Raw genomic sequence first — 72,089 nt, 5'->3', positions numbered from 1 at the left:
TTCGGTTGGTCTTTTTCGGTTAGGCTACAGTAGCTGCCCAGCTTTTGATTTTTTGTGTATACAGCAGGGATTCATTCTCTCCGTGTCACAGAAGTGCATTTATTTTCAGTAAAGAACAAAATGGGACATAAAGAGGTTGTCACTGTATGTGGTAAAAAGGGTGCCATGCCTCTTTTTGCCCAATTTGTCAAAGAGGATCTCATTAGTAATGACATGTCATGAGGTAATTGACTTTCTATGGTCAGTTAAGCATTGTACACCCTCTGTCAATCAAAACTGCCTGAATGCAATTTAGTTCAAGCAGGCTATCCATCCTGCATTCTACCGACATGCTGAATACTAAATCTCATTTGGTGCCAGATGAAAACATCTATGAGGGGAAGAGGCGAAACACGTCTATGGTATATATGCACTGTAGTCACTTCGTTTAACAAAAAATATATGCATGCATAAAAAACGTACACATGATTGCTTAAATTATTAAGAAGGACCATGGAAATGCGCCCTGAAGCCTGTAATGTATAACATCTGTTCTCCAACTTCAATTTAAACTCATTCCCATTATTTATTCAACATTCATTCCTAATTTTTGCTAAACAATTACATTTGTGTATGCCACACTTGCTTCCATACATTATTTAAAATTATTTAAAAGTCACACACCGAGTTAGAATAAAATCTGGGCATAAATGCCTTGTGTATTTTTATTGTATCTGGGAAAAATACATTTTATTCCTAACCACGACAGACAAAGCTCCATAAGCAAATTTGGCCTCTGAGGTATTTTTGATTATGGCCATGCATGAATATGCCCTATATAAACATGGAAAAAACATAGAAACATGGAAAACCTTATAGACAGTCATGTATACTATATGATCCTACAATTGTCTGAATGGCCAAAAAAAAAAAAAAAACATTAATAAATAAAACATTTAAAACAACACAGGGACCCTTGAGTACATGTTCACCAGTAATAATGCTTGTAATACTTGATCAAGTCTTGGAATAATGACTGAATGGAAAAATTAAGAGAGGCATTTTTCAGTCGAGGGACACCAGCCTACTGCTGCAGCCCCATGTCACTCTCCATATTATTGACTCTGAAAACCTCATACAGGTTCTGTCAGAGCAGGGTTCCTCCATCATCCTGACAGCAATGTCAGCACTTCAGGAGAGTTTCAGAAAAAAAAAAAAAAACCAGCCTCAATAGGCAGGAGAAGTAAATACTGATCATGACCCATGCTGGTGTTGATGGGAGATTGAGTCCAGAACTAGAGATCATTGGTTTGTCCAAAGGATCATTCCATTGCCTGGATTCAAACAACATCTGACAGACACTTAAATACAGGTGTTCATCTCCATCTTAAGAATAAAAATTTGTTATTTCAGCAATAAAAAACAAACAAACAAACAAACAAACCAACAAACAAAACACCTGCCAAACTGTGAAGGACAAAATAAAATTTTCACGTAATTGTACATCAGGGAACTTGGGAAAAGTGACACCATGAAAAAAAACCAAACAAACAAAAAAGTTTCTACCAGATATTGCATTTTAATACGAGTGGCTGTGTTTATTCCCCAACCCTTCAGACCACTGTGCAGTGTTTTATGCCCACGATTATGAGTTTCATCAGACATGTCAACAATGCTCCGCAGTTCCATCATCTCACAGACAGATCTGCTCCAGTCTTAGTTACAGCATGCACTGGTGACAGATGGAGGAGCGGGGGGGAACAATTTCTGTTTAAATTTGTAGTAAATCATTTTTTTTACACGCCATATGTTAACCTGCAGGAACATTTACCATATGGTTATAAATAATGCTAATTGCTGCTCAGTATCTTGTCAGCATTATAGAACGTGTTAATACTTTTTGTCCACACTTTTAGAGGTAAATGTTACAATTTTGGGTCTATAAACTATATAAAAGTTCCAGAAAAGCCATATTTAGACATCTCATAATAGTTAGGTTATACACAGTACCTGTGCATCTGGAGTAAATAGATGAATATTTTGTGATGACTCCCATAAGGTCAAGCAGGCTTGAGTGAGAATGTCTCCTATAAGCTAATGCAAGTGCAGCCTGCGGCAGATGTCTCAAGCTAACAGCAGTTTGCTTAGTTCTTACAACACTGAGTTATGCATTCAAACCAATTTTCCATTTTTCCAATTCTTTCAATAGCAATGTGGGAAATTAAGACATTAAATATTACTATGATAATCATTTTTATTTGGAAATGTTGGAGGTTCACTTGGCTCAAAAATATAGTTAACAGTGCTTGAATGTTTGTGCCACTTCATTGATCAAGGGTGTGAGTAAATGCATGCTTGCGTGTGCGTGCCGTTCCCTGGGACAGAGGAACCCTGAGGCTAATGATGCAGCTTCCAGTTCAGTTACAGTGATCGCAAGACCTTCATACATGATGCTCATGTGCCTGTCTACATGACCCCTTGACCCTTTTGTGACCCTTAGTATGAGTGGCATCATAACTTTCAGCACAAAAGCTGGGTGACAAAGTGCCAAAATGTGTTAACACTTCTTTTTTTTTGCTTCGAATTTACACATCAAGGTTAAAATCAAACATGCTAAAATTCAAAGCAACACGTTTACCTGCATATGCAGAACAGAAAACACAATGCATGTATAAAAAGGGCATATATGAACCTGTGAACAGCACAGTAAAATTTGGACAAATATAAATATTTACTTAGACAACATGGCTTCTCGGGCTAGCTATACAAATGCGCTGTTTTCCCTTGTGATTGCAAAGCCAGCAAAAAAAAAAAAAAAAAATGCTGCTAACAAGATAGTGACACTTCAGTAACCTAGATCCTGACAAATGGAACTGAAAATTAAGATTGTTAACTGCTCCCAGGGGGTTCAGTCAGTGAAAGTATCTTGACCCTATGGCCAGGACTTGCAGATTTGTTCCCAGGATATGACCAGGGTTGGTTTACGTCTGCTTAAAATTCCTCCTTGGAGTTACTTCATGAGCACTCACAGACTACCAGCTCTCTTCAGTGAGGGGTGTATTTCTCTTGCAGTCTTGCTAGCTTTCCTATAGTGCTGTATATGTCTGGAGTGAAAAACGGTTACTGGCTGTGGATAAGCACATTGTTTAAACTGCAGTGTTATGCTTCTTGCACAAGGTGAAGCTGGCACAGTGGTTGGTCATTCCAGGGGCACAAATGTTGATTCCACATTACGGAGAATAAATTGTAAAAAAAAGAAAGCAATTAACAGTATAGTAGCTGTCTCTGCTACACTGGTTAGCCTCTTTCAAACACGTCCTTGTTATGGCATGGACAATCTCCCATTACCAGAGCTAGGAGCTGCGAGGACACATTTTACAGCCTGAGTATGCCTAAATCAAAGATAAAAAATTGCTTCTTCAAACCTTTAAACTGAAACGCCACTGTTCACTTTCCTGATGTGACCCTTGCACTGCTGACAGCTCTAGCTGTCTCCAATAAACTCATTAGGCATAACAGTAGCATTTCATCAAGCTAGCATGCATCTCTCCATGACAGGTTGCCTCCACACACCAATACACAGTGGATATAAGACGGTTACCGACCAGTAACAGGAAAATTGGTATACAGTGAGATCTCAACCAAATTAAAGGCATACTATGCAGGATTTTTACCTATATTCTGATATAACCATGCTCAGTCTATGATGCACTGGCAATCTCTGTCTTTGTGCACATGTGCTATATCCATGCTCCTCAGCCTGTATTCTACTAAGATGCATTTGGGATGTTTCATGGTGTGACGCTCTTTTCTGTGTGGGGGGTGGGTGTGGCTACAGAGCCTGTGCGGTGGGATCTGGTTTCAGTGGAGCATTTGAAGCTAGCTACCAACTGCAATGGTAGTGGTGAAAATGTAGAAGTAAAGCGAAAAGAAACAAAAGGCGTCTCTGACTGAGCCGTTGTGGGTGCAGTCAGAGTGTATCACAGAGGGATGGTCTTCAAGGGATGGCCAATAGGTTTCGCAAATAAATTTAATTCTAAGTGGAGCAGCTCGTGTCTATGGAACGAAAGATGTTTGACTGACAATGGTGCCTTTTTCAATATTTGGGGAGTTGAGATTTGGCAGCTGGTCCAAAGGTAGCTTATATTCCATTATATTTCATATATGATCTCAGTGATCTGTCTTGCCATCATATTACAGTTTATACAACATGATGCAACAAGATGACAGACACAGGTTACCCTGTGATCAATGCATTACTTATTTCACCTGAAAGAGAGAAGTCATATTGAGAGTGCAATGGCTGTAACTATGCTGTACTTGAAATGATCCTGAATGTGTTAAAGTACACAAGCATCCTGTAGTGATGCTTTCTTGCTCTATGATGAAGCTCAGCGCAAGATTTGCAGATGACTAACAGCCAGGGCATTCAGTAAGACTGCTGAACTCAGTAGCAGCTCTGGCTCCCCCCTCATATTCCGGTATGTCTAAAATGATAACCGATATCTAAAATTCATTTTGTGCCTTATAGAATTATCATCAATCTTTTAGAATGTCACGCATGGTTTTACTAGCCCCGTTTGCTGACGTTAATGTGTGGAATAATAGACCTCCATTCCACGGGGTCCCCTGTAATTGCCCTGCTTCACTCACCGCACATGGCATTTGCACATACAAAGTGTCACGTTTGGTCTTTATTGACATCTCCTTTGGAGAGCCCGGGCCAAGAAGCTCGGGGCACGCGCAGCGCCCCTCGTTAATATCCGTCAGGGGCGTGCGCATGCCTAGGATGTCGCCCAGGCTGCCGCTAACGAAGGAAGTCGCCTGTCGCCGCAGTCCTTAGCGGCCATACGGATGCTTTAAAAGGCCCCATTCGTCGTGCGGAGGTATTGGGTCAGTGGTTCTAGGGTGAGTCTCTGCATTTCCTCACAGTGTGGAGTCTTTTGTGATTCTACTTCCTCCCGATAATAAGCCTTTGCTGGTTGCAACCCATGACCCTAAAGGCAGATTTCTTAAAAATACCGGATGTTACCAATGGGGATGCCACATTGCTGGTCACAATGCACCACTGAAATGCACTAAATTTTTGGTCAGAAGTGAGACATCTGACCAAAGTGACCACTTTATAAAAACATGTTAAGTAAAAAAGTACAGTATGTGTGTATATAATACACACACAATACAAGGCCTAAATTACGAATATTTTATTCAAAATTATGGGCATGTGTTGGTCCACCCTTTGCTGCTATAACAACCTCCACTGTTCTGGGAAGGCTTTATCCTAGATGTTGGAGCATTGCTGCAGGGATTTGCTTCCATTCAGCCAGAAGAGCATTAGTGAAGTTGGGCACTGATTGGGTGATTAGGCCTGGCTCGCAGTTGGCTTTCTAACTCTTATCAAAGTTGTTTGATGAGGTTGAGGTAAAGACTCTGTGCGGGGCTCTATCCATACGATTGGCGACAAAACAAATTTCTATATGGACCTCACTGTGTGCCCGGGGGCATTGTCATGCTCAAACAGAAAAGAGCCTTCCCCAAGCCTAAACCATGAAAAAGAGACCCAGACCAGCTCCAGATACTTTTGGTCATGTAGTGTGTGTGTGTGTGTGTGTGTGTGTGTGTGTGCGCACACATATTTTAGATCTTACAGAAGGAAACTGAACGTTTATTAAACACCCCCATATGTAGTAAGTAACAGTGAATTTGTTTCCAACACATTAAAACCAATTTAGTTCATTACTGTAAATGAACAGGTTTTATTATTCTGTCTTAAAGCTGGGATTGTGTCCTAATTAGAAAACAAAACATTTGGTACATATCCAAATGCATATTTACGTGTTCCAAAAATGATAGTACACATTTTCAATTTAACAAGCGTGTTTTTTCATTCAAATTATTGTTGCCAATATGGTAGACAGGTCTTTCACCAACAGTGTATGAATTGTGACCATTGTAAGTGCAACACTGTCTAGCACTGACTGCTATACCTTAAAAGGGAAAGTGAACTGTCGCCCAGACTACCAGGAGTGAGAGGCCAAACAGATTGTATATTTGCCCTCAAATGTACACTTTTTCAATGAAGTGATGCTGGCACACCTTTCAAAAGTTCTGGGATGTGGCCGTGCCCCATATATTGAGACCTGGACAAAGAAACATACATGAAATGTGCAGTTCATTAAATAAGATGCTAACTTCATGAAATATTTTTGTGTACATTTTAAAATGGTACTGCTTGAGAAAATGTTAGTGCCAATTATTTTACATTTTCTGTACCCCCTTCAGTAAGGATCATTTTTTTGTTTGTGTCTCAGTCCCCAATGGTTTTCATCCCTGTTTCTTCTGTATTTGCAGCATAGGACTAGATCTTTTTTGTCCTCGAGGTTTTGGCTTGTCATGTAAATGGAGCCCAACAGTGTCACAGAGGTCATCACCACAGCGTGTGTTGTCATCCACCCTTCTGCATAAGCCCTGCTGTGAAGAGGGAGAGAGTAATTGAAATAGAAATGATCTGTTTCGATCCAGCAGGATGGTGAGCTGCAGTTGATGGATGAACAACCTCTACTTGTACGTGTGTGTGTGTGTGTGTGTGTGTGTGTGAGTGAATATGTGCATGCAGTTCGAGATGTGTGAAAAGTCAGGTCTGGCTAAGGTTCATTTCAATCCAGTGAAGGTCCATTGACCTTTTCAACACAAATAATTCTGGAGGAAGTGGTTCCTGGTGCAATGCGTGTGGTTGAGATGCTGGGGGGGGGGGCGAGGTACTTGTGGGCCCCTGCCTCAGTCCGCAGCTGTGGGTAACCAAGTGATCGAGTCAGGCGGTCTCATTAAATTAACACCGGCTAATGAACAAGGCAGTGTGGTTTGATCTTCTCAGCAGTATTCCTGAGATCTAAACAAGCGTCCCATCATCCTCTCATGTGCGAATGATCAAATGCTCTGTCTGGGACAAAATGCTTGCACTGGGAAAAACTGGAATATCACACTAGGCTGGATTATAACAGTTCTATATTAACTTAGGTCCATGTGAACTCTTTTCATGGATATACAGATAGCATACATACATTCACATACGTATACATGCATAAGTAAGATGCATAATTAGCTTAATTCTAAGTGAATAAAATGTATGGTCTTCTACTTTTTATGTCTATTTTATATTTCATATTCATGAAATTTTTTAATGTTAAGATTTATGATTGTTAACTTTCATGTTTGCTGAAATTACATATACATTTTTTTTTTCCCCCAGTTGGGTCTGCTAACTTATAACTTAAAGGACCATACCAGTATTAGGATATTACAGCCCGGTTATATACATATTTTGTGACGGGGAGAGTTGCTATGAATGTAACAAGTTTTTGGATTTTTCTCAGAAAATATTTAGCCTAGCACTATTAAACTTTGGTGGCATGGTGGTGCAATGAGTAGCACTGTCACCCCACAGCTAAATGGTCCTGGGTTGGAATCCCAGCCTGGGCCTTTCTGTGTGGAGTGTGCATGTTCTCCCCATGGTTTTCCTCTGGGTACTCCAGTTTCCTCCTTCAGTCCAAAGACATGCAGGTTAGCCTAACTGGAGACTCTAAATTGCCCCAAGGTATGAGTGTGTGAGTGAATAGTTTGTGTGCCCTGTGTTATATTAGCAATCTGTCCAGGGTGTATTCATGCCTCTTGCCCAATGCTCTAGCACCCACTATGACCCTGACTAGGAAAATGGATGGATGGACTATGAAACTTTAAACAATACTCGGTGGAGTAGGCTCGTGAGTCCAAGGTAGTGATTTCTGCCCTTCCAACCTCTTGAGGGCTGACTGCTAGACTCTGCTCTGTTATTTCTTATTGGATTCAGACAATGAGTGACAATGGATCGGCCAATCAAATCTAGATCTGTTGTTATTAGAACATCCCCAGGTCACCTACTTCATTTCAGCTACCCCTATTTGATGTCATTAGGTTTGTGCCAGTAACAGTTGTTTAGACAGGTAGCTACATAGCTACAGTGTTCAAAGACTGTAAAGCTCTGTTTCATAGAGTTCTTTGTTCTGCCTACATAATGTTTGGGACAAACAATTTTTTTTATTTGGCTCTGTAACTCACATGTGGTTAAAGTGCAGGTTTTATAACAGGATATTTTATTAATTATGTTTTACCATGTAGAAATGACATTACTTTTTATACATATTCCCCCATTGCAGGGTGCCATAATGTATAAAAAGAAAGAAAGCACTGGTGTGCTCAGTAATCGCAAAGGGCCTGATTGGCTAATGGAAGACCTGCGGTTGATCACCAAAGAATTCTCAGCATAATGAAGAAAAACTTCAAAACACCTGTTAACCTGATCGGACACACTCTTCAGGAGGTAAGCGTGGATGTGTCAGTGACTACTGTCCACAGAAGACTGCAGGAACAAAACTGCAGGGGCTACACTGCAAGATACAATCCACTAGGTAGCCACAAAATCAGGATGGCCTGGTTACAGTTTGTTAAAAAGTACCTAAATGAGCCTGCAGAGTTCTGGAAAATGGTTGTGGACACATGAGAACAAGATTCACTTGTATCAGAGTGATGGCAAGAGCAAAATGTGCCTCCAACAGTGTGTAGAGAAACACCTCATCTGCTCAAGTTCAAGCAAATGTTTTCAAACTCATTGGACGGTGCTACATCCTACAGCAAGACGATGATCCCAAACATGCTGCTAAAGCAACAAAGGAGTTTTTCAAATCCCAAAACTGGAAAATTCTTTACTGGCTAAGTCATTCACCCAATCTAAATCCAATTGAACATGCGTTTCATATACTGAAGAGAATACCTAAGGCAACTAGCCCCCAAAACACATTTTTGTGGTTAGGGGTGTGGTATTTATTAAGTTAACGTACTGTAGTTGTGTAGGCTAGATTCTAATGACACATCCAACTGGATTCACAATACTGGTCCCTAAATGCAGTTTTCATGCAACAGCATGTCAATTTGCAATTGAAAATCTAGATTTATAAATGTATGATGCCTGTCTGTTATGATATTATTGTTACATAACCATATTATAAATATTTGGTTGTGAATAAGCTTATATAAGCAATATTGCTCTGATTACAGTTGCTGATTGGATGTCTCCTGTGGCATCATGGGATGTCCCTCAATGGGAGGTGCTAAGTACAATCTTCTAAGTGTAATAACCATATTCTGGTTCAAGTAGATAAGTCATGAAATAATGGCCTTTATGAAAAGTAGTGAGACAGGCTATTTGAACATACTTTACACTGTAATCTCTGTGCAGTGCCCATTATTTTAGCTGGATTAAAAATAAAATAAAAAATCTGTCCATTGCAATTTAAGCACCATCAGTGCTATTGGCCTATTAGTTGCTGTAGTAGAACCTAATTGTGATTGAGTAGCAGTAACCTGATTTACAAACATAAAACAAGTTACATATATGCGTCTCTGTCATTTGCTCGGTGTCTTCCTCAGGGGTAAACATGAAATGATTAACACCAATGGCCTGGTCTGACATGCCGTAAATTGTTTTAATGCGTTATTTGTTCATAAACACATTGATGTTAAATGCCGGTGAGCTGTGGCCCAATGGACATGCTCCATTAAACGTTCAAAGCCCCGGACAGCAAATCTGGCAGTATATGTGTGCCAGCAGCATGTCAATTCATTATATAGAGAGATTATGTGTGTGTGTGTGTGTGTGTGAGAGAGAGAGAGCTGCCCATTGCCTTCTTCCTGTAAGCCTCCAGATAGAAGATTGAAATCAGCTCATAATTACATAACCACTATAATCTACCTGTCGTTGGCAATATATTACAATATGTTTGACGTATGGTCAAATATATTGATATGGTGTGTACATGTATGTATAAACATAATAATAATAACAATAATAACAATAATAATAATAATAATAATAATATGGCAAGCCCTATTGTGAAATTTGAATTTGAATTGTCCGTCTCAGTTGTCCATGAATTCACAGATCAACCCTTGTTATGGATTGGGGGTTGTTCACAGGTAAGGTGTACACATCAAATAAATACATTATTTATAGCCTGGTAATAGTCAGCTTTTAATAAATGTCAATGTATGCAACTTACACCTTTAAAGGGACACGACTTGATAACCTTTGAAGGGCATTGGGGATTGTGGTGGTGATGATGTCAAAAGGAAAATTGATATGAGAATCCATAGATTTGGGGGGAGGTTCCAAGAAAATGTTCTGTTGTTACTGACAGCTTAAGTCAATGCTCTCAGCAAATTACAACCTTTGTTGCTTGCAATTAGTCTTTAGATTACTGGCACATATCTGTCCCTCCTATGTTGAACATTCAGTTGAGAAGCACAACTAAGCATACCATGGGATGTGCTTCTTACACTGTTGTTTAAATAACATTCCCGACACCCTGATGGAAAGCAGTCAAATAAGCTACATATATGAATAGAGGATGGGTCCATGAAAATTACATCAGTGTTGCATATATATACTCATATACAGTGAGCTCCATATTGTTTGGAACAAAGACATATGTCTGTGATCCACAGACATTACCAGGTGCTGTGTATATTCTCTGGTGATACTCTGCCAGGCCTGTACTGCAGCCATCATCTGCTTCTGCTTGTTTTGGGGGCTAGTTGCCTTATGCTTTCTTATCAGCACATGAAATGCATGTTCAATTGGATTCAGATTGGGTGACTGACTTGGCCAGTCATGAATTTTGCTTTGAAAAAGTCATTTAACGTCCATTACTTGCTGTAGGATGATGCGCTGTCCAATGTGTTTGGAAGCATTTGGTTGAACTGGTACAGATGAGATGCTTCTGTACACTTCATAACTCATTCAGCAGCTATCACCAGCTACATCACCAGTGAAGACAAGTGAGCCAGTACCTGTGGCAGCTGTACATGCCCAAACAATAACACCTCCCACCATTGTGTTGCGCAGAGGCATACTGCTTTCCCTAATCTATGACTGTAACAGAAGGCGAAAATGAGGATATAATAATCAGATTTCTCAGATTTCTCCCAAGATGTTATTTTGTGGGATGTACAGAGTTGGTTTCACTATTTTCTAAAATCTTGTTCGAATGAACCTCATAAATAAGACAAATCTGTCTGAATTTTCTTGTCAGAATTTTAATAAGCCATTGCTTAAACATTTATTATGAGCCAGTTAAAATTTTCCATTAAACTTGTAGGTAAACAGATTAAACCTATAACTAGGAAATAATGACAACAGTATCTTGAAGCTGTATTCAACAAAATAAAACCAGGGAAGATCATAACAATGCCAGTGATCCCATTCACAGCAGTAGAATGACTTGGTCTGAAGTGTTGCTTAAACACAATTAAAAAATAAAAAAGGCATTATTCCATCATTAATTCATACCTTACTTAACTAAACTGAACTGAGCAATTTCCTTTAGAGGGGGAAAAACAGGCAGTTGTCACTTGCACACATTGCTGGCGACTTTCACCTTGGCTATTGTTTTGTCTCTGGAGATAACATGACCCACATATTTGAACTTTATTTTTAGGCTACCTAACGATATGCACTCCAGACAAAACAATAACATGGCTTGTTGTTTATCTGTCTCTTTGATATTGAGCACTACCAGATGATGTTAAATTAGCTTGGGAGGAGATACCTAATGCAGTTAAGTACTGAGACAAATTATGGAAACATTATGTAGTTTAGTTCCCTAAACCTTTCTTGCTGTGCCCTTACTTCTGATGTTGTTTCTCAGAGCGAATTCCTTCTGTAAAATGTATTCAAAGCAGTGATCATCAGTCATTTTAAAATGAAGGGTACAAAAAAAATGTTTTCTATGCGTGAATATTATCATTTTATATTGAAAAATACAGGGGGAAAAATGCATGTTCAAGTTGATTATAAAATCTCAAACAGTAAGACACATGAGACTGCTCAGTTATGTTGATATGAACTAGTATGTATACAGTACAGACCAAAAGTATTACGCCACCTGTAATTTAAAAAAAATTAAAAAAATAGGTAGAGAAGAATTCAGTTAATATATGCACACTTATTGAATAATAACCCAAGGTACAAATATTTGTTTGTTATATTCCAGGTTGAAATGGGAAAAACAAAAGTTTAAACTTTATTATTTGGTTTGTCATTCAATAAATTCACATATATTAACTGAAGTCTTCTCCACCAATGGTAAAAAAAATGGTTTTCACCCTTTTTGAAAGAAAAAAAAGGGAATACACTGAGACACAGCAACAGAACAAAAACAGTCTTTAATGTTGTATTACAAAATTCAGGAGACTGGCAGGCATAAAAGGGCTTCATTGTTGGTTGTTTTTAACCTTCTGTGTCTTACTATGATATGAGACAAAAAAAAAAAAACTGCAAAATATTAAATATTTAACAAAAACTTTGACAAACTGACTTGAAAAACATGGCAAGTGACCCCACATTTAACTCAGTTAACTTTTGTTAAGAAACTGGGTCAACAATCTTTTGAGATCAATGAAACGTAACAACTATTTTAAAAGCCTTTTTTTTAATTTCACATTGATATTTACACCAAACATACTTTGTAGTACTGATTACTCTGTTTACTGGGGAAATGTATGAACACTGATTGTTCAGATATGTTCTTTAATTGTATACTTTTTCTTGCTAGCATACTAGACATAATTTGTGCACATAATCATCAGTTGTAAAATGGCCATTCCCACCATTATGGGAAGATGTTCCCATTTTATAGATCATTCTTTCTAACAGTACTTGGCTATTGGATAGCTGTGGGAGCTATGAAAGGATGTTACTCGCATGTAAATCATTTAAATGTGCCATTACTATGATGTTCCATATGATATACAAGAACTTAAACACAGCTGAATAACACACACCTTTAAAAGAAAGGCCTAGTATAAAAATGTATTTTCTCTTTAATGTTTTGCATGGACAGTATCTGACCAATGCCACTACCCCATTATCAAAACCACTGTAGGAGGTTTTTGAAATAAATAACTAACCCTGGCCCAAAATAAAATAATATGTACATTGTTTTATATTATGTATAAATTTAAATGTATAATGGACAATAGTCAGAGTTAGGATTGTGGGTAAGGGTTGTCCATGAGTTAGTTGTAAAAATTTATAACTGCATTAACTCGTGCTTAACTGCATGAGAGAGAAAGAGAGAGAGAGAGATAGAGAGAGAGAGAGCTAGAGAGAGTTAAAAATAGGAGTAGGCAGGAAGCTAGGCCCTGAAGGATGATGTGCGAACCACGTCTGCACTGCACTAGAGAAGCTTTCACTCCAACAGCGCAAATCAGCATCTGAAGACAAATAGTCTATCTCATAAATTAACCACCGCCTTCAGTTTGTAACGGTCTGTTGCACCACAGCAGAATCGCTTCCTCTTCACATGACAAGCAGATATTAAAAATAAACACAGCGGGGAAAAAAATCCCTTGAGAAGAGCGGAGAACATTACACTAGGGAAAGAAGCTGCTTTAAAAATGTAATAACAATGACATGAACCCTTTTAAGGTAATGCAGACAATAGACCGGCCAAGAATTTTGGTAGTCAACTTTGTAGTGGTTGTGACGTGTTCCAAAAAGTTCCAAAAAGCATGACAAGAAAATGGGCTCATTGCTCATCACTTGACATTGCAGATTATATCTCCCTTGATTATTGCCCTTGACAACTTTTAGAACTCTGTGAACATGTAACCATTTCACAGTACTGATAAACAATAGATTTAGGGTGAAATTATTAAACCATCAACTGTCAGTTGGTGAGTTTGTAGGCCACTCAGAAGCCTCTAGTGAAAAACCTAAAACAAAACTTGTGTATGGTTGTTATCATTCATGGTCACTTGCTGCAGCTAACTGTCACATCATTCATCATTTATCAGCTATGACTACTTTACTAGTTGACTACTTTACTAACAAGTAGTGTATTTTTGATAATCTGACATGAGCCGTTTCTAAACTCAGGGACTATAAGGAGTCCAAAGTACAACTGAGTAGAGGTGACTAATTGTAGAAGTTGTGCATGACTTGTGGCTGGTGGGCCAATGCTATACTTCTAATAGCTTCTCTGTTTCATGGCGTGCCCTTTAATTACTCCGACAAAGTCAATGATTTCCTTTTCTCTGTGATCCATTCTTGTCTTCAAATTTTGGTTGCTAGGTTCACTTGGGATTGGATGACATTGCGACCAAAAAAAAAAAAAACTACTAATAAAAAATAACTAAACAAAAGAAGGTTTGTCATAATTTGCTTGTAAGCTGCAATGTGTCAGCGTCTGTTTGGAGTACAGGGAGGGGTAAAAGGACTGGATGGCAGGTTTGCAGAGAATATAAGGACACAAGTCGTTTTATTCTTTTTTAAACAATTTAATCCGCAGATGTACATATAAGAAGACAGAAGAGGCTCACAGCTTCAGGAGAAATGATTTATGAGGGGATGCTGGTTGTTTGTTTACAAGACACTTTCCCTCTGAAACATAAAGAGCAGTTCTGTCTCCTAAATTATCACATTTTATTTATTCACAGACCACCTTATCTAGGCCAACAAACAATGCTTACATAACCATCTATTTACACTGACATTTTCTTTTCTTTTTTTTAAGAGGAGCAGCTGAGGTAAAGTGACATGTTCAAGAATAGAATAGCCTTTTAATGGAGAGATATACGAGCACTTAATGCATTTAATCCATCTGTCCTATGTTGAAAACAAATGTGAAAAATAAGAAGCAGTCTTGATAACATGCTGGATATACCTATAGGACAGGTTCAGTGCAGTTTCCAAAAATCAAAGCAATAGATGAGGAACTGTGTTGATTTATTAATATTCCTGTGGTTTACTGTTTAAAAAAAATATGCATAGAAGTGAATAAGCCTTTGGATAAACTTTTGATACATGTAACCAATATACAGCACAGCATATGTTAAAAAGATCATGAATAAATAAGTGAACACATAAACAAACATGGATTAAAAAACAGAAAAATAGCCAACTGAATTAGCACAAATAAACTAGCTAACATGAATATATATATATATATATATATATATATATATATATATATACTGACACCTGATTTTTTATTTGCTGCAGCAAATTAGGTTTTTTTTTCCTCAATATGGCCCATCAAAGCATGTGATGTGCTACTTTCTTCATTCCCAGAAGTCTGCATATAATTTGCATTTAATCCAAACAGCAAATTAAAATAGCTATTGATTGAAGCATTCAAGTGCTCATTCCTTCTCACAGTTTGACACACGTCTTCCGTCCAGACTACGAGAGGGAAAAGCCATGTTTCCGAGGTCCAGCTGCAGTGCCGCAGTCAGAGATGGAGGCCTAATTTGTAATATTGGGCACACTGAGAGGTGCTCACATACTGTGGGGAACTGCTGGATCTGGAGGTGCAGTTGCATAGCAACTGGAGGGTAGTGATAATCAAAAGAAACATGCACATTTGGGTTTGAGAACCGGATGTCTAGAGAGCAGACCATTTTGGAGCACTGCCAGGAATTCTATATATTATTTATTATTGTTTTTGTATTATTTTCTTCTTGGAGACGAGAGAGAAAGCTGCTGTGTCTGTTTGCACAAAGACCATTGTTAGGCATATGTTCATCTGAAGACTTAGATTCTCATTATCTTGAAAAAGTAGATGAATATCAGGAATCAAAATGAATGGGTTATTATTACCAAGGAACATGGACAGATCTTTCCCGCATGTAATCAAACCTTAAAGGATTTCATGCCCATTTGAGACATGGTGGTCGCATGTTATTAAACAGATCACAATACAATAGAAATTAGCATTTGAAATACCAGCTGTGTTTACATAAGGCAATAATAATGCATTTGCGGCAACAGAATCAAGTACGCTGTGCAGATAAGCATTTCTTCTGAAATTAAAAGAGTGCAATTTTTCTACTGAATCTATTAACATTTTATGAGCAAAATCAGACAGAAGCGATCTCCTCTGCATAAAAGATAGCTGGGTTTAATAACATTGCGTGACAGGAAGTCCCTCTCGCCCTCCGAATATGAACCGGGCAGTGTGGAAGCTGCATGAGTTTAATGTAATGGTGCTCTGTAGAGACTCCTGGTCTGCTGTTCCCCCTTGCGCCACCTTTCTGAGGTCACAATGCTCCCATAAATAATATAGGAACAACAGTAATAAACCACAGATGGTATGATGCATTTTTGAATATGTTGATTATCATCTGCACCAAAAATGCTACGGTATTGCGAATGATTTTATGAATTCATCACAAATGGATGCAATATAATATAATAGTGACATAACAGGTCACGTGTGACACTGGTAAAATTGCAATTTCAAAAAGATGGGCCTCTGGCATATAGAACAGTTCAAATGTGTTCTCTTCTGCCATATATTGTTTGGTGATTCATAATCGTTTGATAGTTAAAAATTCTTGGGGTCTGTATTTTTTCTTTTTTTCTTTGTGCGCTAAAAAACTAACATTTCTTGCTGTGAGTATTTATTTTTTAATACATGGTTCCTTGTTGTTCTGTAAAATGTTTGATCAACTCGAGGGTATAATTACCCATTGCTCAATGAGTTTTTAGAGAGCTTTAAGCTGCTTATGAGAATTGGATTTCATTCAATCTTGAGACTGAAGAAGACTGCCATCTTGATGGTCAACCAGGGCAAAGATGCACTTACAACAGCATTTGCATACGGTGGCTGTTTAGTGACATCCCAACCCACAATCATTCCTTGAGACAAATTTTCAGCAAAGGAAAAGATTCAGCAAAGGCAAAGCCAAGGCAAAGCTTAAAGCTTGCTTATAACTCATAGGACAACAGGCACTTGTACCCTAGAGTTCTGGTTCTTTATTAGCTTTGCTTTAAGCTGCATATGTGAACCCAATCCCCCACACCCTGTCATCAGCATCGGCCCCCTGATGCAGAAAAACAAACAGTGCAAGTTATGGCCAATCAAGTTGGGCTCCCCTCTTTTTCCGGCAGACCAGACAAACCGAAGAGCCATAACCACCCCCAGAGCTTGGGTCATGTGAAGCAGCTATAGTGAATACCCATGCCATGAGATGGTCAATATATCATTGCGCTTCAAAACTTCTTATGCGACCGATGGTGTCGTCGCATCTAGCAGATAAAACTGTACAACGGCGCACAGTGAACTCCAGTACACCGCTGTACAAATGTTGTGCACACTTACCCCCAGAAAAGGTGCCTGAGATGCTGCTAAGCCTCGATTTAGAGTGGCTGGGACCTCCACCGGAGCGGACAAGCCCATACTCTCGTATGCCGAGTTAATCGCACCAGTGAGCCAGGGGAAACCATAACAGTGTGATGTAACAACTTTCCTTTAGGCAGCAACACGATAACACACAAAACAGCTGATCTGACTGTTAGTGTTGAGCGACTGTTAGTCTTTTTTGAGTTCAGTTCGATATCGACAGTTTCCAATTTAGGTTTTACTTTTTTTAATTTTTTTTTTTTAATATGAATGTACCATCAAGTAATGACAATTTAAATTCTTTTTGAAGTTTTAAAATTGAAACGTTAACCCTTTAAGTCACACCAGCCCCTGGGTTTCATTTTCAACAGTGACATTTTCAGTCAATCTGGTCATACCAGACACTGTTTGAAAGTGTTACAACTCACGGTTCTAAAATTATAAACTATTTTATGATGCCAATGTTTCAGTGACAATGGTTCCTTATTTTGTAACATGTGGGGTGGCAAAACAAACTTGGGGGGAAATCTACAGATGACACACATCATGAAAAAGGAGCTCTGCTTGTCACTGCAAGAATCCAGCAAACTTCATAGTCATTTTTAATCCCAGAAACTCAAAGAAACGTTGATAGTCCATTGTTTACTTAAAATTATCATTGTTGTCCATTTCACTGTTGCATGCACGCCAAAATTATCGTATGCAAAAGAATGTTCTTATCTCTGGTTTGTACAGTGGTGGTAAAAGTATGGTCGCAGCACAACTGTCAGATGGTAAATGGACTGCATTTATCTAGAGCTTTTATCCAAAGCTCTTTACAATTGATGCCACTCATTCACCCATTCACACACACACTCACACAACAACGGTGAAAGGCTGCCATGCAAGGTACCAATCAGCTCATTGGGAGCAATTAGTGGTTAGGTGTCTTGCTCAGGGACACTTTGACACGCCCAGGGTGGGGGATCGAACTGGAAACTCTCCGACTGCCCGACAACCGCTCTTACCTCCTAGCTATGTCACCCCAGATAAGGGATGCTCTCCAGTGGTTTGCAAGTTACAAAGTTTTCAATACCACCTTTATGAGGAATGTGAATTTCATTCACCTGAGCCAAAGTTGGCTGAGCGGTCTCATGTGAAACAATCCCAACGGGACTACAGCGATTGCTGCTACCATTAGTCCCAACGGGCACATAATCGTGATCCAACTGATGCAGTAACCTGGGAGAAACTGCTAGCGCAGGCTCGCAGGGAAGCAGTTCTCTCCTGATGCTTAGGCATTGAACAGGCTGGCTCAGGGTGAGAAGACGTTTGTTGTGATAGATGGTGAACTGCAGTTCTTTGATGTGGGATGCCAGCATCTTGGTGTGTTTGACAGCTAACCCCTGAGAAGGTGCTAAAATGAGCCAGTCATTTAGATATGTTAAAACATACATGTCTTTCTGAAGTAATAGGGCACGTACCACCATCTTAAACGTGCTGGGAACTAGGGACAGCCTGAACAGGAGTTCGAGGAGAAACGAAGGTGGTGCCAATGGCACTGTACAATGTTCAAATGGGAGTAAGCATCTTTTTCGATTTACAAGCATTAACTAGTCCCCACTAGTGGCTGATTATGCTCAATCCACATTTGTGTCTTAGCATCTGAAAACATTGTTTCACTAAATAATGAGTCACTGCCCTCAGATGTGATATTAGACTCATGCCACCATCTTTTGTCGGGATAAGGAAATTGAGGGAATAAAAACGTATCATTTCATCAGGTTTGGGAGGCCACTGAGTGCTGATGCCAGATTTGTGGTAGAGGGCAAGGAGAATGCTTGTTCAACATTGTTAAGAGTGTGCTTTGTGATAGGGGCCCGATTTTACTCTTGAGCAGCCACCAACAATGTTTGTGATACAACCACACAGGACTCTTGTTCACTCACTCAGGATGCTGCATCTACACTCCTCTGACACCAGTCAGGAATGCTTCTGAGCATTGCGTTGGGGAAAATGAGCTCTGGGTGTAGCAGCGTTGAACGGCCTCGCCCAAGCCTTCCCACTAGCAATGGTAACATCTCCTTGACTCCTGTGCTGCTCTTCAAATGAGCGCCGGGATGACATCATCAGAGGACTTTTAGCCCTAGCACGATGATCCTGGTGTCTTGCCTCTGTGGCAAGAGGCAGGTGCTTCAGCAGGGTGGGCCACACCAAATCGAGTCATTAAAACCTCACCATCACCAGCTGGACTGAAAAGACTATCAAGGGAAACTGGAGTATCTTGGAGGGGGACCTTGCCCGTTTCAGGAAGCGTGGAGCTGCTGGGCCTGCAAGTAGATGCCACACTCCAGCCCACAGTGTGTCCAAAGTCCTGTGCTGTCACCTGAGTGAGTTACAGGACAGTGCCCGTGTTCTTCCTAATCTCCATGGACACGTCACCTGGGAGGGAGGAAACGAGGGATCATTGAAATGCCTCTGCTCTGTTGCCAGATAGCCAGGTTGTTCGTTGCATCAGCCCCTTGGGACCCACATCAAGGCATTTGATATCTGTCCGGACCAAGTGGGAAGAATTGGTTTCCTTGCTGTAGGGGCGAGGAGATAAGTAGTCAGAGTCCTCGAGCTATGGAACCCCTTCAGTGAAATGCACATAAGAAACCACCAGCACCTTAGTTGAAAAACAAGCACTTTTTCCCTGCAGTCTCATCTACATAACCTGCAACTATACCCCCCCAATCTGGTAGTTCATAAAAATGTTCTTTCACCAGCAAAATGTGTATTGCATCATAGCAACTAGATAAAACCAATAATAGCCCAAAGGTATGCCAATACAGTGCTGAAAAACACTGCTCACCGAATAGAGCAAGAAGAATTTTAGTTGAATTATACTATGTCTTTCTACTATCAATATTTGCAACTAAATATGGAATAGATGTACAATCTTATCATTGGTTCTACACTTAAAGATGTCTCTTTCAGTGGTCCCTTTTTGTCTTGAACAAGTCACTTGAAAAATAAATATGCACATGTGGTATGTAGTTACAACAGCCATGCGCAAAACCCCACTTGCATTTTATGCCAGTGTAACTCCTTTCACTTTGTTCTGATCTGATTGATAAATCAGCTTCCAACAGTGCATGGTATGTTTCACTTGAATTTTATTGCAAAGAGCGAGAGCCTCACGTATCTGCATGAGAGGTTGTTTCAGTGTTGTGCATTCAACTGTTACATTACCTATCACTCGGACACCAAGCAAATGTTTCATGTCAAATTAAAAAAGTTTAGTCATACAGTTTTGACCTGTGTAAATAAAATATACTGTAAAGCCCATTCAAACTTTTAGCCTATAACAATTCTATATACAGTATGTGGGTTGATTTTATTCCTTCTACACAGATTCATGTTTAACTCTGACCTACTATTGGACTTTATTTGGTACACTAACAAGTCAAAACTACTTCTTCATCTCATGCACAATTTCATTTAAATTTAATTCATAAATTAAGTCAATAAATGGAGCATATACAACTCCTGTATTGAGAGTGATTTCCCATAAGATGCCCTTCACCTGATGAAATCCTAAATCTGAGAATTTTCTGGTGGAGGAAAAACCAGAACAGGTATCCTGGAATGAGAAACAAGGAAACCAGATTTAGCAGACCTCTCCAGAACAAAATTCCAACATGTTTTCAGCACTGAAATTGCTGTAGTCTCTGGTTTGCTTTCTGAGGCTTTCCAGTTTCCCCCTGATTAGGGAGTGCTTGTCACCTCATGGGATGACATGGGGGGGCATTCAGATCTGCCCTGTTTCTCAACATCCCTGAAAGGCATTTCAGAGAGCATCCATGTTTGATAGGTGTGAGATAATTTATGAGGTCATTAAATTGCGATTGCATCCTGCTTGTCTGCCAGCAGTCTGCTAGTCGTTCGTCAATCCGTTCCCCTGTTTGCTGATCTCATGATGAAGCCTTATACTGATGACTCTCTCAGGCACGCGTGATGAGCCAGACAGGGCGCTCTGTCAGTGGGGATACATATTTAATGATCTTTCCTGATATATCGCCATGAGAGGACTGTCTAATTGACAGTTTATTGCACAAGCCGGTGTGAAGGGTATTGGTCTCCTTAGCTCCCTTGTGTCTCACAGTCCACAGTCCACCTTACTGCAGGGAGACTAGTGTAATGAAAATGTCAATATATTATCAAATCTGTGTCAAAAAAATACTATGTATATATATATATATATATATATATATATATACACAGTATATATACGTTTTATCTTGTTGTATTCATAGTTTTTCCTGATGTCATTCCGGTACTAAATCATCAGATTGGAAAATCTTATTGTTGAGGCTGGTTTCTCATCCTTGAAGTAAAAATAGCCCAACTCACAACCAAGGCTGCAGAGAAGAAAGTTGAATAATGGACACACTAAAGGAAGCAGTGTACAGCTTCCAAGCCAGTCGCTGATTGACATGGCTGAAAAGGGCAGTGGGGCTGAAGCCAATTTCATGCTAATGTCTCAGTGCTGCCTTCCCTCCACAAAGGCTAATGGTACTTTCTCATCCATTAATAGACGACGGATGAAAAAATAATAATAACAGCACCCCCTACACACACACGCACATACGGACACATACACATAACAGTCTGAACATATTGGAGCATTTGTCATGTGGACAATGTCTTCATAGGGAAAAAAAAAACTTCTCATGTGTCTTAAAGTTCATTTTCAGATGGAATAATATTCTTTGATTTTGAACAGTAAGTAATAAATAAGAAGAAATGTATTTCATTTAATTAAAAGATTTACGTATGCATGCACCCAACCATGTCATGGTGGTTAAAGTAGCGCCTGAACAGCCGATGCACAACAAGACGTGTTCCACAGACTGTGGAGTGGCCAACTCTGGAGCCATATATGAGGCTTCTCTCCCCTTTCATAACACTTTCTGAGCAGTGATCCCCTTTTCTCTGTCTGATATAACATATTAACATATAATACAATTACATCTCAATTCAGTAAGATCAGTACTGTAGTGTCCAAAATCAGTCTGCGCCACTGATGCTGACCAGTCACCTTGACAGCAGTGGTGGACATGAGGCAGACCACATCGATCGATCTTTTGACTCTCGCAAGCACACTGTGTCTTTAGCCAGGGCACCAGTTTGCTCACAGTCTGCTCTCTGCAGCTTATAGCTTTAGTGCACTAAACGTGCGTCTTTTAGCTATCGATTCAAATTCTGAGCGCCTATTTGGTTTTCAGTGACAGCATTATATGAATTGTGTGAAATGGTCCATACTTCGCATTTCACATCAATTTCATTGACTGAAGAGGACACATAGGATGTTCAAGGAATGTTGTATACACTCAGCTGGAGGTAGTTACTGGAATTATTTCAAACAATGTTCTGACTGGTCAACAAGCAAACAAATGCATTGTATAAAAGGCTTTGGACATATTGAGCTACACGTTGCTTGCTTGTTGCTTTTACTGCACCCACGTTCTTGTTCTTGCAGCTTTTCAATTTTCACGGATGCACGATGGCCCTGTGAAACAGAATGAAATAATCCACAGATTGAATACACAGCAACCAAGAAAATTAAGCTGTGGCATAGTGCAAAGTGGTATGTCCAAATGTGAGATGTCACGACCCTCTACTAAAAAGCATCCATCGTATGAATGGTGCAAGACACATCAGGCTGGGTGGCAAAAACAAGTACCTCAATCAAGTGGTCAAAGGGCTGCAATTTCTACCTCCCAATTAAATTAAACTCGATGCAAGTAAACTGTTTTCACAAGCACATTATTATTACTGGTGATAGCTTTGCGGTTTCCCTTATTCAAGGTGACTGGCACTGAATGCATTTTTTATGTGTTTCGTACTTATTTATTCAGTGGTTACTGTAATTTCTAAAGGATTTCACATTAAGTACTTTGCTCAAGTACCACAACTGACAAGAGAGTTTTCAAAAGTTAAAATAATAATTATGGTAATGATAATAATATGCCGATAAGTTCTGCGAAAGTTCAGATCTTGATAGAGTATTTTTATTTTATTTTATTTTATTTTTTTAACCCCTGTCCCTTTAGGGGCTCCGTTATGTGTCACCTCTTACGGAAAAAAACAACAACAAAAAACAAAAAAAAACAAAACTGAGCAACACGTTCTTGCAAATAGGTAGCACAACACCAATGCATGAAGTATGTGTAGTATGGAGCAGAATTTTTATATTTGACCTTATCTTCTGTGTTATTAAGCCTAAATCGCAAATGCACTTCATATTTCTTACATGGCTTCATTAAACGTGTTGCTAAGTAACTGGCGGTGAGATTGTTCCACATAATGTCAACTTTGGCAATTCTGTGTGCAGGTTTCTGTGAAAGTGTGTGTGTGTTGGTGTGTGTGTGCGTGTGTTTCGTGTGTGTGCGTATGTGTGTGTGTGCAGGGGGGCGGCAATGCTCCAGAATAAAAGATGGCACAGTTTTGTTTTAGACAGGCACAGAACAGAACTCAGTTTCAGGGTCCCTGAAGGAATCATACCTGTAAACAGGTCTCGGCCTCGGCGGTAGCCCCTTTCAGTAAGGCTGAGGTGGGGATTACGAAACCTCCAGAGGGGCTCCACGGGGATGTAATCCAAAGTATTATTTTTTTCCCTCTCTTTTTCTGCATGTGGGTACAGTATATCAGAAAGAGATGTTTGAACAGGTTTGACTATGGTCTTTTTGTTTTTATTTGTATTTATTTTTTATTTTGATTTGAATAGAGTCGTCTTAAAATTGAAGGGACTGTGGTGGAAATTTTTTTGATTTAATGAATATCCTATTTTCACTTTTATACTTGAAATACTGCATTCCCAACTGAAGCATCTTAGCAAACACATCCCTGTTTAGAATGGCAAGGGTATCTTGAAGTTAAAGTATTTTGGTACATGGTATTGGTAATGGTAGAGAAGCTAACATCAGTCTTTCTTTGGTGATGTCAGCATTCACAGATTCACCATGGCATTCTTGAATTTTTTTTTCTAAGGTAATATTTATTGGCTTTTAAGCTGGGTCAGTAGGTGTTTGTTCAGCTAAATACACATTTAGCTAGATAAATACAAATTGTTAATTTACTTTAAAAGCTCTCAATTCCCAGCTAATTCCCAGACTCAAACTTTGGAACAATTAACAATAGAACATATCGGTTGGATTTAGGCATCAAAGACAAAACAGTGAGAGGATAAGGCTTGAAGTGTGTCAAAATGTTTGAAGGATGAAGGATGTTATCATCATTGTGCATTTTGTCATTGGGCATCAATTTTTAACAAACACATCAAGTGGGTGAGAATAATGATTGAGATGGCTGACTAGAGGGGGGCACTCTGTACACACAGTTTTTTCCCCCATCTCTCCATCTCTGTGAATGGATTTGTCTCCCTTATTCTGTGTTTAAGGGGTGTCAGTTTTTCAATACAGACCACAATTAAATGAAATTCTGTTTAAATGCATGTTTTTTGGCGTGTTAACACCAGGTAGTGTTTTGCTTTTCACTTGCTCAAGTCATATAAAAAATTCCTCAAGTAAAAGCTGAACGTTAGCTATTAAAGGGGTCCACCAGACATTGTATTTGTTCATTTATCTTTTATTTTTGTACCTTCATATTAGTGTGCAGTGAATATTTACAGGAAGTGTCAGTCATTGTGAGGTCACCAGGGAAGCGTATAATTGTTTTCATCATCAGCAGGGACCATTCCTGAACGGTCTCACTGACAAAATTCAGTTCGTGTGAATCCTTCTGAGAGGCGTTAGAGGATGCATCATCGGTACATTGTCCAATCATTTAAGCTGTTTCCAGCTTTGCTCGCCTGAATTTTTCAAAGATGAAAAAGGAGAGTTTTGGCAGCCTGTGTTGGAATAGACAAGTGTGCCGAGCATGATAAAAGTAGCGAGTGAGACCGTGGGTCACCTTGAGGAGTCGGGTGCGACGTCGGAGCTCGGCGAGTCACTTTTTACAGACGCTGTTGTGGGAACAAAAGGCAGAAGACCAATTAAAACTGAAACGCTCCAAGGGCGATTGACACGTCGCGCAATTCCAGCCGGACTCTTCCCTCCCCGCCTGATATGGTTTGGTCTAAAACTCTGCAACTCCATTAAAGCACCTTAAAGTTCTTTCCCCCCTTTATACCAGTGTATTAGAGTGAAATAGGTCAGGGAGAGTTCAGATGTAAATGTAGCTTTGGAGAACTTTTCTCCCTTTTCCCCCCGGTAGAGTTAAAAAGCAGCAGTTCTTTGAAATGCTTATGCTCCTCCAGGACAGTACGGTGTTTTGTTAGGGCTCAGTTAATATTGCACAAGCGTACGCGTGCACAAAGCTGGGAACTGTAAACCTCTACCCTCTGTACACATAGAGGACAGCTGTGTGTGCGTGTGTGTATGTGTGTGTCAAAGCAAAGCAGTGCTTCCTAAGAAATGCACTGCAAGGTTACCAAATGTGGTGGAATGAACAGGCATTACATTATTCATTGGCTCAGAAGGTGCCCTTATCCCAGGCAATTTATGACGCTTAAATTATTACGTCTTGCGTCTGTTGTAACCCATTCATCTGAACTTTTACTGTACCTTGCTTAAGGATGTGGCAGCAGCAGACTCCCACCTGGATTTCAGCTCTTGCTGAGTCTCAGGTCCAGAGGTAATATCTTCAAACCCTACTCCACGTGGGTCCACAGTAGTGATTGGTGGGGAAAAAACAGTTGCAGTGTTGTCACATTTCTTGAGCCAGTGCACTTGCTGCGTGTACAAGTCAAACGGTGGCATATCTACTAGAGTATTTTGTCACTGTTTCATTGTAATGCTAATGTGCTCCATGCTTGCAGGTTCTTAGCTTGTGTAAATATTACCTTGGCCTTCACTGAGACTTTCCCTAAGCACTAGAAGAGATTGACAATATGAATAATTAGAAGTGTATGAATTAAAATAAAAACAAAAAAGTTCACAGCAGTAGCATCACACCAATAAATAATAATAATAATAATAATAATAATAATAATAACAAAACACTCTGAAAACAGTATTTCATTCTTATAAACCAGCACACAGATTTTTTATAAAGCTACCAGTGTGAAGCTTTTGCATGAATTATCTCCATTTGGCATGTGTTGTGTTAGTCAGTCATGCCACTCCAACAGAAGCCCCCAATGATATCACCCCTCTCTATTACACCAGTGCACCAAGCATGCCTCTGTCTGAAGTTCTTCCAGCAAGCCTTCAGGGCTCAGGTAATAATGACAACAGTTTTATAATAAGACCATCTGGGACGAAATGGCTGTGACGCTGTCAGGACACTTGATGCATGATAAGTGTAAACTGAGAAGTGTGAAAGAATCCAGACTAGTTCTCAAAGTGTGTGCGTCTCTCTCTCTCTCTCTCTCTCTCTCTCTCTCTCCCCCTCCCTCTCTCTCCCTCTCTCTCACACATTCTCTCTCTTCCCTGAGGAGTCAACCTGTTGTTGTATTCTACAAGATAATTTTGTGCAGTCCATCAGCGGCACAGGCGCTTGTCGTGTTTATCATTTGGCAGCCAGGGAAGTGAGAGGGAAGTGTGATTCATACAGAGAGAGAGAGATTACAGAACTATGTTGTGCAACTTCAGTACTGGAGTGAGAGCGCAGCGTTAATGCCTGCACTGTTTGAGAACTAATTCTGTTGTCAGCATGTCCAACCGTGGAATATTTGTATTTATATCAACAATTTTTTTCCATATTGGTAATTCCAAAACTCACAAATACAATGGCCTGGTAAGACAGAAAATTGGCTGCTTCACATAAAATAATCCATCTACACACTAGGTTTAGAAATGTTCCCAACAGGTACACCCAGCACTTTCAAGTGACAAAATGTGTAATGAGAGTTGAACAAAATCCATTTTTTAAGCCTCTTGAGAATTGGCTTCTGTATTAGCTGTTGCTATGGGCTTTATACCGTTTGGGGCTGTGAGCCAAGGCAATCATTAAACAAGTTCTGCATTTTAAACAGGATCAGGGGATGCTTTTTTTCTCTCTTTTTGGTGAGTACATATATGCATATAAACACCCACCACACACAGCAGTATCACTCCTGTGCAGATTGAGACTGTCTGGAACAATCACAATCAGATTTAATTTCATCCTGTTATTTACATACACATAACAGAAGAGATGACTGAGAGTTCAGAGCAGGCTTTTTAGACCCATTTCTGTCTCGGGATTCTAAAACATGGTGCAAGCTAGGGAAGTACATCGATATCCAGTGAAGAGAAAATGTTACAGTTTTTGTGCCATACTTTCAGGTAGTTTGTGCTATACGGAGTATTCATTTTTTTTTAAGACAATACGGTTTTATTAAGATTTAAAGGAGTGAGTATATTTTATGAAAATACCATATTTACACATGGGCAGTGTAGTATAATGGGCAAGGAGCTGGTCTTATAAACTAAAGGTCACAGGTTCAATTCCCAGGTAGGACACTGCCGTTGTACCCTTGAGCAATGTACATAACCTGCATTGCTTGAGTATCCAGCTGTATAAATGGATGCAAAGTAAATGCTATGTAAATGTTGTGTAAGTCGCTCGGCATGAATAGTATAGCCTGTTTACATGGTAACACAGAAGCCTTAACACTGTGATTATGTGCATTGGAAACTACATGTTATTGCCACTAGTCCATAAAAAAAGATTCTTTTTGCTATTGAAGAACATGACCTTGTAGTAAATAAGCTTGTCATGTACCAGTTCATATGTACAGTGTAAGGTAGAAATCTTATGAATGAATTTGTATGAGGAGTAACATAAAACTACACAATGAACTGAGAAAGAAGTGGTTTAATGCGCTTAGATGTACAGTACATTACTAGAAACAGCAAAAATAAATATAATTTGAATGAAGACATGCTTTGTGTCATTGTCATTTCATTCCAGGTGAAACTGAGGCAAATTAACTTCACTAGGATTTGAAATGAATCACCCAGGGGAAATAAGAAGGAGATTACCTGCTGTAGAAATTAGCTGCTGTGCTTCATCTCAGGCACATGATGTAAATATGTCATGTTATTAGAAATAAGAAATAAGATGTACAGATATGTACACGATATGTTGGAGCAACATATCGTGCTGCACATACATAGCCGGAGAGAATAATAAAGGAACGACAATATTATTAATTAGCTGTGAGTGAATTCATCAAGACTTGGGACATTTTTTTAATATGAACATTATTACCAAAAGCCCTTGGAAATTTTTTTTAGTTTTAACCTGCCTGCTCAATGTGAATGGAGCACATACAAAAAAACAACTTTCCTTGTTATCTTTCTGTTTTCATGACAGATCTTTCATGAATGTGTTGAACAAGCTACCGTCAGCTGATCATAGACACACAGCTAGGCTGTTGCTAATTTCATGGTGCATTATTTTAGTTAATGTCAGATTGCTGAATAGGTAAGTAGCCTTGTTTGTTCTGTAGCTTGATTTTGCAAGGTAGATAGCTTTTAATTTAGAAATAGCTCAGTGAAAGTAAACATTTAAAAAATATATATAATAATAATAAAATATGATCAAGTTCAAATGGAGACATCTATGGTCCACTGGCCTGCAGTAAAGTCATTATGAATGATTGGATTGAAGCAATTGAGACACTTAAAAAAACCAGGTTAAAATGTAAAACTTTTTTCTCTTTTCATTTTGGATCGGTCCCAATGCAAGAAATCTATGGAAAGGAGCTTGTTCAAAAATTAATTAATTAATTTAAATTAAAAAAATGAAGTTCTGTCAAATTCCAATCCTGGTATTTGGCCCTCAATGCCAGCAACATTCAAGGGATTGATATTTGCCATGGCAGGGCAACTGTTTGCATGGTCTTGGGGGTTTGGGTTGCTCCTACTGTACATTTGAAGTTATTTCAGAATAATTGAGAACAGAAGGATTTTTACAAACGAGGCTTTGGAGGAATGCCACCCACAACTCTTTTTGAAATGTATTCAAGAAGAGACAAAGTAGCCACTGTATACAAAAATGGAAGATCTGACAGAGAACTCTATGTTTCTGAAACATATGGGAAGGATTGTTTAGCTTGGCTCCTCTTGTCCAAGTTGAAGTAGCTGTCTCAGACTGGTTGACTAGAGGGTTTAGTTTCAGTAAATATTTGGCAATAAAATAATTGTCCAAGTTAAACAAAATATTAGAAGCATGGCAAAATGTATGGAGATAGAAGCTTTAGTGTAAGATCACCTCTAAATGGAAAACAATTAATGTAAAAATGTTAATATACGAAATAGTCTGGTCCTAAATATGAAACAAACAGAAGAATATGGTCTATGCTGTTATTACACTATATCCATGCAGATGTTGCTTAAACATTAATTATTGTTTGGCCAGTTACTATACATACATGTCCAAAGCTTTGTGTGACCTGAGAAGCAAACACAGCTTATTAGATTGATAGATAGAGATAGCAGAGTGAGGTCATATGTTACTTACCATGACTTTTGAGAACTGCATCTGAGTCAATGATTGGTCCAGCTTCACCCATAATGCAATTCATGATCCCTCACTACCAGCACTAAACAGAAGCAGTTTTATATAGATAGTTGGCTGACTCTCAGCAAATACACACATTTCTCAATCTTAGTCACAAGATAGCATCTCTCATTCAGGGAATGCTGACTGTATAATCAGATGAGACCCAGTGAGAGGGGGATGGGTACCTGGGCAGCAAAATAGAGGGATGGGGGAGGAACAGAGGATATTTGATTGTATTTCTCATTCCATATTTGAAAATCATGTGAGTGCTTGGATAATATAGATGTCTGGGTTTTAGGCACACAAGAATTACTAAATCCTTATAATAATAATAATAATAATAATAATAATAATAATAATTTTTATTATTATTATTATTATTATCCATCCATCCATCCATTATCTATACCCGCTTATCCTGAGCATGGTCGCGGGGGGTGCTGGAGCCTATCCCAGAATACATTGGGCGAGAGGCTGGAATACACCCTGGACAGGCCACCGATCTATTGCAGGGCACACCATTCACTCACACACTCATACCTATGGGCAATTTAGAGTCTCCAATCAGCCTACCTGCATGTCTTTGGACTGTGGGAGGAAACCGGAGTATCCAGAGGAAACCCACGCAGACACGGGGAGAACATGCAAACTCCACACAGAAAGACCCCAAACCGAGATTTGAACCCACAACCTTCTTGCTGTGAGGTGACAGTGCTACCCACTGCACCACCATGCTGCCCTTATTATTATTATTGTTATTGTTATTATGACTATTAGAAGAAGAAGAAGAAGAAGAAGAAGACAAAGAAGAAGAAATTGATTCTTGAAAGGATCACACTGAGACTAAGGTGACAGAGATACCTTTGACGTCGGCTCAGTTCACTAATTCCAACCTTTGGAGGCTTGATTCATATAAGGTTTTTCTACAGCAAGTTTACATTTTCCCATGGCAGATCTGGGATGCAGGCACATATGAGATGGTTAGACTTTCACTGATTTCATACTCTGCATTAGCCAAATCAATGAAAATCAATTATGACATCATCAGTTTATAGCAGATTCTTTGACACAATAAAAACAGATGCATTTTACGAAGGGAAACAAGTTGCATCATAAACCAGTGCAATTAGCAACTGTATCGCTTGTACAAAGCACAATGATATAAAAATAGCATCATAGCATCACTCTCAAGAGCTCACAATACCTATAATCATAAAAATAGGAATGAAACAAAAAGTGATTGAGCTTAGCACCTGCATTATATTATATTATAACATTTATTTATTTATTGGTTTATGTCTTTTTGAGAAAAGCATAGTGCTTTGTTTTTACCCAATAACTGCAATGCCTCACTCCTGACCCACTAAGGTGGTCCCTTTGTGTGTAACAGACCTGGTGTGGAAGCACACTCCTGCTACTAAACTGCAGTGAAACCTCCCTACTTCCTGCACGGTGATATTTCACTCCTGTGTTGACAGGTTTTCTGTAATACTGTGACATGTCTTCTCATCTCCCTTCAGAGAGACTCAAAAGAAATACGGAGTGTAAAACAATGTCTGTTTTTTTTAGATGTTATTATGATTTAACACTCCTCTACCCATCCTGAATTCTGTCAAGTGATCTGTTATTTCTCTCATATTTTTTTCCTTTATTTAATTTTACATCTTGTTCTTGCTTTTATACATTTTGCTCTGTGCATTCTGTAATTTAACATATATGTTTCCATCAAATTTTAAATTTTGCATTTTGAAAATTTATGGTTGAGGAATGAATATATATAAATATATGAATTGAATATACATATATGGAAACCAGCAGGTATGGTCGAAATATAAAATTTGATAACCAATTCTCATTGGGTAGGATGCAGAAAATAAACAACTCATAATATGCAGAACATTGTAGGAAGGCTACGGCCCGGGTTATGATCAGCATTTATTTATGCGTGCTGCATTTGAAATAGAACCCTGAGATCTGATTCTTTATGTGGGGGAAGAGACGTCTGAATTTAGCTCTCTGTGCACTGATCTATTGCTCGGTGCGCACTCTTGCAGTTTGTTATGTTCCTGGCATTGCCCCCCCACCCCCCCACCTCACAATCTTTTTCAAAAAGGCTTTTCTTCACAACTGTCATTGCGCCCAGAGCCACCACCTCACACAGAGATGCATAGCAACACAAGCGTGTTGCGCGTGCTCCACACTGATGTTGAGACGGTGCCACAGGTGAGAAAGCGAGCAGCCATAGTTAATGTAACCATGATAAAACACCCCGTTGCCGCAGCCCCCCCCCCCCCCCTTCCCCTTCCGCTCCACACGCACAAAATATTTTTGGCTGAGAACTTCAGTGACACGTTACCCCTTTGCTGGATACAATCTGCAACACAGCCTTGCAGTTCTCTGTAGCTGAGAGAATCATGCTGAACTCTTGGACTGCAGAGGGGAGAAGAAGGTCCCCAGAGTGCCAGAGGAGGGAGATGGTAATCCAGCAGCACGCTTCCTGCAATACTTCGGTCCGGCAAAAAAAAAAAATAGACAACATATACATCCATTTCTTTTTATATATATATATATATATCTTTTTCATCCTAATAGTTACCACTACTGCTCTGCACCTTCCGTATTACTTTAAAAAAATTATTATTCTGTCGATTTGAGACTTATTTCAAGTTCCAGTCGCTTGTCCCTAAAGGGACCCAGCTTTACTGTCCATGATTGGCAGGAATTGCAATGACATGACTGCCGCATCGCACCTGATTCTCAGGCCCGCCCTCCCCCCTGAAAGATAAAGAGAAAGGGGAAAGGAGGGTGGAGGGGTGGGGGGGGTGGGGGAGGGTTCACGAGATGCATGGCAGACAGTCCACGCTTCTCTGTGCGCAGCAGCCCCAGAAACAGGAGAGAAGCGGTGCTCTTACCATAATCCAGCAGGAAGACGAGACGCGCGCGCTTTGTGCTGCTCCCTTTGTTGTGTGCGGTTTTCCAGCCCTCGCCTGCACAGCTTTGAGCAGACAGCGCCGGCTAAGCCCTGCTGATAGAGAGAGCGCCTCACACTTTCCCCAGTGCAGAGAGATAAGAGCAGTGTCGCAGACGGGCTAATCCACAATGAAAATGCAATACAGCCGGCGTGATTGATAACCGCTGCACAGGGTGGTGTTGGAAGGCTGGGGGGTGGGGGGGGGGGGGGGGGGGCAGGAGGGAAATAAGGCAACTGGAGATCTGGACTCTAGAGGCGGTCAGAGACCACGAACGAAGGCAAATGGCAAATTATTGCGCCCCGTTGCAGACGGACAGGAGCCTGCTGTCCTGAGGACTCTGCGCAGGATGACTACGGGTGAGTGAGTGAGGGGCACTGCCAGTCGGCTGCTCTCTCCACTTCCAGACAGGACTGCGGCTGATGTAGGTCAGCCAGTCTGTGTGCGCAGCCTGTGCTAATTCACCTCCGCTGGAAGCCATGTTGGGTCTGCAGAAGCGCCCAGGCTGCCTCTGACCCAGGCATGGCAACAACAGGCTAGTGGTGCCAGGCGGGAGGGAGAGCTGGGACAGGCCACAGTCACCTAGCGCCTGCGGGGAGGAGAGACCTTCTGGCTGTGAGCAGAACAGGTACTGCTCCGTTTCTTGCTTCGCTGTGCAGTATAAGCCCTGAAACACAGGCAAAGTAGTTTCCTCGTAAGTCAGAAAGGACATTCGGAACGCCCCGCCATGATATGCACCGCATTCGTTTTATTCCAAAGAGTAAATCCAAATTTTTTGTTCTCTTCTTTTTTTTTGTTAGGCTGGTATTTTCCACACAGGAGTAATTTCCGTCATTGGCAAGCAGCTCAGACCGAATATACATTCGAAGTAAAAAAGAAGGGCACTTTATTCCGATGGCGGACTCCCCCCAAAAAAATGTCCGCGCAGCTCTGTGTCTTCCTCTCCCCACGTCGGTCTTGCTGCAATGCGACTGGAAAGCGGCAGCCGGCAGAACTCTGCCAGTTGCAAACTGTGGAAGGCAGCAGCTCCGTGACACAGCAGTCTGCCGTAGCACAGTGCTATCACTCTCTGTCCTCAGCCGACTGCAGCAGAGACGCGCTTCCAGGGAAAACTTCACCTTCCGGCGAGAGGAGAAAGCCCCGCACGACCACTTCACTGACCGCCGAGCATCGACGTCGATTTATCATCCGAAACAGAGGGACGAGACAGAGTGAGAGGACCCAGAAGTCTTTCTATCTGGCTCTCGCTCTCCCTTTATCTCTCTCCCTCTCTCTCCATCCTCTCACTTGCTTTGTCTCTTTCCCTGCCTCTCTCTCTCTCCCTCTCTCCTCGCTCTCACTTTCACTCTGTCTCTCTCCTTTGCTTTTCTTCTCTGTTCTCTTTCCCCCCTCTCTCTCTCTCTTGATCTTCCTCTCTCTCAGTGTATCTCTCCCCTGTTCTCTCTCCTGCTCCCTCTTTTTCTCCAAATTTCTACCAGTCTGGAACATTATGTCTCAAAAGTGAGGACTGGTTGTATTCTTCCTCGGAAAGGTCATTCCAGTTCGAACAACTTGCGCAGCTATCTTTCAATTGCTGCTTACCCTTAAGTCATCCAGCACACTCAAACCTGAATCGCTTCCCATTTTTCCAACACTCCACTTCTCTTTCTTCTCGTTCTTGCAGTAATTGCAGGGCAACTCTCCAAGAGGACATTTGGCTCACCTTCTTATAGGGAGATTCATTTCACAAGTGATGCATGCACATGTGCAAAACAAAAAAAGGCTTGACCCAGAAACAGCGAAGCCCATACTACTCAACACTCCCACCAATGGTGCAGTATATTAACCACAGAAAACCATGGACCATGTACCTCAAGTTGCATTCTCCTTGAGCTCAGTATTGTCACAAAACTCAGAATGCTAAATTTGAATAAATTTTGGTACTGGTAGCTACTAATATTTTTGCATTCTCACGCCATCACTCAAACCAAGGAAAGTTTCTGGGAGGGGCTGTGAGATCCAATAATGAGGCAATGAGAGAGCTCTGGAGGCACATTATTGTGCCCCATTGTGGTCCGCCAGGAGCCTGCTGTCCTGGAGACGCTCTGCAGGATGGCTAGGGGTGAGTGAGTGAGTGAGGGGCTCTGCCAGTCGGCTGCTCTCTCCACTTCCAGACAGGACTGCGGCTGATGTAGGTCAGCCAGTCTGTGTGCGCTGCCTGTGCTAATTCACCTCTGCTGGAAGCCATGTTGGGTCTACAGAAGTGCCCAGGCTGCCTCTGACCCAGGCAACACAAAGATCACAGTCACAGTCACCTAGCACCTGAGGAGAGACCTTCCGGCTATGAGCAGACAGGTACTTCTCTGTTCCCCGAGTCAAAATAGTAACAGGGGGCCCACAGAGGATCCAAAGCTTCCCTCAGGTTGATAATATTAGCACCCGGAAGAAAAGGCTTCTTTGTGTACCTTTGGCCATTGAGATTAACTTTTATCCACGTTAAAAATAGGTTTTCACATTGCCACACATAAGTGTTTGCTGTACGTGTTTTTTTTTTAAGCAAATTTTTAGCATCATTTTTGTATAGTACAGGCTAATCAAAGCCAAATAAAGATGCTGAAATGTATGTAGGCCTAGGTGTGTGTGTGTGTGTGTGTGTGTGTATGTGTGCATGTGTGCATGGTTTGCACAGTCACTAATGATTGTGACTACAAAACAAGTGGGCCAATGGGGAACTCATTTGAAATGGCCTGTTTTTATGCTCTCCCAGAGAAGAGAGCTCTCTGAGTGATAAGCAATTACTCAGCTCCAAGGTCGGCCCTGAGCACACCCATGCGTCCCGATTAGGAGCAGGCGTTAATGGGCCATATGTCCCTGTAATTGACCTGGAAAGCTTGTCTCACCTTGCCAACACCACCTGCTTTATAGTGCTGTGATCTCTCCAGTAGTGCCACTGAGTTATGTATTGTCCTGTAGATATGGGGAAAGGATATAATTTCCAGGATGGTCAAATTTTTCACGACCAGTAAACTTTATCAGATTTATTGTAGAACTCTAAAATTTGTAATACTAATAACTAAATATATTTCGTTCAGTTGTGATGAAGAGATTAATATGAGGCCACACAAACTGTCATTGTGGTTGTATTGGTGTAAATGGTCTTTGTAAATCCTGAAGAATGGGTTTGGGAGACGTTTCCTTATTTTTGACATTTTTGATCTGCATCAGCAAAACTCATATGACCCATGTCTGTAGCACTCATATGACCCATGTCTGTAGCAGACTAGGGCTTTCCAGCACATATGCATAAAGGTTTTAAGCACAATAGTTGCCCTGCATTGCTACTTTCTCAATTTATTAAGCTTTTCTTTTCTCTTTCCCATTTGAACACATTTTACATGCCAAGTGTGAGTCTTTGAGACTAATTGCAGCATGTTCAATTACATTGTAACCTTTTACAACGTAGTAATGGCTTAGGTCATGTGCTGAATCACATACAGCAAACTCCATAATGTATTGGACAAAAACATATTGTTTTCCTTGATTTGGCTCTGTACTCCACAGTTTTAGATTTGTAATAAAGTGGGGCTTTCCTATAGCAAATTGCATTAAGGAACACATACATTAATGAATTGGCTTATTTCCCAGTTTATTAGCTTTGAAGCTTCATACATACCTAAACATTAATGTTTTCATGCAGTCATTAGAAAGTCTGAAAGGTATAAGTAACAGTTAATGCCATAAGCTGTCTTGAAGAATACTTGATTAGTGCTGTTGTCTACTACTATCATAAACACAATAATTTCACGATGTGGCTGCTTATAAACATTTAATGCCCATAACAATGAGTATATCACTGTAATTAGTCAGATATATAGGAAGGAAACTTTCTATGTCTTCATGAAAAGTGGTTGTTGCTACATTTTACTGCAAAATGATTTCAGACTTGTGGTGAAGTGGTTAACACATTGGTCTGGTGCTCAGCAACAGGAGCAAATCCCAGGTTGGGTAGTACTGTTATAATACTAAGCGAGGCTCTTTACCTGAAGAAAGTAAGGGCTAGATTTACTAAGGAAATAGTCGCAGTGCAAAACATTTGCTATAGTGTGGCTCTGTCATAGATGCCGACACTTTAACAATGGATATATCTTGAGGTCATATGCACATTAATGACCGATTTACAAAGACTGGTTCTATTCACGCAAAGAAATGCATTCAATGCCCTCATTTGCAATTTTGCAGTAGGAGACACCAATAAAAATGGTCAGAAACAACATGGGATGCTTACACATCCCGATTACAATGTGCTAAAAAATGGACAGGGAAAAACCAGGGGAAAAAAAGCACGGCAACCACAAGAAAAAAAAACATAAATTTACAGATCAGGAAATATACAGTGAGCTCGTTAATGTTTAGATTTGTGATAAAACCGTTCACATGTGGTTAGAGTTGTAATTCTCAGCTTTTATTAAAGGTTATTTTTATACACGTTGGTTTCACAGTGTAGAAATTACAGTACTTTGTATACATTTCTGGGCACCATAATGTTTGGAATGTATTACTGTTATGCAAATGAAAGTAGTCATGTTTGTAGCATATCCTTTGCATGTAATGACTGCTTGAAATCGTTGCATGTCTTTGTGACCCAAAACATCACCAGGTGCTGAGTATCTTCTCTGGTGATGCTCTGACAGGCCTGTACTGCAGCCATCTTCAGCTCCTGCTTGTTTCGAGGGCTAGTAGCCTTAAGTTTTTTCTTCACCATATGAAACGCATGTTCAATTGAATTCAGATAGAGTGAATGACTTGGTTAGTCAAGAATGTTCCTGTTTTTGGCTTTGAAAAATTCCTTTGTTGCTTTAGCAGTATGTTTTGGAGCATTGTCTTTCTGTACGATGAAATGCTGTCCATTGAGTTTGGAGCCATTCTTCTGAACTTGAGCAGATAAGATAAGATGCTTTTGTTCACTTTAGAATCCATTCTGCTGCTGCCATCAGTAGTTACATTATCAATGAAGACAAGTGAGCAAGTACCTGAGGCAGCCATGCATGCACAAACCATAACAACCCCCACCATCATGTTTCACCGATGAGGTGGGGTGATATGGTTTTGGCCTCCACACTGCGCTCTTATCATCACTTTGAAGTCAATTTTGGTCTCATCTGTCCACAAGCTTGGCCGTCCTGTTTTTGCCGCTAACTAGTGATTTGCATCTTGCAATGTAGCCTCTGTTTTTTGGTTCTTGAAGTCTTCCATTAGTCGATGACACATCCATGCCTGTCTCCTGAAGAGTCTTTCTGACCTGTCAGATTGTTGTTTGAGGGGTTTTTTCCATTATGGTTAAAATTCTTTGGTCATCTATAGCAGCTGTAGAGGTCTTCCTTGGCCTACCAGGCCCTTTGCTATTACTGATGTCTTTGTTGCTCTTTTTCTTCTTAATGGTGCACAAAACAGCTTAAGGTTTGGCCTATGTCTCTAACTGTATTTTTCTTCTTATTTTTCAGCCTCATTATGGCTTACTTGACTTTCAATGGCACAACTCTGGTCCTCGTGTTGACTAACGCAAACAGAGACCAAAGGCAATCAAAAGCCTACAACCAAGACTTGATACTGAAAGCTCTCTTATACCTTATACCAATAAGGAAGCAATTAAACCCACCTGACTAAACACCAATGGTGCCCTGAAATGGGTGGATTATGAATAAAATGTACTATAATTTTTACTTAGTGAAACTAAAATGAATAAAAATGCCCTTTAATGAAAGTTTAACCACATGTGAACTATTTTATCACCAATCTAAAATGGTTGAGTACAGAGCCAAATCAAGAAAAACAATATGTCTTTGAATTTAATGATTGTAAATTGTTTTAGCAGAGTGTGTTGTAATTGATGCTGTGTGTAATTAACCTAAACAAGAAATTTGAAAAAGTTTGTTAGTTTTTTCTCCACCCACACTCCCTCTGGCATTTTCCATATAAATCTGAAAAAAATCGAACACAAACCTCACATGATCCTCTTACACTACCTCAATTTACCAGCACTGTCATTCAAGTGTTGTATAGACATTATCTTGTCGAAGAAAGGCACTGTTTTGTGGGATGTTCTGCCATTATTTTGGATGGTACTATGAAGGTAAAGATCTCATGCTTGGGACACATTGCACAATTTTCAAGCTCGATTTCACAGCAGTTTGAGATTGGGCTGAGTCTGTGGCAGTCAAGGATAATCGTGCTGTTTTGTCACAGTTGTAATTGTTATGTGTGTGGGAGTGAAAGACTCAAATCTGTCTCATACGATTCCAGTCGGCACGATTAAGTCAAACATGTTTGATTTTATCGGGTCTGGTGTTTGCATAATCCTGTGGTTTGTGCTTGTCAAAGACTCAAATCACAACAGAAATTTTCAACGGCCAATGAAAAGTCAATTTGCAACAGAGGAAGAAGGTGGGAATATACAGAAATAAATGTAAAAAATCTAACATCAGTCGAGCTAAATACACGTTTTCTGGAGTGCTAAAAATAAGGAGCGACCTGTGCATTTGTAGCAGACTCATGCGTGCCTGCATAATGTCAACTAAAATTTTTTTTTTTTTTTTTATGTGCTAATCACAACACAAAGTTGCCAGCTGTATTGGCTCCAAGTTTACTTTTCAGGTGCATGTGTGCAGGTGTACCATGAAAAATCATGTTCCTCAAAGACAGCTGTCGTTATGCGTGCGCAACAAGACCAACAGAAAATCTGCAAATGTCAGTTGTTAAATGTGCGCTGCGTAATCTTTTCATAGCCACTTGCTATTGGTAAAATATGTTATTTGTGTCCACAGCTTTAGTAGGACAGTTAGTAGAAGACAGGATTCAGAAGAACTTCAGAGATCTCAGAGTTCAAGGTCATCCAGCAGAGCCATGATTCCTGACCTATAGCCCAGTCCCCAAAGAGGTGTGGCCTATTGCTCATACAGGATAGGGGAAAGGTAGTTGATAGTCACTTAGAGAAGCAAACTGGCGTACTTGTTGTATTGTGGCAGGGAAAGGCCTAAACATTTTAATTTGTGTTTCATGTTTCTGACCTGCCTTCTGGGCCTTGTGTCAGGAATATTGATTTGACATAGACACCTGTTCCCTTCTGAGGGCCTTATCTGAGTGCTCTGTGATTGCAGGTTGCATGTAAACACCAGCACCTGGCTGTGACTGAAGCAGTAGTGATTAGGTTTGTGGAAAGGAAAGTAGGATTGGGGGAAGGGGGGGGGGGGGTGTTGAGGCCGACTTACATGGGTGGTGCCCTCCCTCCACCCCACTGTGAAATGCTATGGGACCATGAAAGCCACTACATTAATGCAATCCATTATTATTGTTTTGTTGTTCTTTATTCTAAAATTATTTTTGTTGCTATCATCTCATGATTTTTTGGATAATTTATTTGTGTGCCATGCATTTTCACAGGACTCATTATAGCATTTATTTTTATAGCATTTAGTGTCGTTTGATTCTTGAAGCATTTTAGAAAGATTTGTTCCCTGTCTTAGTGGGATAACTCTTTCATTACTTATATGAGAATAAATCATACTGATTTTATGGTCAAGCCAATAACATTCCAAGGAAGAAAAATGCTCAGTGGTGTTTTCCCAGACTACCATGTGCCCTCTATTTTCCAAGGGCATTTGCTTAGTTAAGTACACATTACCTAACTCCTGTAAAATCTGGGTGCTGCACATGCAATAGAGACTGCTCAGTTCAGACCCCGCTGAATGTTTTCATAAGGTTGAGGGAACACCAGTTGGGTTCAGTTATAAGTTTGAATTTCTGGAGTCTCTCCAGGTCAGTTTTACAATTAAGCTGGAAATTAGCCATCTCACAGACCCACACAAGAGGCCCATTGTACATGGCCGTTACTGCCTGAGAGCCAGTGAAATTAGCAGTTTAACGAAGGGTGCAAGTTCGGCAGGTGGTGGGGGAAGGGGGGGGGGGGGGCAATTTGGGGGAAAGAAACCTGCTTTATTGAGTAAATTTCAAATATGCTGGGTAGTTTGATTCACAGAGTCTCGGGCTGTCCCTTTTAACATCCTTGTTTTCGCTGTGTTCCACAAGCAGTGTGATAGTAAGATTTATAGTGCTCTTTCGCAACATTCTCAAAACTGTAGAGAACACAAAGCACACAGAACACAAAGTGCCTTTAGAGACACTCCAGTGTGTTGATAACACATGCACGAAGGAAATCTCTTGGTATAACGTGGTACCGAGTTTGCTAATGCTAACTGTATCTAATTCATGCCAAATATTTGCTTGCTTCCCAGAAGTATGGATGGATTTTTCCCAGTGTTGTCTTTTTATGGAAAAAATAATAATTCTCTTAATTCTCTTTAATTCCCTCTTGCTTGAGAGCAGAAATGGGCACTTGATTGTGTACAGTAATGTTATTGCAATGTACTGTGAAAATCTGGAATACTACAGGGTTATTTTGGTGGAGGTGTGTCATCATAGTCTTTTCAGCTTATGAAAGCCTCCCATTACAGTATATTATGTTATGGTAATCAGCATTAATACCTATAAACAGTGGCATATGCATCCCCATCATGTTTACAACAACAGTATTATTAGCACGTCATGCACACAGGTCTAGATTCAATAGTCAAACTCATCACTTTTGTCTTTTTTACATGAGTTCTTGTGTACATTTTTCAACATATAATTATGCTTTCCGTGTTCAAATAGTTACCTATTTTCAGTCTAATTTGCACATGGTTAAACTTTAATAAAGAGACTAACCAAATAATTTTTGTAAAACCATCTGCATACTGTTTTTGAGACAACGGTTGGTGCATATATGTTACCCACTGTCAACGCTTCATGTTCACGGTTTGCATATCACAATAAATGGTGGTAAATGATTAAGCCTTTTTTTAACCGCATTTCCTTGTTGGGTTGCTTTATCTTTGATTTAACTGACCTTACTGCTATTAGCTTTAGTTTAACCCAATGCCTGTTTCACTTTCTGTCTACAGTACTTGACATTCAGTACTTTACTTTTTATATTATAGCTACACACAACCTTAGTCCTGGGAGGCTGCATTTACTAGGTTTTAGCTCCTGCTAATCTTGATAGAGCCCATTTGCACCCTTCCCCTTAGGAAATGGACTAGATGTATTTGGCCAATTCAAGTAGCCGTTGCCAAGCTTGGAGGAAGAAAAAAAAACCATTCCTGTCAGGTTTTGCTTGAGACTGACTGCTTCAGTCGCGAATGATTCAATACATAGCCCCTTGACACTGGGTGTAGCCACTGAGGTACATGAGCAAGGCGGTCTGAGAGCATCATAATGTGTGCTGACAGATTGTATTTGCTTTAGTCACGCCTCAGAATTATGCAAATCTCAGGGTTGAAACCTTGGTCCCTTTGATACCCTTCTCTTCTCAGGCTGTGTACATGCAGAACACTAATCATTGTAAATGTGTGGCATGGGGAATCTGTGAGTGATTGACAACCCACCGCCACTGTGGCAGATAGGTGTTTTAACAGGTAGGTCCCTCAAGAACAAAGCAATCTAGAATGACAGTGTTTGAGCATCATATTTATAGTTTTCAATCAAAATAAGTAACTGTTCAGGTTTCACATGATCTCATTGTTTCCACAGAGTTCATTCATTTTCTTAGCCAATGTTTTTTAAACTGCATGCCACTTAATGATGACTGTTACAAATGCAATGTTTGTGTGACTTTTGTATGCTGTGTAACAGCATTTGTACAGTTGCATATAATTTAGGTGCAAAATATTATTTGCTTGCCCCTATCCAGTATTACATATTACACATAATTTATTTTAATATACTTATGGCCAGTTTTACAAAAGGATTGCAATACCTACGTCGTATTAACTAAATGATCGCAATGGGTCAAAATTACCAATAGGATCTATTTTGCGGTGATTATGTCACTCTGCAACTTTTCATCTGATGCATTGTTAAATGTGACCATTACCTACAGTGAGCTCCTTAATTTTTTTTTTGATTTGGCTTTGTACTTCTCAATTTTAGATTTGTAAGCAAACAATTCACTCATGGTTAAAGTGATAATTCTCAGCCTTTATTAATAGGTATTTTTATACATTTTGGTTTCACCATGTAGAATGCAGACAAATGGATTCACAGGTATTTCTGATTTGTCGGGTGTTCCTTATTGCTTCCTTAGTGCTGGCATAAGAGATATTTCAGCATCTATTATTGATTCTAGGCTTTTGATTGCCTTTGGAGTCAGTTACTGGTGTTTGTCAATATGAGGACCAGAGTTGTGCCAATGAAAGTCAAAGGAAACAGTCAGTGTTCAGTTCGACAGTGGTCAAACCTTAGCCTTACCAAAATCAAGTGTTTAGAACATCATTAAGAAGAAAGAGAGCATGTCTGAGTTCAATCATCAAAAGGCCTAGTAGACCAAGGAAGACCTCTACAATTGATGACCGAAGAATTCTCACCATAATGAAGAAAAACTCCCAAACACCTGTCCAACAGATCAGAAACATGCTTCAGGAGGCAGGCATGGATCTGTCAATGACTACTGTCCACAGAAGACCTCACAAACAGAACTACAGAGGCTACACTGCAAGATGCAAAACTACTAGTTAGCTGCGAAACAGAATGGCCAGGTTACAGTTTGCTAAGAAGTACCCAAAAGAGCCAGCAGAGTTCTGGAAAAGGTCTTGTGGACAGATGAGACCAAGATTGACTTGTATCAGAGTGATGGTGAGAGCAAAGTGTGGAGGCCAAAAGGAGCTGCTCGTCTATTGGCTAAAATGAAAAAAGCACACATAACTCCTGTTTTAAAAGAGCTTCTTTGGCTACCTATTCATTTTAGGATAGATTTTTAAATTCTTCTTTAAGTTTATAAGTGTCTTCATGGCCTAGCACCCCTCCTACTTATCTGACTTGTTTTTAAGGTATTTGCCTAACAGGGCCTTCAGATCCTCTGGCAATAATCTATTATTCATTCCTAGATACAGTGTATAAAATGTATTAAAAGTGTTGTAATTTCTACATGTTGAAACCAAAATGTAGAAAAATATAAATTAATAGAAAAATTAATAAAAACTGAAAATCACGTTTTATTATTACAAATCTAAAATTGTGGAGTACATATCAAGAAAAGATATGCCTTTGTCGCAAACATTATGGATCTCACTCTATATTTCCTAATCTGTCAGTTTGTGTTTTCTTTTTCTTATGATTCAGTCACTACTCGTGCTTGGTTGCCCCGTGCCCATTTTTTAGTGTCTTATAACCTGGACGAGGAAGCATCCCATAATTTTTCCTACCATTTTTATGGGTGTCTCCTATGGCGTAAATAAAACCAATCTTTGTAAATCGGTCATTGATGTGCCTATGACCACAGCAGAGCCACAACAGAGCGAATGTTTCGCGCTCACTGCAACTATTTCCTTAGTAAATCTGGCAGTTTTTCCCGGTAAAGTACCTTGCTTAATATTATTACAGCACTGCTCAACCTGGGTTTGCACCTGTTGCTGACCACCAGACCAATGCATTAACCATTCCACCACGCCCATAGGAGAAGCTCAAATCCCTTTGCAGTAAAAGCTATAAACAACCAATGTTCATGAAGACATGGAAAGTTTTCTTCCCATAAATCTGCCTAATTACAGTGGTATAGGCACTAACTGTTACATATACATACCTTTCAGACCTTCTAATGAATGCATGGAAACATTAATGTCCATATATGTATGAAGCTTCAAAGCTAAAATATTGGAACAAGTCAATTCATTAAACATGTGTTCTTCAATGCCATTCTGTTAGCATTATTAAAATAAATAAATAAAATAATAATGAATTAGGAGAATACATGCATCATCAGTGCTTTTAAGATGCCATTCATTTCCAGTTAGGTTATGTATTTCATGGAATGTATTTCTTAATGTTGGCAGCACATCTTTGGAAAAAGCATTTCTTGCAGAAAAGGAAATCTTCTGGATAGACTATCACAGAAATACAAAACAGACCATCACAGAGTTCATCGCTGCTTTTGTGAAAAATGAAATAACCCTTCAAATGAGCAGATGTTCAAAATGACCATGTGGACTTTAAAAAATGAAACCAGCAGAAGAGCAACAATGGAGCATTGGTTTAAGTGTTTCAGTGATCAATGATTGACAGGGCCACGCTGTGCAGCTGTTCCTCTGATAAGATTAGTCATGTCCAGCACACCTGTTTAAACATTCACAGAGTAATATATAATAATCAAAGCATTCAATAAAATGGGAAAAGTGCTAGCTCTTGTCAGAGCACAATGCAGATTTATTAGAAGGTATTTGTTTGGTGTTTGTTTATTTATTTAAAGAATAGTAACCAGTGCAAGGCAAAGGAAATTAACATGCACTTTTTTTTCAACGTCTGCTTAAATACCCATTGGCATAATTATCGAGACCTGTCACCTAAATCATCATAAAAATCAATAAAAAGACCTGTTAACTCGGACCATGTTGCATTCATATGTTGCTGCACTATGACTAATAACCATTACTTTCATGGTTTAAAAATATTTTCTCTTTGGTAGCCACCACACAATGACTGAGTGCATAGTCTTGTGTAACATCTGTGCTGAACTTTTGCCAGTATGAGGCCATAGAAAGTGTTAAAGTGTGGACAAAACAGAGAAGGGGAGGCCTCACGAAGACATTCTGGTGAGAGAGGACTTTGTAGCTTTAAAGAAAATAAGACCAGAATAAAGAGAAATTACTATTCTGCCCATTCAGATTATAATGTGTTAGTCATCTAGTGTTATCAGACTCCAGTTCTGGAGGGTTGCAGCGTTCGCTGGTTTTTAATGTGTTTCAGTACTGAATGATTCCTTTAAGTCAGTGATTGGCTCAAGTATCACACCCTTTGCTCAAGACCTAAACTGCTCCTGATTTAAGGGTAACCTGTCCTGTGGCCTGTCAGGGCTTGAGTTTGACCTGATCTATAGTGCATCTCACTGCCTCTGAATTGGAGTCTCTGAAATTGCTAGAAAATGAAATTTAACACATAAAAATGGCACTATTTAAATTATAGAAAGGGGAACTGTGAATCAGATCAGAATATGAAGAAACAACTAATGTGTCTCAAATTAAGAATAATGCCTAACATAAGTCACAATCACTGATATAGATATCCAATTTATCACCAGGATATTAATTTATGAAGGGATTCACCTATTGCCCATAGTAAAAGATAACACAATATAAACCACATGTGCATATAAAATGAATGAGAACCTTTCAGCTTTAACTTATAAAAAAGCCCTCCATCTTTGTCATCGCTGTCCATATTCTCCCCATCTGTTCAGATATTCCCTGTTACAAAAAATATTTAAAATGCCACTTTACAAGCTTTATAGTCTTGATATTTACCTTCATGGTTGGCTTCACTAATTTGACTTTAACAAAAGTGTATTGTTGATTAGGAAGCAAAAAATAAATAATATCTATTCTATTGTTTCATAATTATTTTAAATTATTTTGATTTTGATATTTGTACAGCATGGCTTTGAGAATGTCTTGCAGAATTCCTGTGTTAAATAATTAAAGTGCTTCCTCAAATACCCACAACAATCGAACATGCATGTCTGGGCACAAATGGTGGTGAAAATGAGACCTGAATCAGAAGCATGCAGTTTCTAACCTTATCCAGAGGAAATGTATCTGTAAATGTATAAAGCAGCATGACCTGACTCGGGAGGAAGTAGGCATTTGTGACCCTAGATCGATCTATCTATCTATCTATATATCTATCTACCTGACGACCATACCTACCACACCAACTTGATGTAATTGTTGCTTTCTCTGTCCATCCCCTGAATTCTGATGTGCTCATTTAAAAGCAATAAATTAACTATTTGCGTTGTGGATAAATCTCACTAGCTCAGGCGCTTGAAGCAGAGAATTTACAAAGTTTTAGATTGTTGGTATTCCTCCCATTTATTTCTGTTTTGGACATCAGATTTTTTTCAACAGAATAATGAATCTTGTTCCATTAATGACATGAATCATAAATCAATCAGCTACATGAGTTACATCATGTTACAGTAAATTTGGATGATTCCTAGAAGCATAATTGCATTCTGGGAGTGGGAACTGCAGCTCAAAATAGTAGAAAATTATTGTTCTATAGGATAGCGAATGTACACCTTTTAATTCAACGCACATTTCTCACAGTGAGTGCATCCCACTCCTTGGAGAGAAAGTGAATGTCAAATATGAAAGTGGTCTTGTTTATTGAAAAAATAAAATTGCTGTGAAAAAATAAAAATAAATAATGCCACCTGGAGTGGCATCCAACACCAAGCTATAATCCAGGCTATCAAACTTGAAAGAGAAGCAAATGACACAGTTCCTTAATCAAATGTGCAAGAGTGGTGTACATGCCATAAATCAAACACCTTTCCAAAGAAATATATTTGCTAAACATCTCATGAATAACCACAGATAGCTCTGTCACGCCTAAAACTATCTATCAATATGCCATGTGACCCAGGCATTTCCTGCTGCAGATGGACAAGGTAAATAAGTTATTAATCTACCTGGCATGTGCATGCACTCAGTAACGTTGATATGAATAACTAGTCCAAGTCAGTCAGGTACACCTCCTCTCAAAGATGCAGAGTCAAACAGTGATTAACCCAGACAAAAATATCAACATTGTGTGTGTTTTCGATAGCTGTCGCCCCTGATCATCTGTCCAATACCAATCAAGAGACTGTATCCCTCCCAGACAAAACACGTCAAGCATTACCGCAACCTCTTCAAGAATGAAGCCAATTACAATTTAATTATGAAGTTAACTCTGCATTCACATGTCTACCATTCAGTATTTGTGTACAACAACAACAAAAAAACCACATTGGTTGCCTTCACATAAATGCTATTTCAGACTGATTTGGGGTTAACCTCATGCTGACGACGATAACAGCATCTGGACGTTGCCATTAATTTATTATAATACATCCGTATTGTGAAAAGTCAGAATGTAGGCCTACTGTGTTGCCTAAAGCAAGTACTTGACTATATCACAATGGATTCTACTTGTTTGCTTGCACCGCGGTTCCGGTTCAATAGTCTATACCAGCTCATGGTTTCGGGAAAGGAAGACAAAACTGTTTCTAACAATGAAATACATTGAGTAAATTCCATGAATGTGGAACTTTGTACGCTTTCCTGAGACTTGAAATGACCACACGCCTCATTCCCAAAATCAGCAAAGCTATCCCCGTGGCAGCTGGCACCTCGCACTAATACAAATCGCCCCTGGAGCCATTCTGTACCGATTCCCTGCCTACGAAAATAGTTAGTCTCGGGAAACCTATGGAATAAGGAAGGTTCATGCTTTGATCCTCGCCGTCCACCTGTGCAGCAAACATAGACTCTCACAGATGCAGTAAACGTACAACCCCAGAGTTTTTCAGACATTAGACGAAACTGTGAGATGCTATTAATAAAATATCTAAATAACGTGGGATTCAGGGAAAATAGGGATACTTGATATTTATAAGTTTTAAACATTATTTATTTAGGAGTTTCATTATTTGTGAAACAAAAATTAATAGATACATTTCGTACAACGGTAATGCGTAAAGTAATGCATTCTAATAAACAAAAAAGGTGTTACGTTTGGGGAATCCGTGATGCCTTAGCGTTATCCATGAAGTTAAAAATATATATATTTGTAAACTTCTAACAAAACAACAAAATGTCTGAATAGCATTATGTAATGTCCAACCAGATTCATGTTTTATATTGGGTACTGACAAAGGCAACTACGTATAGCCCTTATTGGCTCCAGGCTGCCATCTAGTGTTAATGAAGAAAGGGGAGTAAACTCGAAATCCCACACCAGTAGCCTAAATTCAAACACCGAATACAGTATACATTATTTTCGTTGGACAACTCAATAGCAAAACACAAATATCGCTTGTCATTCAGAGACTGAATATATTAATGGGATGATAATGGCAGCACGTGTGCACAGCATCAACGGTTGTATATGGATGCATAGTGTGTGCGCCGCCGTACGTATGTAGTACACACTAAATGTGGTTAAAGTACAACGAACAAGCTCCTCAGTGTCCGCTTTGTAAATGCACACCAAAGAAGCATGGTGATGGTTGGAGTTTCTAACTGCATGTGGATGGTACCACAGTACAGGGCCAGGGATATGTGTCAAAGAACCGCCCGCCTTTTCGCTGGCCCCGCCCTCTCAGGCAATCTGACAAGAGCCTGTGGGAAGTCTGTACCGACGAAACAACTGAGGCGACAGCGTATAAACAGCTCACATATATATGGCTTTCTGAACGCGCGTGTGTGTGTTCAATTATTGTAATAATTTAAACATACGATTGCAAGAAAATGCTTGTCGGAGCATATTTACTTACGAATTATTACATTCAAATCGATTATGGTAAATTATTTGATGCAGGCCTATTGTCTCGTTGAATTTCACAATCAGTATTTCACTCTCAAGATTTTAACACATCTGATGAATTAGACAGAAAGGATGTTAATATGCTGCCGGCAAAACTGTGATGCCTACAGCCTACTTAGAAGGATATGTTGTCTAGGTCGTTTTTATTTCATGAGCACCATTAAAACGGGATTCATTTCCAGAATGCTTAACACCAGCTAATGCAATTTAATTCAATCCATAATCTGTAACGGGAAGAAGTACGGCATGTCCCTTTAAAACGAAGTTTTCCGTATATACTGGAATGAGGTCAGACATAAAGCTCCTCATTGCACGCGCTGATTATTATTAGATTCTTTTTTCCGCCAATGAGCACAGGCGGGGAGTGACTTTGGCACGAGGGAAGGCTAGAGACAGCAGCGGATTGGTTACTTTCTCTCGCCATTATATCTTTGGAAATAGATAAAGCTGCGTGAGGCGGAATTGGTGAGCACTGGAAGTTTCAGACTGTGGATGAGAGGTGGACTATGAACAAGTTCAACAATTTAGTCTTTCCGCGTGGTTCCAAGACCTATGCAGAGTATGGTGTACTACTTATAAGAAAGCCGAATAGAGTTTTGCAATGCCAGGGTGCTCAAAGTAACACAGGACTCGTATTCAGTCGTGCTGGTAGTTGAGCCTGAAACTGCTTACTAAAGGCAGGGTTGGAACCCGTTACATAAAACACGTTTTGGGGGGAAAATTGCGGCTTGGAAACTGGAAACCATCTCTGCTGACAGAACTGATCCACAGAGCAGAGGGACTTTCAAAGGAACTTTTGTCCTTCGTGTAGCAACAGCACATACCAGGCTGTTTACAGCCTTCCTCCCCTTCTCAAGACTGATAGAGATAAGTCTGGGGGAAAAAGACAAACTTAGCATAGCTACAGTTACCAGAGCTCACATTTATATTTAAAACAGACACTGATAGTTTGCTGACCGCTTGATCTCAACAAACTGAACTATGATAGAGCATAGAAGCAACTCGGAGAGCACTGAGACTATGCTGGTGGGGGACTCAACCGATTCCGGAGATACGGACCAGGAGTTGGCTGCTTCCCCGACTCCCGGCTCCCCGGCATCCGCTGGAGATAAACTGGACGCCGCCTGGTGCAAAACCCCCACCGGCCACATCAAGAGACCAATGAACGCGTTCATGGTCTGGTCGCAGATTGAGAGGCGTAAAATCATGGAACAGTCGCCGGACATGCACAACGCCGAGATCTCCAAGAGACTGGGTAAACGTTGGAAGCTCCTGAAAGACAGCGACAAGATCCCCTTTATTCGAGAGGCGGAGCGTCTCCGACTGAAGCACATGGCTGACTATCCGGACTACAAGTACCGGCCGAGAAAGAAAGTGAAGTCGAGCGGCTCCAAGCCTGGTGAGAAGGGAGAGAAAAGTGGTAGCAGCGCCGGACCTAAAACCTCATTGAAAAAAAACGGCGGGACGAAATCGTACAGCAAAACGCAGAAGGTGGTTCCGGGGAGCGCAAAATCTGCTCTCTCTGAACAGGTCTCGAATGCTGTCCCTACCGATCATCATTCGCTATACAAATCCAGATCTGTCTCGGCTGCAAAGCAAATCCCAGACAAGAAAACGAAGCGGGTTTATGTTTTCGGGGGGAACAACCACAGCGTTAGTCCATCTTCAGCAGCTGTTCCTGCCAGTCCCACCCTGAGCAGCTCTGCAGAGTCCAGCGACCCTCTAAGCTTTTACGAGGACGGGGCGGTAAGTGGCAAGGCAGGCGCTGAGTCTCCTGGCGCGTCATCAGACCGCTTCAGGTACTCCAGTATGCGGGCATCTTCTCCGACACCCTCCGCTTCGCTCTCGTCATCTTCGCAGTCTTCTTCATCGGACGAGGAGTTCGAAGACGAGTTACTAGACCTTAATCCCAGCCCCGGTTTTGATAGCATGTCGCTGGGGAGTATCAGCTCATCGGTTTTGGACAGAGACTTGGATTTTAATTTTGAGTCAGGCTCGGGGTCTCACTTCGAGTTCCCCGACTACTGCACTCCCGAGGTGAGCGAAATGATTTCAGGGGACTGGTTGGAGTCGACTATTTCCAACTTGGTATTCACTTACTGAATGACACGTATGCCTTGTACAAGAGGAATAACTACCTTTACTCTAAATAAAGGGATTCTTTAAAGGTGAGTTTGATAGATTGGTCCCGATTGAGAAAGTGGGACAAGACGCGCCAATGAACTAAGCGAACGCTTATGTTTCACTCCAGTGACCAAGGACTGTGGGTAGCGGCTGGAAAGAAAGCAGAAGAAATTGCTTTGCTTGCCCATTTGGCAGGAGAAGAGAGGGAGATGTCATTGAACTCTGATTAGAAAGGACTGTGATATTGTTAAAACGGTCAGAACGAGAAAAGATTGCTTTGCACGTAAATTAAGGCAGACTTAGGTCAGATCCTTTAATCAATGTAACTTAAAAGGAACATTTTAAGAACTTTTTTTGAATAGCCAAGTGAACTACATTGAGGTACAGAAATGTGCCAAATTACGCTGTTTTCCGGCGTAATAGATTTATTGATCAGGTTCGTTGGCTTAAAATAATTTTGAACAGACATGAGCGCTTTACTTCTCTCGGTGAGATTTCAATAAGGCTGTTGAACAGTAAAAACAAACAAACAAAAACAACAAGGGGTAGGTGTATTTAAAAGGAATGAACGCGCGATGGCTAATTCATAGAATGGCGACGATCACCAGCTTTTTTCATCCTTCAGGATTCAAACGCAACTCAAATCTGTGTTGAACTTTATACACTTCAATTCAGGACCAAAATTCTTAAGGGTTACTTTTCCATCCTCGTGTTTTCTTCTTTGTACCATGTATCTAGATGACATTTTTATATGGATGTATTTATACTGGCCAAGCATTTTTACTGTAATTTTTGTTGACGTAGATCTTGTTGTGTATAACTGCACCGTCTGTTTCCTTCACTGAAGGGCTAGTTTGACCTTTTTTTATTTAAAAGTAGACTTCGGACACTTAAAAGAGATTAAACGTTTCGTTATTTTCTAAGTGTATTTTTGTACAAAAATATAAAGGGGGTGTCAATCGGTGTATATCGCTGTTTGGATTTCCTATTTTTAAGACCAGGGGGCTGGTTATGTCAGAATCGGCCTCCTATCCATGTTTACAGTATCAATCTGCAGGCTTCTTAAAGACACAGTATCTCAATTTTGAATAGCCCTGTTCGCAACCATGTGCATGGAGCCATAGACACAAGTTTTTCACGCAGCTTCGTCTGCCGTTTGTTTTTGCATCTTGCCCAGTGGGAGATACTGCAGCTTTAAACATTTCTCTTTATGTAAAGTGGTAGAGTTCGGTTTAAACCACTGGATGGAACAAGAAACACATTCTAAATGCCTCTGAGTTCGCAACAACTATGTACCGCGGTTCTCATTGTATCAGAACATGTAATCTATTCTACTTGTTAGCTAAATTATAGCTACTTGTCTTAGTATCTTATGGCATGGTGAATAACATTTGTATTTCTGATTCAGGTTTGAGTAGAGCAGTTGGTTAAGAAAAAGAGCATCAACGTGAAAACATCTTTGTACATTTTATTGTATTATATGCAAAGATTACCTGTTTATGTATGTTGAGATATAACATGAAAGGCTCTAGAACAGCCATCTTTATAAATCCTCACGTGCATTTAAAGTTGCTGTTGTTCATGTTCTTATACGTATACAATTTAATTTGTGACTTGTGTTCATTCATTCTGTGCAATATGCTTTGTAGAGTATTGTTTGACTAATCATGCCATATCTCAACATTTGAGTAAAAAAAAAAAAAACAAACAAAAAAAAAAAACTCAATGCCAGCCAATTGTGTTACGTCACTGCCTGTCAGGTCTTCTGTAAATAGATTTTTTTTTTCCCAAGAAGGAAATAAAATCAGCTGGAACTGAACCCAATATCCACTGACTGCATTGTGTTCCACTGTGTGTGAGTGGGATCTGTAGTGGGGACACTGTGGGCTACATCTCTGGGGTACACAAAGTATATTCCTCTCACTTTTTCTACAAAAATGAACTTCAGTCTTTGTAGCCCAGTTGTGCACCAATGCAATCATGAGAAACAGAATGCTGGACTCTTCCTGCACACCTCATTGAATCTTTAGCTGTGTCTTAACTTCCCACAAACCTAGTAAACAAACAAAAAGCATGTGTATGTGTGAGAGACATACAGAGTGAGAGTGTGTGTGATATAAGTTTCTACTTGCATTGCATGAATTTTACAAGGTCTAAATCACTAATGGTACAAAACACTGCACACCCAGCCCCTCCCAGTCTCCCCAGCTCCCCGCTCTATAGCAGACGCTTGGCAGCGTGGGGGAAGGGCAGCTGAGGCCATGCAGCGAGGCAGACAAGCCTGTGAGGTTAGACTGGATGCAGCCATAACTGTCTGCATTTATTTAATTATTCTTAAATTAGTAATGAGTAACGCAAGATGAGGAATTAAACGCTTCATTATAGGGATATGCTCAGAGGTTTCTCCAGTGCTTATCTGCAAGCATTGTCTGGGCTGACTTTATGGAAGCAGTTGTGCTGGCCCAGAATGAACTCAGCAGGAGCCTTCAGACAGCACGTACTGGGGGGATGGGTGGCAGACTGTTGTGCAAGCCTAGAGAAGCTTTACGTAGGGGGGAGGAGGGGTGGTTCCCGACGGATCATGTGAGAGACAGCCATTGGAACTAATTATCCCGATTTGAATATGCATATCCTCTTCCTTTTAAGAAACCAGTCTGGTTTTTTTTTCTTGTTTTTCTTACTAAAGGAAGAGCTGAAGTAAGCTTTTTTATTTTTCACATGTCATTTCAATGGCAAGGTAATGAATGTAACCAGAGCCTGATGCAGGAAGGCACTACCCTGATCAAGTGCAGTAGTCTGGTGGCCACAGCTCCATTGCAGTCCATGAAAATTTTTTTTTTTGAAAGCCTATTATGCATCATTGCTTGTGTTCTGCAACAAATATAAGCACAATTATCAATTTGCTTGCTTCCTTAATCAAAGTAATAACAAGTACATATCCCCTTCTCTAATGCATTGAGACTCTTTACCAATAGGACCTCAAAATATATAGAGGATAGCAGTGTAACTATCTGCATCTGCAGACTCAAAACACACCTGTTTAAACTACATCTTGGCTCACCTAATGCTGAGTTCCAGAGGTGGACAATCCAGGTTCAGAAAGTAAAAGTCCTCCCCAGTATCCAATCATTCAAATTTATCAATTAGCACAATTCTTGTGAAAATCAGCTTTCTGAGTTTATGGGTGGAAGAAACACATGGCAGGACTTTAACTTACTGACCCCTGGACTTTTCACCTCTGCTGGGCTCTAACATTTTCTGTGGCTATACAAGCCCCACCAATGCTACATTCAAGTAGCATCCCATCTGCTATTTGTAGCACATCATTGTCAGTCTCCCTCTTGCACCTGCTGTGGTGCTTAGCTTTATGTTGTAGATTTGTGTATGGACTACGTTGTAAGTTACGTGGTAGTTTTTTGCATGCACTAATGTAAGTTGCTGTGGGTAACATTACATTAAATTACATTACAGGCATTTAGCAGACGCTCTTATCCAGAGCGACGTACAACAAGTGCATTAGTTCAAGGTGCAGAGGTGCAAAAGAAACACACTAGAGTGAAGTAAAGATCGTAGTGCCAGAATTGACCACATAGATCAGGACTCCAACCCTGTAGGGTAACCTGTTCAGCAAACAAACAAACAATCCTGCCAAGTACAAACTAGAACTGAAATCACATTTGCCTAATCCGAATCAGACAAAAACAATCCTGCCAAATAAAAACTAACATGATCGTATTAGCCTAACTAGGTACATTGAGCTAAACTATAGGCTAGGGAGGGGTGGGGAGAGGTGCAGCCTGAAGAGATGAGTCTTTAGTCTGCGTTTGAAGGTAGTCAGATTCTCTGCTGTTCTGACCGCCACGGGGAGGTCATTCCACCAGCGAGGGGCCAGGACAGACAGCAGACGCCAGCGGGAAGTACAGACATGAAGAGGGGGAGGTGCCAAGCATCCAGAGGTGGCAGAACGGAGAGGTCTGGCTGGTGTGTAGGGTCTGATGATCCTCTGGATGTATCCTGGTGCTGACCCCTTAGCTGCCTGGTATGCAAGCACCAAGGTCTTAAATTTGATGCGAGCCATAACAGGCAGCCAGTGGAGGTCAGTGAGTAGGGGGGTGACATGGGAATGTCTGGGGAGGTTGTAGACCACACGCGCTGCAGCATTCTGGATGAGCTGCAGGGGTCTGATGGCGGACTCTGGCAGACCAGCCAGCAGCGAGTTGCAGTAGTCCAGGCGGGACAGAACCATCGCTTGAACCAGGAGCTGGGTTGCGTAGGTGGTGAGGAAGGGGCGGATTCTCCGGATGTTGTACAGGAAGAATCTGCACGTTCGACTCACCGCCGTGATGTTCTGGGAGAGGGACAGTCTGTTGTCCATCACCACTCCGAGGTTTTTTGCGGTGGGTGATGATGACACCACGGTGTCCCCTAGGGAAATGGTAACAGTTCAAGCTGTTGGGGCCAATGGGTACCTCATTTGGTAAAAGCATCACTTGCGGCACATTAGTGAACACCATGGTTTTGGATCGAATCTGACCCATGTCTGTACCAACTGTGGTACAACTTTCTGTGCAAGAGTATGATTGGTTCTCCTTTGCCCCCCTCTCTGCACCTGGGCAAGCTGTCTTCAGTCTCCTGAGCTAGCATCAGGGGTCATACAGTATATGAGCAAGCTTGTGTATAGGTCAAAAATTGGACGTTCTGAATTTGGGTGGGAGCGGAGATGCCAAATTTAAAAAAGAGTGCAAGCTGTTGTCCAGCTCTGTCAAGCTTAAGTTCAAAAGAGATCACTGAATGTTTGCCATGCGGCAGCAGGACATGAATACCACCTGTGGAAGTGGGACCAGGAGGCTGTGTAGGTGGGGAGAAGAGGAGAAACAAAGATGGCTAACACAACAGATTTAAAAAAAAAAACAATAAAAAAACAAAAAAACAAATGCACTCTGATGTCATATAAACTATAGGCCAACATTATAATTATACATAATTTTGTCAAATCATGTATAGGACTGTCATATGATTCCAATTTCTGTGTGGTTGAATACATTTGTCAACAGCAGATGAAAGCTGTATGGCACCACTTCAGTCAACCTGATAACAGTGAGTAACATTTCACATCTTTGTCTCATGTAAACCTGAGCTTGATAGAGTACTTCTGTAAAATGGTTTTGCCTTTATGCACCTCCTTTAGCATTTGCAAGCACAAGCTGAATATCAGGGTACAACAAAGATGCAATGAGAATACATCCAGTCCTTCTAGCAGTTTGTTAGAAGCAATCAGAGCTGAAATGAAGAACACTGAAGAGAGTCAATGAATGCATTGACACATTGGTCACATATAAGGACCCCCCAGTTTGTGAAAAAGATGTTTTGTTTGATAATGAAGAAAAGGAGCTGGTGGATTTGATTGAAACCCACCTGGTTTGAAACCCCTATGTTGCATAAAATAATGCAAACATGCTTATTTATATAGAATTTAAAAGTCCACTGATCCCTGGGTTTGATTAAAATTGAGTATGGGCAGTTATGTTTGTCTTTATCCATAGAGATAGTTGTAATATGTCAATTCTGAATTCACCCAACTAGTCTGTGCTAATGGAAGCCTTACTAGAACACTGCTTCAGCATATAAAATATATTAACATTACATACATGCAGATATCTTGGGCCAAAATTATTTTTTGAACATTTGCCAAAAGAAACCTAACATTCTCAGCAACTATACAGTGTCTCTATACATGCTATTTTAATGGATTTCCATTTATGTCATGTAATGCTTTTGAATGTTATCCTGTCACACATAAAATTTTTCTTTTATTCACATTTTTGCTATTCTCATCTTTGCCAGCCAGCTAATACATGATAAATGGCACTTGAATGGTAGTGTTTTTTTTTTTTTTTTTTTTTTGAGGTCATTCATATTGGTGAGACAATATTTCTGCGGCAATTGCCTCAGATAATCAGTGCTAACAAGCATATAAGAAAAGTATGTCCTGTGGTTCATATTACAGCAAGTCTTATGTTTGTCAGCCGGCTAATACACGAGAAAGTGACCTATAATGGCAAAGCTTTTTCACTGTTGTTTTCTACACTTTCATGTTCTGCGCTGCTTCACATCTTTTAAACAGGATGCAATGAACAGTGTTTCAACATTTGTGCCAACTACATTTTCAAGATTTACATTTTAATGTCTTACTTGTATGCAGCATTTGGCCATAAACCTGAATAATCCTAGAATTTAAAAGTGAACGCTCAGGGAATTAAACAGATGAAATACAGTTTTTGAACACTTTTTTCAATGAAAATGAAAAAAGTAAAGTTTCAATTAATTAAATATTGTGTGCAGTAAGGTACCACAGAAGTTCAGTGTATCTCTCTTGCTGAGATCATAGTCTGTCACTGTACTATCTAAGTGATTGAAGATGCTAGATATAGTGGTTGCATTTATTGGACTTGAATCAGGCACTGAGACATGCAGTATGTAATCACACCTTTTTCTGCCCAATAGGCTCCCTTACCTATGAGTGTTACCTAATCATTCCATACCAGCACGCATATCATTCGGTTCATACTGACAGTGACTGCAAGACTGATTGGTGCATTGGAATAAGGGTGGTTAGCCACTGAAAGGTTAACAGCAGACCACTAGTAGGTTGCTATATCGATCTACTGCGCCTCACTGCTCGCCACAAGCAAGGCGCGCGAGCTGCAGTTTGTAATATCTGACTCCAGAGTCAAGTTCGATTCTCATTCCATCCGGGCTATTGCACTGAACGTTCACCTATCGTCGTGTTACAGTGCCTGCTGGTTCAGCCTCCCCTTTCGCGGAAAAAACACATAGTTTCAGTATAGCATAGCTGGGTCAACTGGGGACTAGTAGATTAATAAGGCACACTTTTGTTACCCAAAAGCACACTAACTGCGTTGCCCAAGCTGGTATCATCGGAGATAATGTGTATTAAATGGATGTGACCACCAATTCACGGATTATTGGAGACATCAAAATGTAAAAACTGCCGAAATTAGCATGGTAGCTACTTAGGATAAATTAAATGACATGCACATATTTCTGTCAAAACAGTATAACCAGTGTTACTGATCCTCTTGCTGCACCTGTGATCATACTCCAGTGATTCCTGTTAATTTCGTCCCTGAGCAATGCTCCAACATCCAGAATTTTCGTTTATATAGACAGGAGAAACTGGACTCTTGGCATCTTCACCTGCAATCTACATCTTTGTGCCATGAAGGTTGCTTTTGTTTTATTTTTATATTTACTTTTTTATTTATGAAAATATCTTGTATTTTCTGTTCTTCTTTAAATGTAAGCTATTACGTGCAGTATTGGTTCATATCCCGATGTCGCTAGACAGAAGAAGTAAAGTTAAACAGAGGCCAATTTCAAGACGCTGCTTTCATTTAGCGGTTAGTGCGGTTTTTGTGTCTCCTGGGTGGAACACAATAAAGGGTAAAAATGTTTTGCTATTGTTGCTGGTCTACTTAAATTGATCAAACTATAAGAATACGTAAATGTATGCAATCAAAATAAATTGCTTATTTTATCTCTATTTAATCATGCTAGTCACTCCCTTTGTTGTTTAGTTGTATTTTGAGGGCGGGACTGAAACTGAAATGAACAAGGCGCGGCCACGAACCCCTTCACACGTGCAGACAAAGAAACCCAACATAACCAAAATATGCCGGTATGAACTTTTTTCATTTATGGTTACGGCTTTATAAAAATCCATAGAGACAGATCTTTTCCCCGCGAATCTATGCGTTCTCGTTTTTATTCTTTTTAAAAGATACCTGGTTGTGGATTTGTTTTGCAGAAGTTATTCGGAGTTGGTGCGTCAGCTGACAAAGTTGAGCACAAAGAGGAGAGGAGCGTTCCTTTGTTCTGAGGAGTGCTTTGGGATATCATGCGTAGACATCCCTAGTTATCTTGTACCTAAACTGGCTAACGTTGAAAGCAACTGAACAGACGTGGGAAACTTGTATTTACATGGTATGTATCTATATTTTTTTGTATACTTCCAGCGGTCAAACTGTCAAAAGTTAATTGGTTTGTGAAGAAAATTGACATACAAATACGAGCAACCTCGATGTAATGAACGCCTCAGCTAAAAATGCATAATTGTTATTGAGCATCTGTAAAAATGTATATAAAGTAGTTTAGCTACGTTTTTTGATGGAATTACATACCGCTTTGCACCCAGGCGTACTAGAAAAGGTTGCATTTTGTTTTCAAGTGCCTGATCTTTACGCCTAAGGCGTATATTGCGAACAAAAGACCTTGAGAAAATAACAATAAGGAAAAGGTAGGCTACAATGAGGTTTGCAAAGAAAATGGCCCGTGATATAAGTGTAATAAAAGATAGGTGCAACAGGTTTAAAAGTTAGTGTTACTTCCAATTTAGCTTTTAAAAGTTACGAGCAACACAGTTCATTGCCAAGGAAAACTAAAGAACGACCACGCAAGTTGTAATGATAGTTTCATTATATACCATACCAAAGATAAGTGTCCGTGATGCCTTTCAAATGGAAGTTTAAGCACTTATTACCACAATTGTTGGCGTTTTTGCCACACCTACCTCAGAAACGTATTTAATAACCAAATAGGCAACACACACATTCAAGTTCGGTTTCTTGTCGCAAAATAAGTTAATGCAATCTGCACTAGAGAGCATTTATTGTTATTGACTTAAGTTCATCAACTGTATGACTATGGTCAGCCTGTAAGTGTAGTAGCTATTGATATTTTTTTATTTGTTAATTAACTTTTTTTTTTAATTTTTTTACAAAATACACATTTGTTTAATTTGAAGAATGCATGCAGAGCAGTGATTATGTATAACATTGCATATGATTGGTAATGGCAATACCAAATCTTGTCTATAGTACAAATTAAAAGTAAAATGACCTCAACCAAACAGTTGCAGAAAGTTGCCTGGCAAAGCAGACAAAGACGTTCGTGGAAATGAATGTGGCTATATGGTCCAAGCTTTCCAATAGTACAGTCTAGTTGAAGTTGTAGGGTATATTATATCAATGTTTAATTTTTTTTTTGTTACTATTGTAAAACAATTCTCTGAGCAAAACATTTGAATATACATCACATAGGCTCCTGTAACGTGCCGCAGTATTCAGTCCAAGCCAAATCGGTTATTCGACTTTATAAACATACAATAATTTGTTAGTCAGATACCTTTTTATTGAGCCGGTCCATAAACTTGATCACCTTTTTAAAACACGGACGTATGAAATAAATGTATCCATCAATGCGTAAATCAAAATCAGTGTAGGCTATTAATCCATTATTTTGTTTATGTCAACACGTGTTTCTCGAGGGTAGCATTGGACTCAACCCCTTGGTGATTCATTTTGTAAGAAGACACGCCATTAGTGAAACTTTCTGTTGCGGATTCATGGACTGCGTCATACCTTGAGAGACCCATATTTTGACATTTTCCCTGTTACTTTTGGGGTTCGCTTCTTTCAACAACATCATTGGATTATGAAATTGTATGCGGGACAAAACAGAAACGGCAAAAACGTGGAGTAGCAGCGAAAATCCATCAAGGTATGTTATTTTCTTTATCTAATATGAAGCCTACATGAAACAGGCGAAGAAATCTGCAGAACTAGTGATGATTGTGCTCATTACAACGCGAAGAATGAACACGTATTCTCTTTTTCGGGGGGAGAGGGGGCGGGAAGCTGGATGAATACTATAAACACTTCGGCACATTTTGAAATGCAGCAATAATTTTGCTCCGTGAAAGGAGGCAAACACTGTTTCCCTGTGTTTTACTGAACGGGACAATGCTGTTCAGCAAGGTTGTAGCTGGACAGCGTCTCATTTCGACTTGTGGAGGGAGATGCTGTCTGAAAGAGGAGGCAAGTTGACCTTTCACATCTTTTACGATTTATTGTTGAAGAGCGCTTTCTTGAGTTTTAGCAGTGTTGTCTCCGCAACTTTCTGGGTTCAATTGGGTTTAAGTTAAAGCTGCTCCGTTTGAAGCGTTGAGTCTGATAGGAGATTGGTAATTCTCAATACCTTGCATCTGCGATGATGTCATTGAAAACCAATAAAATGGCGAGCTGTATGCTCATCATCCCTCCCCTCTGCTACAAAATCCTGCGCACTGACACAACCACCACATTGAAAGAAAGAAAGAAAGAAAGAAAAAAAGCAGTGCAAATGTTTTTCGCTGCAGTTTGTGCTACTTGTGACTTGCTGGTTTTTGTTTGGTAGATATGATTAGTAGACAATGCAAACGGTAGTTGTCAGCTCCATCGTTATTTCAGTAGGGAAATGGCACATTACAGGAACTCGTGGTCATGGGTGTTCTTTGGTGATTTTTAATTGTACGAAAGTTCTGTGCGTATGCTTTACGAGCGCGTGGTTTCAGTTACACAGGCAGAAATGAAAGCCAATTAGAGATCGTGTTCGTCTTAACAGTTACGTCATCTGTAGCGCCAGTTTCAGTGCTGTGAAGCGCAATCCATCTATTGCAAACGACTCGCCTCATGCTCGACAATAAACGTTTTTTTATGAACATCAGTTTGGAGGAAAATTGCTACAAAATTATTATTATTATTATTATTATTATTATGGCAGTGTCCTTGTGGGAAGATATCGATACATACACTTGAATATATATTGAGGATATACAGGTGAAGTTTCTTAACTGCTATGCTGTAGATCTACATCTTCCAAATGTGCTATCAAAACATTTTTGATATTCATGGAAGAATAATGCAAAAGTATAATATGTCATGTTAAATCCTTAATATGTGGTCTATTTTTTGCAGTGCTTTTTCAAATTGATATTGAGGAGAATTATTTCAGTTATATTATTTATTTGTTATTTGAAATTAAACTTATGTTTATTTTAATAAAGAAAATGTGTGATGTGATTCACAGAATTTTCTTCACTCTTAAGTCATGCAGACTTTGCACAGTGTATTGAAGATTGTAGGTTACTCTCATTTGATGTGACATATGATATGATGGGTGTTATTTTTTCCACTGTGACCACTGTGTTGTTACGAAAAATGGCAATAAGATGTTTTTCTCTGAAGTGTGACTTCTGGAAAGTCTGGAAACTCACCACTACCTATGGCTCCTTCAGGCTTTTCTGTTTTGTTTTGTCTTCAGTTCCATTAAGGCACCGTTTGTTTTTCATGGGAACTTCAAATGGAGATCAGTGCTTCTATGGCATATGTTATGTTAATATGCAATATGCAGTTTAATTGTTTCCACTCCCTTTGGAATCACTAGGATGTCTTACTTTTTAATTCCATCTCAGATCAAAATTGGTGTTGAGATACATTACAAATCAGGCCAGCATTGCCAATTGCTATGACAGCCTACCTTCCAGATGACTGCTTTTGGCCAGACTCAAAAAAAAAAAAAAAAACTAGCTTAGTTGGACATCCCTGTGCCTGCAGCACAGAGATAAGTAAATCGTCAGCCTGTGTGCTAAGACTTCCTCATATAGGGAGGCAGGAATAAATTATATCTTTATGGCTTTGCACTGGGAGTGCTTTAAAAGAACTCTTATTTTTTGGCTTTATTTGGGATTTTATATTTATTGAAACTATCTTGCAGAGAAGCCCTTTTTCCATTTGACTGCTGTCCAGCAGATATGTTAATTTAAGCGGTACAGCACTTCTCAGTCTCTCTGGTTTTCCTTTTCCAAATTTAATTTGTCCCAAAGCCCTCATGGGAGTGCTGTGTATGTAAATTGGTTTAGTGGCATGTTTGTTAGGGAATCTGTAGAGATCGTAAAAGATGCATCGCTCAAGCTCTAAAATGCGACTAATCCACTCAATCGCCAAGGTTTATCAGCATAAATCTGCTATTGTCTGGCTATTGGGAGATTATGTCCTGAATGAGTGGATGGCAGGCTGCTTCATCAGTCTTTGCAACTGCCACACAATTCTCAGTTCTGAACCAGCACAACCACTGTCATAGGAGCGCAGACTCCCTAGCGACAGTTACCGGAGGCTAAAGTAATGGTAAAATTCTCAATATGTCATTGAGCGAAGCTAAAACTAATGGCAAGTGAGCTGACAACTGAAGTTTATTTGTTTGCAATAAAACAAATTATCCTTTTTTAAAATTGCCCCACTTTATACTCTACCAAGAAAGAAACGGTGAAACCGCTCTCCAGTATAGTGAATAAAGTAGGAAAATAAATACTGCAAAAGAAAGTCCCATCAGCCATTTCATGGTTCTAATCTCATTACAGGGAGTATAGATGAATGTACAGGCACTGTGGGGAATGCAAAATTAAATATGGCACTGAATATTTAAAAGAAAATTCAACCACCATTCATTGCTATATTTCAAGCTATTCAATTGTCATGATCTGTCTAGTTTAAAGCTCAGCTTCTGTAATACGTTCTGCACTGTGTCTCAGGGTAGGAGTGGGGAATTCCCAGCTTCTGAAATGTTAAGAATGTGGGGCATGTTTAACATTTTGGAATTCCACAGTGCATGTTTGGACTTAAGAGAGCCTTTCTTTCAAGATTATTATAAAAAGATGAAAGTGAATATTTTTAGTACAGTACAAAAAGGTACGAAAAACACAGCATATATATATATATATATATATATTTATTATTATTGTTGTTATTATTATTATTATTATTGTTGTTGTAGTGTTTTTTTGCATTTGATATTTTAAAATTGTTTTTGTAGTCTCAAAATTAAAATGTTTGATTCATACAGAAACCTTAAATTAAAGGCATATAATGCATGCTTTTTACCTTGAAGATACTGTATTATTAAATAACCATGCTCAGTCATTTCTATGATGTACCGACAATCTTTGTTTTTGTGCACATTTGCTGAATCTGTGCTCCTTTGCCTATTCTTCTAAGATGTGTTAGGGATGTTTCTGGGTGTGACACTGTTTTCTGTGTGGGGACGGATGGGTGTGGCTACGGAGCCAGTGGGGTGGGATCAGGTTTTAGCTGAGCATTTGTAGCTAGATAGCTAGCTACTGCAATGGCGGAGGCAAAGAAGCACAAGTACAGCAAAGTGAAATGACAAACTGACAGGTCTCGTTCAAAGCCCAGTCAACCTTGGATTGCTTTTTCTTGATGCGACAGCTATAAAAAAAAATTGAGTCATAAAAATAAAAACATTGAGCACAGAGCAGGAGACTAATTTGATTGTAAACACAGGACCTCACCAAGGCTAAAAATCATACGTAGTGTACCTTTAAACATTCTATATTTTGCCTGTTACTTGCAGGCCAAAGTAGACAGGTATTGGCTAAAAACTGCTGTGATCATGTTTTTCAACTCCAATGATCAATTCTACAGTCTATTTGCAGAGGTTTTTTTTTCACCTTTCCAGGCAGAAAGACATCACATGTTGAATCTTTAGACTAGAGAGTATTTCTGTATGACCTGGAACTATGAATACCTTTGCTTATTGCATGCTAGCATACATTACACAGTTGTAGAAAATTAGGGGGCCAAGCTTTTTATTTTGTTCTTTATCAAAGACTACATTCCCTACATCCCCACAAAGACTACATTATCCCTGAATCCTTTAAGCCTTCATTGTTGGAGTCAGCATTGACACTCCCCTGGCAGTTAAGGATGTTCCAGTCCTTTGCTAGAAGTGGCCAATGCTTGGAACCAGCCTTCAAAACAAGCCCTTATTGAAAAACAAAAGTGGTGGTGACTTTTAGGAAAAGATCCCTGGAATGACAGTAGGTGAGAATCACGGGTCCAGTTGCCATTATTATCTACTGTATACATCAGAATTGATAGCAAGCAATGGTATTTAAAAAAATAATTGATGATTGCTATCCAGCTCTCTCAGCCGGGTAGTTCCAATGCATTTATTAGTAAGCAGGTCATGCATTACTGCACATATTATGTGCATTAATTGTGATGCTGATAAATGAGTGAGCGCAATGAGACAGCGAGCGGTAATGAGCACACCCAGATTAAGTAAATAAGGAACTGTTCTCACCCAAAACAAAGCTGCACTGTACAAAGGAAGGACAGTGCTACCGTGCCATTCCTCAGTGTAGGAGAAGGTAATGGTGAATGGTAAATGGAAATGGACTGCAGTTATATAGCGCTTTTATCCAAAGCGCTTTACAATTGATGCCTCGCATTCACCAGAGCAATTAAGGGTTAGGTGTCTTGCTCAAGGACACTTCGACGTGCCCAGGGCGGGGGATCGAACTGGCAACCCTCCGACTGCCAGACAACAGCTCTTACCTCCTGAGCTATGTCGCCCCTATAATGGTGCTGACGTGTGATGATTTTAAATGGGATTTTAGAGCAGCCACATTTTAAAGCTTCATCAGCACTTGCCCTCACAGGCCTTAGAATGATTACTTGTTGATATCATGCTGCATTACATGGAGTGATCACTCACCAGAGACTCAGGGTATTTAGGGATAACTCCGGCATCTAGTTGTAAACCTCATATATTTGTTGCTATATCTGCAATTCGTTGTTGTCAGGTCTGTGATGAAAACAGTCTTTTTTTCAGTCGTCACCCTGAATGAACTAAACTGTGTAATCCTTCCTCAAGCAACTCGTGATACTACAGTGAGATTGCTTCATCGAACTGACAGGTGGTAGAGATTCTGTCTCCTCATAGGAAATGCTTCTTCTAAGTGTTAACACCTGCTCCAATCCACCAAGGATCATGGTAATTTACACATAATGGCTTTAAACCCCCGTTTGTAGTCTCATGTTTAAGCAATTAACTCTTGCAGAGTGTAACTTTACACCAGCTTTATCTTCAATTCTGTCTGCTTGTACTGCAAAAGAGTTTCAACACAGCATGATGTTGCTATCTCTTTGTTATCCAAAATCATGTTGGTGGCAGAATGTGGCATAGTTGGGCAAGGAACTGGGCCTGTAACTAAAGGGAATGGCTTTAATTTTCAGCTGGACACTGCTTTTTTACCCTTGGACAAGGTAACTTTGGCAAGCAATGTTCAGGGTGAATATCCAGCTGTTTTAATGGCTAATGTATAAAACAACATTACCCAGATATCTTTGCATTTGCCCCACCCCCACTGAAAAAGACAACACATTCATGTCCTTTCGCTGTTGTTAATTACTCCCAAGCAATCTTACTAGAACAATGCAAAAATGCATTGGTTGGTTATCCAGCTTGCCAAAGTTTGAGGTTGTTAAAAGTTGTGAAAACATACTATTGTGGGACATTCTCACATAAAACACACCCAGAATTTGGGGAACTGTTTCTTCCTGGAATTATAATGTAATTATTTGGTTGTGTATTTGTGTATGTTTATTATTTACTATGTCTAAGCCATACATACTGACTTCATTGTATTGACTGAGCCACCCAGGAGCAATTCTCATGACTTTGCTTGACTTTTAAATTCATACTGTTGGTGACTTGTGGATACAAAGTTTGGGAAACAAAGTTTGGGAACCACAAAGTCTTATGGTTTTGCTATTCATGGGAATTTGTTAAGACCATGAAGTCTTTTTTCTTTTTGAAATAATTTGTGCTTCAAATGATCCCTCAGAAAGCTGGGTGACAAAATAAAATGATGTGCTCAATAAAACAAGTCCTTTCATTTTAATTTTGAATAGTCCATGATGCTCAAATCAACTGTGATACTATTGCAGTTTACTTGTGGTTTTGAGTGAGTATTTTATGTAGATTTCCATAACTTGAATTTGTTTGGGGTGTCGGCTGTGTATGCACTGTCCTTGTAATACCACTGTTTGGAATGCAGAATGTGTATGGAATGTGTAGTATTCCAACTGTGTTGAGACTACATAAATAGCATATAATATCTTAGGTAATTGAATGCATTGCCAACTCTTGCATTTGCATCCAGAATAGCAAGTTCAAGTAAAACACCTTGATTGTTTTGTCATATCTTTATGTGAATATCATAGGATGCAATATCTTAGTTATAGTAGTAGACAGTGTTGTTGTAATTGTTCATATATGAAAAAAGCTGTTATTCTGTGCAACATATTACATTTCATATATGAAGTTTACCATATTTTTTCTTAATGATTTTTTCAGTGGCACCTGAGGATACAAGATTATATAATTTGCAAACTTGAAAACCATAAAGCGTGTGTGTGTGTGTGTGTGTGTGTGTGTGTGAATGACATTTGGTTAAATGTGTGTGTGTGGAGGTGTGTTTTGGGGGGGGGGGTTTGGGGGGGAGGGGGTGATATGAAAAGAGAACTGATTACCAGAGGTCCCAGTGCAGGAGGTTTGTGCTGAATGCAGAAGGGAGATGTAAGTGAGAATGGACACATATCTGTAGCAGGAAGCTTGCTACTGCATGATCGTAATCAAGGAGCTCTTCCAGCAATAAAACCCGAATTTCCCACAGACAGCCCTCCAGGTGCCCATCACTCATCACATCCCAAACCAGGGCTGCAGTTACACTGGGTTGATTTTACAACACCCACACACACACCCACACACACACATACACACTTCAGCACAGCAAAGGCAACTGGGTTCACGTTGACCTGTGCCGTGGGTGTGATGAAGGGGCAGCCAGCCCCTCCCCATAACACTTTATCATGCTCACGATAGATTCTACACAGTAAATGTGCGGTGCGTGCTGCGTGCGCTCTCTAAGGGAATTACAGTGGTAACCGTATGGAGGAGTTAATGTTCCAGAGCCGTCTCTATCAGACTGAAAAACACTGTAATGTGTCACAACAATGCCCACAAGCTGATTGTGGAACATTGAAAGTATAGAACGGCTATATTCTGACTGACACAGGCAGTGGAATAATTAAAAGCATAAATTATTCAGCATAGAGTGCCAATGACTGACAGGTGTAGTAAGTACCATCTTGTAGGTTGTACAGTGATGTCCTTATGTTGTTGCCACTGTCACCTTCTGCGCTTGTCTATCTTTGGAATGTTTCAGGTTCTTAAATTCGTCCTTGAAGCTTATTTCTTCTCATAAATTAGGGTGTTCTAAATGCCAAATAGTAAGAATTATTATTACTACAACATATGTTCAGTGAAACCTAATATATCACTGACTGCTAATTTGTCATTGGTCTTTTCCATGGTAATTCTATGGATATATTTTTGTGAACAGAACATAATTATTCAAGCGTCTGAATGGGACAATATGCCTATTGTAATAGATAGATTGTTAAATAATCCAGCTTTAGTAAATATGGGGTGGCAGTGTAGTATAATGGGTAAGGAACTGATCTTGTAACCTGAAGGTCACTGGTTCGATTCCACAGTAGGACACTGCCGTTGTACCCCTGAGTATGGTACTCAACCTGCTGTATAAATGGATGCAATGTAAATGCTATGTTAAACGTTCTGGATAAGAGCGTCTGCTGAATGCCTGTAATGTAATGCTTTACTGGGTATTTTAATGTTCATTGAGATGTTATTGCTAATTCCAAATGTTTTTATTATTAGTTTTTAAACAAATTCAAACAGAACTTAAAAAACACGTTTAAGAGAATGTGTGTTTATCTAAATGTACTCACCCCAGCTGTCTTGAGGGATTCAGGCAAAGAGAGAAAAACATTACCAACTGTTGGAGCTCTTGACCTCATTTTTTTCAATAATGTTGCAATATTTATCTATTTGGACACAATGGCTGTTATCTTTCCTGCGTACATTTTTTGGCATGGAAAGGTTTATTTTGAAGTCATGTGGCATCTTGAACATTCTCTTGTAGATTACCTTATAGATAGAAAATATTAATATAGAAAATAGAAATATAGCCTATATTCACTCTGTCATGTATTCTGCCAGATTTTTTGTTATGAAATCAGAGTGAGTTTTCCCTCTGAAAAGTCAAAAGTCCTTCTCATAGTCAAGATTTTACTTTCACTTGTCGCAGGCCTTCTTTTTTCAGAAATGGCTATGGTTTCTGTTTAAGGACTTTGATTGGCTAATATTGAGTGGACAGTGTGACACAATTTTCGTGCAGCCGGGAGATATGCATGGAAATTACAACATTTTTTTCTGCTCAATTCCCCCTTTCCTGATAATGCTGTAATACAGCTATCATTACCGAGATGAAACATCTTAGAGAACATCTTGCTCCAGGGTACAATAAGTGTCCCACTTCTGCTTCAGTAAACTGCAGGTCTGGAGTTCAGTAATCTACCCACTGCACAGAAGTACTGGCCAATATTTAATAGCCTCTTTTCCCTGCTTTATTTACACTGACTATGTATAAGTACACATAGTAAAGCGACACATCTGTAAGTGTCCCGTATAATGTAAAAAAGAATCATTTTCCCTTTAATTCTTCTTCTGAGTTTACTGTGTGCCAAGTCTGCCCCCGGTGGATAACAGAAGGACTACAGATACTCAAGTAGGGCCCATCTTTCATGTTTTTACATACCGCACATTGTCTTAGGCCTAATGAACAGATCAGGTATGCAGTGTGTATTTTATTTCATTCAGCTTTTCAAACATTAATTTATTAATTTTAAGGTCAAACTAATAATATCCTCCTGTAGAAATTCATCTTCTCTGCTGTTTCTCAGCTCTTGGCATTCACATCTGTATGTTTAGACAAGTTGAACTGAAAATGCTTAAGTATGGAAAGGAAATTATCCACTTCTGCAGAGGTCTGAGGTAAAATAAAACCCCCATTTCGCAATAGCAATTATAGAATCACTTGTCAGCATTGTTAATTATCTTTAGGCTATAAGAATGACCTTTATATTCCACTCAAGAATGCAGTTATGACAGTCCTAAGAAGTAGTATGTGGGGGGATAGGGTCCCAGGAGTATCGGCCTTGACCATTTATATCTCCTGAATGGGTGGATATTCGGGTCACAAAGTTCGATGACACCAATTATTTATGCCATAACCAAAAATTTATTGAAACCGAAAGGTCAGGCTGCAGTTAATCTTGTGTTGAATGGGCCCAAAACTAATTCCCTTATATATGAGAATATCTTTCTCTCTGGGCTATGGTCAGTTTTGTGTGAGCCAGTAAATGTTGTCACCATGAATGTTTTCATGAATTTCACATTTCCAGTAGGTGATGAACCCTGATTTCACGGAGGGCTTACAACAAGCCGATAATACCTGAGGAGTTTGATTTTGAGCTGATGAACAAGCAATACAAAATTCCTTATGGGCCAATCAAATTGTCAGGAAATATTTAATGTGACAAAAGAGGAGAAATAGCCAGACGCACAGCACATGGAGATGAAGCTGTTGCAGTACAAACATTTTTTTTTAGCAAATAGTACGCATGGCAACAGGTGCAATTTACCCTTAAGACAAAGCTGGTTGTAGGAATTGAACATGATATTTCCCAGAGGTTCTCTCAAGTGCTTTGGGTCTACATGTTGTGACCCCTCTCATATAGCCACCCATGCAGGCATGCAAGGGGTTCCAGGCCAGAAGGAAGCTGTTAAATACTAGATTGACATGTTATATACATAACCAGATTTGAAGCATGCAGGACCATATTTGTGTTCTGCCTCACACATGGAATCACACCCACACTCTTTATGTGTCTGTGTGAGACACAGTCTCTTTCCATGTGACGGACACGTGCGCACGCACGCACGCATGCATGATCGCACACACACACACCCAAAGCAATTCTCATTGCACGTGGGCTTTACCCCAAAAGCGCAGTGGGTTAACAAGGGAGAGGTTTTGAGCTTTAGTTGCGTAAGCACCACAAAGCACAGATATCCAAGCACCAGAAAACATGGATATACTCACTCTCTATCCACTCCTCTTGTTTCTACTTAGTGTATTAATCTTTGGACAGATTGTGCTTTTTTTCTCAACTCATCTGGAACAGGTTTTTTCCCCTTGAGACTCGAAAACCAAATCACTAGTTTCAACAGCCGGCCCCCTGTGGTCAGACTCTACATTCTGCTAAAAGACTTTGGACAGAATCATTCTGCCATAGCTTCCCATGGTGCCAGTGCCTGTGCTAGGTAGTGTTTATTTATTTATTATTTATTTTTTATTTTTTGGTGGATTCTAAAGTACACTGTTAGAGTTTTAGCTGGCCAGAGTGACAGTCAAATTAATATTAGTTTGACATGAAGCTTCCTCCAGGGCGAAGGGCAAGCAAAAGCCAGTGCTGAGAGAAGAGCCATCAGAAAAGACAGGCTCCAGATGAGGCTGTGGGGAGATTTGAAAAAAAAAAAAAAAAAAAAAAAAGCACTTGGAGTCTGAACTTTGCTTGAGAGAGCATTGCTATATCAAGGACACAGAAAGCAGTCAACCACCTACTTCAGTACTCAGAATGTACCCCCTATTTTGCCGTTTATCATCTCATTTGGACAGTTGCGTTTACAGCCCACCTTGTGTATGGTAAATCTGCGGTATCATTGAGCAACACCACCACCGAGGGCAGGAGGGCCAGCCTGACCCTTTCAAGGTTTGCAGGGTTTCAGTGACACAGAAGAGGAGCATTCCTCTCAGTCCAGTGGAAATCAGTTGCAGATGTTGCTCCGCTCCACAAGCTGGAACACTCCTGTGGCTCTGACCCAGATCCCGCTAGTTATCGCTTAATGATTCAGAAATGGCATCTCTCGCTCTCCTTCTCTCTCACGCTCCCACACCCGTGTGCATGCACACACTCGCACACACGCATTGCAGGCTTAGCATTTTACAGCAGTGCAATAGCATTACTTCAAGGGATGTTTAACATTGCTGTGCTAATTTCACATTGAAAAATGAAGCTTTCTTCCTGAATGCTTTGTATGGGTGTTTAAAGTTGACCTTGAAGCTTTGCGTGTCACATTACAGGCGATTTGGTTGGTGATCTCCTCTCAAAGGTATTTCCAATTAGCACATGTACCCAGCCAATTTGTATACACTTGATCATGCTGA

The 72,089-nt window shown here is 39.9% G+C and overlaps 1 protein-coding gene and 2 long non-coding RNA genes across 3 annotated transcripts; 1 reads left to right on the top strand and 2 right to left on the bottom strand.

The window, feature by feature from the left end:
• Positions 1-24,790: 24,790 nt before the first annotated feature.
• Positions 24,791-30,129, bottom strand: LOC118234154. The gene is made up of 2 exons (XR_004766629.1): positions 25,784-30,129; positions 24,791-25,182 (listed from the first exon to the last, which is right to left on the bottom strand). It is a non-coding gene; the product is annotated as an uncharacterized LOC118234154 (long non-coding RNA).
• An 840-nt stretch (positions 30,130-30,969) lies between these two features.
• Positions 30,970-32,877, bottom strand: LOC118234155. The gene is made up of 2 exons (XR_004766630.1): positions 32,624-32,877; positions 30,970-32,216 (listed from the first exon to the last, which is right to left on the bottom strand). It is a non-coding gene; the product is annotated as an uncharacterized LOC118234155 (long non-coding RNA).
• A 16,688-nt stretch (positions 32,878-49,565) lies between these two features.
• sox4a (SRY-box transcription factor 4a) lies at positions 49,566-53,059 on the top strand. Its single transcript, XM_035430534.1, has one exon. It carries the CDS (start codon positions 50,093-50,095, stop codon positions 51,212-51,214), a length of 1,122 nt encoding a protein of 373 aa, XP_035286425.1. The 5' UTR covers positions 49,566-50,092; the 3' UTR covers positions 51,215-53,059.
• Positions 53,060-72,089: the final 19,030 nt, after the last annotated feature.

The sequence above is a fragment of the Anguilla anguilla genome, chromosome 8 (genome assembly GCF_013347855.1).
Source record: "Anguilla anguilla isolate fAngAng1 chromosome 8, fAngAng1.pri, whole genome shotgun sequence".
NCBI classification, from domain to species: Eukaryota; Metazoa; Chordata; class Actinopteri; order Anguilliformes; family Anguillidae; genus Anguilla; species Anguilla anguilla.
The sequence above is the reverse complement of the archived record's forward strand: the minus strand, read 5'-3'. Positions and strand labels throughout refer to the sequence as shown.

Bases quoted from the DNA above. Each gene is read 5' to 3' on its own strand.
- sox4a (XM_035430534.1), top strand. From the start codon at position 50,093: ATGATAGAGCATAGAAGCAACTCGGAGAGCACTGAGACTATGCTGGTG.